This window comes from Chrysoperla carnea, chromosome 4 (genome assembly GCF_905475395.1).
Source record: "Chrysoperla carnea chromosome 4, inChrCarn1.1, whole genome shotgun sequence".
In the NCBI taxonomy this organism is placed as follows: Eukaryota; Metazoa; Arthropoda; class Insecta; order Neuroptera; family Chrysopidae; genus Chrysoperla; species Chrysoperla carnea.
The window spans coordinates 13135323-13204895 of NC_058340.1; the positions used below are offsets into that span (position 1 = coordinate 13135323).

The 69573-nt window shown below is 28.3% G+C and overlaps 2 protein-coding genes across 2 annotated transcripts; both read right to left on the minus strand.

Annotated features, from left to right (window-relative positions):
• Positions 1–23660: 23660 nt before the first annotated feature.
• On the minus strand, positions 23661–29893 carry LOC123297814 (brachyurin-like). The gene is made up of 7 exons (XM_044879605.1): positions 29825–29893; positions 28643–28789; positions 27152–27249; positions 26014–26186; positions 25838–25936; positions 24887–25026; positions 23661–23888 (listed from the first exon to the last, which is right to left on the minus strand). The coding sequence occupies exons 1-7, from the start codon at positions 29882–29884 to the stop codon at positions 23715–23717; spliced, it is 891 nt and encodes a 296-aa protein (XP_044735540.1). The 5' UTR covers positions 29885–29893; the 3' UTR covers positions 23661–23714.
• A 19763-nt stretch (positions 29894–49656) lies between these two features.
• LOC123297815 (brachyurin-like) lies at positions 49657–57838 on the minus strand. The gene is made up of 7 exons (XM_044879606.1): positions 57700–57838; positions 53911–54060; positions 53754–53851; positions 53318–53490; positions 52901–52999; positions 52120–52259; positions 49657–49968 (listed from the first exon to the last, which is right to left on the minus strand). Exons 1-7 carry the CDS (start codon positions 57745–57747, stop codon positions 49792–49794), a joined length of 885 nt encoding a protein of 294 aa, XP_044735541.1. The 5' UTR covers positions 57748–57838; the 3' UTR covers positions 49657–49791.
• Between the last annotated feature and the right edge of the window lie 11735 nt (positions 57839–69573).

Sequence of the window (69573 nt, forward strand, 5' to 3'; positions counted from 1 at the left end):
CTGGAAATGGACTAATTAGGTGATTCTATGAACACCTATAGCAAAATTTTGTGTGTAGCATCAATATTTTTAAGCGTTACAAACTTGGGACTAAACTTAGTATACCTTGCATATTACATATATGCATGGTATAAAAACCTATTTTTTTGGGCCATCTAGCATACATCTAAAGTTTAACAAATTATCTATTTACAAATGTATATAAATTTATTCAAAATTGAATGAAACTCACTCGGCCAGTCTATTGTTATTATCATTATCATTCCCCTTCATTTGTCCTTGTTTTTATTACGTCAGATTTTGTTAAAAAAATATACTTTTTATATAAAACTGTAATATTTTTACAGTTTATCTCTTATCATACAAGCTGTTTATGTCTCGTAACTTAAAATTTATTTTTATAAAATTTTTGTGAATTTAGTATTAGTTACTATGTAAAGTTTTATCAGACATTGTACAAGGAGGTTGTTCGGAGCTCAAAAACAAAAAAAAAATAAACTCAACGATTTAATCAATCTTTAGAATTGAAGTAATCATCAGTGAACGCATTCAAATAAAATCACAAAACTTTCGACTTTTAATGGTTTAAGAACCCTTTAAGAACTAAAAAGTACAAAGTAAGTATTAAATGCAATGTTAAATTTAATGGAAACAGTGTTTTGGTGGTACAAAAAAATTATAAATATTAAGAATAAATTAATTGCCAATCAAACATTTAAATATCTATTGGTAAACTACTAAGGAACTCTGAATCAACGTGGTTATTTAAAATAAAGCTTTCTAGCTTAACATTAAAACTCCTCCTCCATGCATTCTAAATTTTTTTGAGATTAGTCTTTTCTGGCCAATTACCACAACAACTGCTGAAAGGTCATTTTCGTCACTCAGGCGTCTGAAGAACTATCTAAGGAGTAAAATGGGAGAGGATATGTAGCAGGATTGGCTTTGTTGGCCATTGAAAGGCAAAAAACATCTGAGCTGATGTCAGATGTAGGACTCGATATATTGGTCGATAAATTTGGTATGCATGTTTGTAATTTATAAAAAATCTGTATTATTATGCTTCTTATTAATATTATAATTTTAAGACTGATTTTTTTGAAGAAAAGTCTGTTTTTTATAATTTTTGTTACAACTTTAAGAAGAGATTGATGTTTTTTTTATTTTTATATGTTATTTATTATTGTTACTTTTATTATAATTTTTAAAAATGGCTATTTTTTTGTTGTTGTCGTTATATTTTTTTTGATTGATATCCATAAATAAATACTTTAAATTTATAACGTGTTTATTTAACTACAACTTTTTTTCAATTAACTATGCATTTTTCTACTATAAGTGCCCCCCGAATAATTTGATCCTAGGTGCACCTATGCTTGTCTCCAAGTATAAACATTGAAAAAACTGATTAAAAATTATTAATTACCTACTGATTATTTAATTTGAAATATAATAATTATTATTAACTGTAGAAATAAATATAAATTTAAAAAAAAACACAAAAGAAACTTTAAAAAAAAATGAAATTAGAATAATACAAATGGTGTTTTTTAGTGAGTAACTAGGCAAGTATTTCATTTTATATAAATCACTGTTGATTTTTAATTGTTGTATAATTAAGATTATTTCATAGATAACATAAACACGTAAAAGTAGGAATAGGGTGGTATTATTATTATGTGTGAGTTTGTGTTGTGTGTGTAATAATATAATGGTTAGTTGGTTGTTTGGTTGGTTGCCTAACTTAAATGGCCTCGATAACTAAATCAATAATGAAGACATTTGAAAACGACATTATTTAAACCTTAAATTAGGTAATGTTTTTACACAAAATAAATTTCTATACCCATCTAGAAACCCAAACAACAAATATGTGTTTGTAGGTATCTATTAAAGTAATTTCTATATGATATTGGTTTCCATTTAATGAAAATCTTGAATCCACAAAAAGTAACCAAATACAAATTTAACTATTTTATCGAAGAATATTCGTACAATAAACAAGATGCATTATACCGGTTGTCTCCTTTTAAACAATCTAGCTGAAAATTTCATCATTGAAGGGTTTTTAAGAAACTAAAAATTTTTCCTGGGGGGTGGGGGGTATATATCTCTCACAGAACCCTCAAATTTAACATTGAGTTTCAACTCAATTTGGACTGTTTTTCTTGTATTGGAAAGATAAAAATTTCGATCCCTCAAGTTCATTCCAACCCTATAATACAAAGTATACGTACCTTAGATGATTCAGTGGTAGAATGCTCGCGGCCCGGGCTCGTTTCTCGGACGATACACCGAAAAATGCAAGGGCTTGAAAATGTATTCCGCAAAAATATTAAAAATATTGAAGTAAAATCAACAGGCGTTACTTAGGTAATATTTGTCAACTGAAATGTCGTTTCAAATCCTATAAATAACTAAAATAATTTTATACCATTATTGTGAGTGTTATAAGCATACCCAGGAATGTGTTACAAACCAACGTAGTTAACCTCTCAATTTTTAAACCAAAGTTAAGTTGCAAAATTGGGCAATGTGTGACACTTTCTTACACAAAAATGAAATTTACTCAACAATACGACGAATTGTAAAAGGTAAGCTGAATCCGAAAATTTAGTTTCTCATTTAAAGATGAAAATCAGACATATATCTTTGGTATCTAAAACCCATCAAGTTCTTAATATTGGATAGCATTAAGGTATTACTATTTACTCCGAAAATCCGCCATTTTATTTTGTTTTTTTAAACGCCTATCTAAGAAAACTTGGTTTTTTTAGATGAATATAACGCTACTTTAAACATGCATAAATACATGCATACATATATACAACATTCGCACGAAAAACATAACTTATCACTCCTTGGCAGTCGGGCAAATTCCTGGTTAGATATACCAGGGATACAGCCGTAAGTTTTACGTAGATACGTCTATGTATAAGGATTATACATAGACCCCTTATACTCATGCTTACCGATGTCGTTCATTTATTCATTATTCACTGACAGATGGCTATGTAAATATACTTAATTATCCCATATTAAGGAGAAAATATAGACATATCCACGTCAAAAAACCACGCCTCCTTGCAACGTTTTCCCACATCCCATGACTTTGAAGGGTAACGACTTCAGTTCACCTCTTATAGTTAATAACTCTTCATTTTCTCACTGTACTATACAGTATTCATTTTCTCACTGTACTATATGTATTATACAGTTTTTCCTGTTTTATAAGTGAAACTGTATAATTGGTCTAAGAGACGTCATAAGGCCGATATTCACTCATCTGATAAGCAGATGAGACATATTTTTTATGAAATTTTATTGATTTTTAATCATGCCTATCATATTTTTTCCATCGAAAAGATTTCATGGCTATTTTTAATTTAATTGATTTTAATTAATTTTTTCCATGAACAGTTTTTTCAGGCAAGACTATACGATTAATTTCGTAATTGAATTATCTTTCTTCTGAGACTAATTTCGATTAGCTAACAGATCGGTTAAGTTACCTCACCAAGTATGAACAGATAAGTCAATATAAGAAATTGGTATCAGAAGAAACATAATAATATAACGAAAATAATGGTATAGGCTTGTCTGTAATAAACCGTTCATGGAAAAAAATAATTAAAATTAATGAAATAAAAAATAGCCATGAACACCTTTTGATAGAAAAAATATGATAGGAATGTTTAAAAATAAATAAAATTTCATAAAAAAAATTTTCTCAACTGGTTATCAAATGATTGAAGATCGACCTTTTATCGTCTCTTGTACTAAATTCTGTTTACAACTTAGAAATCATAAGTCTCTTTTCTATAGTAGCATTGATAATTTCAAAAGCTTGATATCTTTATTACCAGTAAACGACCCTGAAAATATACCTAGAATTCACATAAAATAATTAATTAACGATTTTTGCATCATTTTACAAATGTTTAAAACAAAAATCGATTGGTTACTTTTAACTTTTATGGTGTACCGGATACGCCCAACGCGTGCCCAAACTTTACTTCCATCAATTACATTCACACAAGTCTTTCAAATTGTATAACTGGTATAATTATTTTAAAATTCTATTTTAATACTTCATCCAATTATCATCAACACGCACATCCTAAGATTATAACAATAGTAAATTATTTAGAAGTTTGGTAGTGGGAGTTTTAACAGGGGGATGTTTGAGTTTGATATGCTTTAAATATAATAATATATTTAAAATAATAGGATGGGTGATATGATTACGTCCTGCTATCTATGCTAACTAACTTACTAACAAGGTAGTCAGTTTAGAATTTAACTTTAATTTAACTCACCTTTTTTACTAGGTACTATAAATGGGTTTGTGTATATGTTTTATCCTATCAAGTTTTTAGTATAAAACAAACAAAAATTATATTCATTCACATACGTGAGATTGTAAAATAATTTTATATTCATACAGGCGATTTTATAGTTCTTATAACTATTAAAACATTTCTAGAGTTTTGTGAGCTAATTGTGTAGAAATGGGTACAGCCTCAATAATATTTATTTTAACCCCAACAGATTATTTTTTGTTGTTGAAAAAGGGTATTGAAATAAAATATACGATTTGTAGAAATATGATTTTAATTGCTTCGAATACTTATGAAATATTATTTTAATTACTTCGGATACAATTGCCTCGATTACCAATGAGACACCAAAGGGTATGACATTCATATTCTCACCTTTACAATCACCTGTACCGCGCAAAACTGACGTCATGATGCTTAAACTTTTACGTGTAGGAGCATCTTTTTAACATTTTTTTAGCAAATTTTAGCATGGGCTTGCAGTGTATAAGGCTTCTATACAAAAATGCATTAAATAATCATATTTCAAAATGTTTATAAAAGTTATATCGTTTTGGTTCCTTAAGCTAATATTCCTCTTGAATAAAATTAATGAATATTATAGTTTGACCTTTAATAGTTAGTTTATACAAAATCTATTACGTTCTAGCTAACAGCATCTTGTATTAAATTTATTCACCAGCGTATGAGTTACAACATACTGCATGCGAAAGAAAAAAAACTACAATTCAGTCAAAAATGTCTAAATTATTGATAATATAAAAATGACTTTCAATCAAAATTTGTTTGTCTCTAAAAGATTTACTGTATCTATCACCGTTTAAAAACTTTTAATTTCGAGTCTCCTGTAAACTACTTCGCTCCTTCCCCTTAATAATTTTATCTTAAACAATAGTGCTTTCGTCTTTATATATCCCTATATATTATAAATGTGAAAGTAAGGATAATTGTTTGTTTGTTTGTTTGTTACGCTTTCACGGAAAAACCAGCAAATGATTTTTAATGAAATTTTACAGCAATATAGCTCATACATCAGAATAACACATGAGCTATAAATTATAAAGATATAGATATTAAAAAATAAATAAAAAAATTAAATTTAATCTGACATTTACTATTTTAAATTTTTACAGAAATCTTTAATTTATGGTTCAAAATGATGATCACAGATGGAACAGAATGAAGTTGATTTTCAACGATAAACTAAAGATTTCTGTTAAAATTTAAAGCAGTAAATGTCACAATTCTTGGCCACCTTTCTGATATACTCAATGAATTATGACTATTTTACAATTTAAAAAATTGAAAACTGGATGCTATAAAGCGGTGGTTTTTACTTTTAAGTCCAGTAAAACGTGCGGGTATCAAGCTAGTAATTATACATTTTCTTTGAAACCTGATTCAATATATCTACAATATATATGTTATTATTACAACATGATTTAACCAAACTAAGAACAATTGATAAGAGGGAATTAAATGTCACTAATAATTATAATCACTGTAATCAAATATCATTAATAATGTTAATCTTTTTGATTAAATCCTTTCCACCAGGTATGCATTCCATCCAAATCTCTGCGTTTTTATTCCAAAACTTGGCCTTTTTGTTTTCCTTTATATATATATATATACATATATAATGGAAAATGATTTCAGAAACATCCATAAATGATATATCTATGTATAAAAACTAAATTTACGTGAAGAACCCCCATTTATATAGTTTTTCATATTTTATAGTTTGTATTTAGACTTATATAATACTTATTTACGTTATATATATATATAAATTTATGTGTATAATATATACATATAATATAACTATTATACATAAGTCTATCACAAAACATTGAGTATACCATTACTTGATGTTTTTAATGCTTTATTATTTAATAAAACTAACGTTTAGTGAAATTCACACTCCTTTATTAGACAAATGAATTAAACAAATGAAAATTCTACATTATTAACTTTCTGATAGATACTTAATGATTTCAACCCGAAAACCAAAATTTTATCTCTTTACATTTGAGATATCTAATATTTTATATATAATATAATGGTTGACTCATTTAATGATCCTTTTTTATAAAACTAAAAAAATCATAACAAAGCTACCTTTATTATTATACAAAAAAACCATTCTTGAAATTTATTTACTGTAAATTATTTATTTCAAATGTTGTCCGTAACTGCCGTGGTATATGGTCGAGTGATATTTGGCGAGTAGAGCGAGTAATGTTTGCTTCCAGTTGCCCATTCGTGCGCCGCTTATTCATATAAACTTTGAACTTTATAAATCTTCAAAGGAAGAAGTCTGAGAGATGATGTCATAGGAACTAGGTGCCAAACTAACCGGTTCGAAGCGCGAAATCAACTGTTCATCAAATTATTCTCGCTAGAGTTTCACGTGCTTCGTGGAAAGTTAGGACAATTTTATTTGTTGACATATTCGTTAAGCCAGAAATGTGCCTCATCGCTTAACTAAGTTTTTGTCAAAAACGGTGGAGTTTCTTCAAACTTTTCAAGAAATATTCTAAATAAATTTCAAGAATGGTTCTTTTGTGTGATAATAAAGATAACCCGATAAATTTGTTCATATTTCTTGTTTTAGTTTCGAAAAAAGAACCTTTAAATGAATCACTCATTAAAATGTTATATTTATGATTCTCTTTAACGAGCTATTTGTGGATTGAGCTAAAAATAGATTGGTAAGAAAGAAAAATTGGGATATAATCTTGACCCAAAAACCGAATTTATGGAAATAAACTTTTTCGAATTACTTGTTTCTTCATTGACCATTTTTACTAAACAGAGATAATTAATATTTTTATATACGGGGGAGAAATTTGGAACTTCCCGGTGCCATAATAATGAAATCAAAGTGTTTATCTGAAGTTGTAGAAAATATATTTCGTATTTTTTATAGTAAAAGTATAAAACAAAAAATTTAATAATAAATTGAAGTAGTTTAATATTATAAAACATGTAATTTGAAATATCCTGGAAATTTCTATAAGCAAAGTTACTTTTAGAACGCTTGCTTACATTTTAACTTAATCAGAAAGTTACTTATGGAACGCCTAACGCCCGAATCTACCACCAACTATAACTTTTTATAGTTTTGCCTATATTATGGCTTATTTACTTTTATGGGAGTAAGATTATAAAAAGTGATATTGGGATCATTTATAATATAATAATAATGAAATAATCAATACAAAATAATTAACTAATCAAAGTTTCTCAATTACTTCTGTCCTAAAAATGTTTCGGTTTCGATTTTGCAAAACTAAGATTAGTTGAGGCTGCGAAAAAATTGGTTGGTGAAACGAAGTTCACGGGATCAGCCTATTATCTTATACTGAGTTATATATTAAAATATTTTGGAAAGTGATGGACATTCAAAGTAATAACTTTGTAAAATTAAAATTTCAAACAAAACACAAAAAATTAATTACAAATTATATTAAAAACTAATATTTAATTTGTACGTTCATTATAAAGGATGATCTCTCATAATTCACCAGACAACCCCTAAAATGTACATTAAACATTTAATGATTATAACACACGGTACCTTTACAGATCTAAGGTTATGATATACTTAAAATGTAACCTTACGACGTAAATTATTATTTCCCTTCTTATAACAAATTAAATATTAGAAATACTGTCTTAAATGAAATTTTAATAAAATTAAAAAATTCATATAATTAACTATTCTATAGCCTATAATTCTAAGCGCACTTGACATTTATGAGCCTTCTTACCCTTTTCAATAATAAAATTTTATTTATCGTATATGTGTAGTGTATATATTATTAAGGGGTAATCGGAAAAAATAGACCAGAAAAAAATAGATCCAGATTGGGTTGAGCTTGTCGACTATAGAGAAGTTGGTTGGGTTTTAAAGTTTAGCGCTTAAACAAATAAAAAAAAGAAAGTATTTCCAGCTCAAAATACCTTGTGAAAATGCCACGAAATTAGTAACTTACCAATGAGGCCAAAAATTATGATTGACTAATTCACACGTATTTAATGTCTGATTTAATAAAAAAATTTATTGAATTGAAAAGAAAATCAAATTGCCTATTTCCGTTTCACCACGAATGAGAACCAAGACCATTTCATTTCCAGTTCTGACAACGGCATCCATGAGAAAACCATAAAAGTCTTAAATTTTGCATTAAGTATGGACGACAAGAGGACAAATAACTCAATACCACGCCAACCGATTTCGATGATTCTTTTTTTAGTAACAAACTAGTTAGTGAACTTCAGATTCACTAAAAATATTTAAAAAAAAAAAAATAAAAAAAAACTTGAACAAAAAGAAAACCGACTTTGAAAGAAAAACTTTTCCAAAACAAATTAATATGCACTTAAAAGTAAAAAAATTACCATAATATAATGTAGTTAAAATTATTGTTATTTTTGGAGTCGGTGTCAGCCAAGCTAATGTAGCAAACTGATCTGTCAGTATTGTTTCCTTGGCTTACACCGACTCCAAAGATAACAATATTTTTAACTACATTATATTATAATTATTTTTTTTACTTTTTAGTGCATATTAATTTGTTTTGGAAAAGTTGTTCTTTCGAAGTTGGTTTTCTTTTTGTTAAAAGTTTCCTTTTATTTTTACGTCAATATGATCGATTTTATGAAAGTGAAAAATTTTTGCGCAAAGTTACATTCTTGAGCTACAATTAATTTACCTATTTTTTATTTTTCTACAAAGGAATAATATGTTGAGTAAAAGTCTTTCAGGACAGTAGTTAAAGTTAAATCTTAGAATGTGTGTTTTGCAGTTTTACAAAGATACACTAGTTATTTTCTAAGCGTAATGTTACATGAGCCGTGGCCCGTTGAGCTCAAACGATTTGAAAATAAATATAAACTAGAGTATAAAACTAAAAAATTAGAATATTTTGATAATTTTAAACCACTTTTAGCTATCTTGAAGGTTGAAAAATTTGGTCTAAAAATTATTGAACTACAGGGCTAAACAGAATTATCAAAGATCAAATAGAATATGTGAGTATTTGACATCGATATTTTACGCAGCAACTTCTTGAATAATGATTATTAATAGGAATAAAATGGTTTATAATTTTTGATAGTTGATACGCTTCAAAAAAACGTTCCGAATAGTGTATACATTTTCAGTTTTTGTTCTAAATTTAAACATAGTTTATGAAATTGTTTTAAATATTTTATTGTTTAATTAATGTTCGTATAACGTATATCGTAACAAATAGTTTTTAAACCGTCATATCACTGTGCTCCTGTTTGAATTTAACGCTTTTTTGTGTCCTAATAGATGGCAACATACAAAGTAGAATTATATCGGGTGTTTAATAATTCGATGCCTTCATCTATCAATTTTCGAAGAAATTTGAAATTTTCCCACATTTATTGAGTTTTACTAGTCTTTTTTACATTTATTGAGTTTTAGCAGTTTTTTATTTGCGTTTAACTAGTATTCTTATAAAAGATTCTTAAAAAAAATACTAGAAAATACTTTTTATTTTTATATTCTATTTTCAAAATCTTCGAAAACTAAAACCAATGTTTATAAACATTTGTTTATTAAAAGGCCACCATTAGTTTATTTGTTTATAATTCTGTTGCTTTTTAAACACTTTTCTTATAGAGTATTTCAACAATTAACTCAGCCAATTGTTCTTTTCAAGCGTTTTTTTAAAATTTAACTGAATAAAGCATCAAATTTTATTTAGTAACTGAATAAAGCATCAAATTTTATTTAGGAAAATAATCTCAAATAAATCATTCCAGTAGTTTTTGAGTTCTACTGGCAATCATTTTGCAAATTTAATTTCGCATACAAAGATGTTAATCGAAAAAAAAACTGATTTAAAAATCGGAAATAAAAACTATTCGTTAGTCAATTTATTTATTAGTCATTTAGACAAATTATTTTTCAATAGTTATATTAAATTAAAAATTCGATATAAGCTCGATTCAGTGGCAATTTTGCTACAATAAAATTGCATATCTCAAAATTATCGAAATCATATTTGCTATAGTACTTAGCATATCAGTTGTTTAAGGGTAGTCTATCAAACCAATTAAATACTAAAATTTTGAAAAAAACTGAACCCAGATTAACATTACATTTTAATTTCAACAAATTCATTAAAAAAGTGGGTTTACGATTAATTTACCATAAATATACAACTGCTTTAATTAAAGAGTTTATTTAAGTACCAAAGCAAATTTATATAATATTAATTTTATTCGGGGAAAGAGGCTGTGAAAGAAGCATGGATGAAAGTTGATCCAAAAGAAATTTGTATCAATACCTTTTTTTGTTTAAAATTCTTGGTACTTCCTACTATATTTCATTGCCTGTAAAAATTCAATTAATATTTATTATTTTTTACAGGGTACCTCTTGTCAAAAAGGTGTCAAAAAATATATGTTTTTCTTATTTTCAATTCTTAATCATTTAACTAAAAATTACAATTAAACCAAATAGTTTTAAATAAATAACTTTGCGAGTATAATGAATAAAAGGTGGAGATGCAATTAAGGCATACATTATATCTACTTTTATTATATCATAGCATTTATTTGCGCTCCCACCATATTTATCAAATTTGCTTGTTTTTTTATAAACTGAATTTTTTAAGAAATTTGTTTTGAAATATAAACTTTTGAATTGAAATTGTAAATTCCCAAACAACCGGCTTTTAAAAAAAATTGTACCATTTACCATAGGTTAGTGCAAACAACCCTCCCTAATACCTATATTCATATCTTTTGAATATATTTTGTATTATTTAGAACTATTCTTAATAGTTATTTGATGATTACATATTAAGTCAAGTGCTGTCGTCGAAGAAAAAGACATCGAAGAAGTAAAGATAAACAGCAAGAACTCTGAAGTGCATTAAATTTGATCGGTAACAACATAAATAATATTTACTTAGCACACAATGTACACCACACCGTATTTAAAACAACAAAAGTAGCAAAACTATATTATACACAAATAAACTCATATAATATTATACAAAATAATTAATGTTTCATATATTATTCTACATGAAATAAACTAGATTATGACTATTGTAATAATATTCCCCCTACCTACTCAAAAGTATGTATTGTAACAAACCATTAATTCTAGTCTAAATGAATGTGTATACATGTATGTTAGTTAGTTTGTAATGTAAACACAAACAAATATATATAGGTAGAAACATACAATAAATAAACAAACATTTAAAAAAAAATAAGCAACTATTATTACCACATAATAATAATTGTCATTATACATTATATTATACATATAATATTATATTGCAGAAATATAATAACAATATAACACAACCAACCATAGATAACATACAAAACTATCACCGTACATAAATAATGATTTATTTTAGTATATCAAATTTATGGTAATTAAATTTATTTTCCATAAATACTATCTAAAACTAATATACTTGTTTAATTATTCCCAATTAATTATATAATTTATACATTGTTAATATATATTTTCGTATAAACAATCACAGTGGGAAGATTGTAAAGGGCAGCCATACTCTTTACTTCTATCGTAATTTTTGTTTAGAAAAACATTTGAAAAATTCAGCACGTTAATACCAATTTCTGGAAAAGAAATGCTTTTATAATTAAGCAAGATTTTCTGATAAAAAAACTACGAATTATATTTTAAAAAGATTGAAAATGATTTGAGAAATGACTTGAATAAAATAAAGAAATCAATTTTGTGATTTTTACTGGTTTATTATTGGGAATTTTCAGTCCAAACAATGAAATAGCTCTCAGCCATATTCATAATAATTGGTTGAAAATTTCTCAAAATTCATATTCTTTCTCTCAAAGTAATTCATGACATCAAATTAACGATGATTTGATTAATTCGGCCCCTCACTCCAAAATTTATCTTGAAAATGCATGATTTTCCAATTTATTTCTCTTATTTTAATAAATTTTGCACCAATTACGTAAACAGAAGCAAGCATCGACAAAAGATGCTCTCACCTTGATATTGTCACATTAAAAAAACAAAAAACAAAAACAAAAACAAAAACAAAAAAAAACAAAGACTTTCAATATATATATAATATTTACTAACGAAAAAACTAAAAAAAATTGCAGTTAGTCGACCTAGACAATTTTCTGTTTATATAAGGATATGCAATCAATTGAACAAAAGCTGTAATTATAAAAAAACGAACAAAGAAAAAAATAATAAATCAATGAACATGTACTATTCGAGAGTGTATTTTTTTTGTGGACTAGGCTAGAAAATTAAAAAGAAAATTTATTTTCTCGGATAAACATTCACTAAGAATGGAATTATCAAAGTTGGAAAGGTCTTCTTGAAATTTTGTATAGTCATAATTGTTAATTTCGAATAACTTTTTTTAGTAACATTTTGTCAACTTATAAAAAGGAAGAATAGTTTACCAAACAAAAATAGTGATACTAAATTTTTGGTTTTAAATATACCTACATACTTTTCAGAATAAGCAAAACTTCTTATAAAGAATGACTTTTTTTCTTAAAATGCAAAATAAGAAAATTTACAAGTATAGTTACCTCTATCCGGGAACACACTGTATATAAGTATATAATTATTTTGCTTTAAGTGAAAATAATTAAGGAAGATGTTCTAACTGACATACAGTTTTGGTTTTATCGTACAATTTTTTTTATAGATTCGAAGTTTTTTGAAGTGGTTATTAGTCCACCTTGTATAAAAATAAAAGCGCATGATAGTTATAAATTATAACAATTTTTATCAATTGAAATAATAAAATAAGTTAACACTGGTCACCTCCGTTAATAATACGTAATCTTGATTACCTTAAAATACGCCCTCACAAATAACATATAGATGAGGAGTCATTACTTAGTGTACCTTAATATTTTCCTTACATACAGCGTCTAATAGTTTTTTAATTAGTAAGTTAATTTTTGAATAACATATTTCCCCGGTACAAATTTATATTTTGTTTATGAATACAAGCCCTTTCTGATTATGAATATTCTAATATTTGCAATTAATAAATTTAGAAATAGGCAAATATGGGAATAAACTAATTTAAATAACTAATTCTGAATATGTTATTACCATTATTATCATTATTATTTTATTACACGTAAATTTAAAAGTGAACATATGTGTTTCAAAAGTTTCAAGCCTCATTTTAATAGAAAATATCTCTCCACGTAACAGTTACAGTTTAGTAACTTTACTATTGGGTACAAAGGAAAACATCTCATAGTTACATTAAATTGTACACAAAACTTAATTCCACTACAAAGTTTTAGTAGCACCGAAGTTTTTTTTATAGCATCAAAGCACTTTGTCCAATTTCTTTGGTAGTGGAAACACTCCCATAGTGTCCCCAAATTAGCATCAGCTATGAATATTATTTATCAATACATAGTATAAACAAGGTCTTTCCCGCTGTCTGTACCTATCATGTCCGTATGTATACTTGTATCTTTCAAACTACGCAACGGATTTTGATGCAGTTTTTTCGAATAGATTAATTTACGATAAAAATTTTAAGTATGAATCATAATATAGTAGAGTAATGGGTTGAAATAGGGGTGGAAAGGGATGTGCTTCAAAAATTTAACAAATTAATAGTACAATATCTGGATGACCGAGCTTCGCTCGGTTATTCGCCAATAGATGTCAGCAAGAGTCATATTTTTCACTTTAGACTACTCAAACGCCTCCTTTTTGTTATGTTATAATTTGCATTGTATTTCATTAACTACGTTATACACCAATAGATGTCTAATGAATTTTTCATGAAAAGACGGATAAAACGACATTTCTGATAAATGAAACCTAGCTAGATCGACTTATCGCCCCAAAAAACCCCTACATACTCATTTTTATGAAAATCGTTGGAGCCATTTCCAAGATCGTTGATATATATATATATATATATATATATATATATATATATATATATATATATATATATATATATATATATATATATATATATATATATATATATATATATACAAGAATTGCTCGTTTAAATATATAAGATAGTCGGTGTGGTACTGAAGTCGTGTGAGTGCGACCCGTGTAGTCCACAAGATTAACTTCCCAGAGAGGGAAAAAACATTCAAAAAGGTCTTGTTAGCCTTCATAGATTATTCTTCGATCATGTACTGCAGCTTATGTTGGAACGATCATTATCTCCATTCATAAATGATGTGTTTTATCCACTTTTCAGATTGCGTTTATTCAGTTTTTCCCAGTTTTTTATTACCATTAAAAAACGCGTCGAATAAGCCCAGTCACATGTAAATGTCATAACTGGTTCGCGAAATAATCGAGACCAAAGAATCCGAACAAACGAACATACTCACATACGTACACACATACACACACAGACATCACATTGCAAAGGTTTGATTCGGATATTAAGGCCTTGAAACCGCGGAAATATGTAAAACTGGAGATTTTCAAAATCACATTAATTTCCTCTGGGAATTTAAAAAGATGTGGATCGATTAAACTCAAATATTGACAAGATACACAATCAGCTTCAACGATTGTTTTTATTTATTTAACCTTCCGGAGATGGGAAGGTAGAGCGAGAAAGTGGGGATGAATAATCGATTATTTTCAAGCTTTAACCTCTACGCAAGGGGGTGTGGGGAGAAGAGGATAAAGTGGTTGCCCAACAAAGCGGGTAGATTACAGCTAGTTCAGAATAATAACGATTTAATTTTAATTCATACATTGTAATCAAAATACGCCTCTATAGGTAACACATAAATGAATCCAGGGTTTAGTGCAAATTTGAAGTTTTATAATAATTAATGAATGTATTACATTTTTTCACATCAGCTAGGAGTACATACACACAAAATAAATAAAAAAAATAGTGATTACTACAATATATTGGGGAAAAAAAAATTAATGATAGTAATTTCATTTGTTTAAAATAGAATAATGGTTTTTTATCAATTGTGCTGATTTGTGACTTTGATTAATAAAAATAACCCACATAACACATTTATTTCATTCCACAAAAATGACAAAGTAACATTCTAACCAAAAACTGACAGAATTTAAACATTTATTTAAAATAATTGATTCCTCTGTGATTTTAATTGACAGGTAGGTAGGTATATACTAAAGTATATAGGTAGTATATAATATACATTCAGTTTGATGTGGATAGTTTTTTTTTTTCTACCGTCTGTTAGGAATATAAAAACTACCAATACTGAAAAGTAACTAATTACTGTTACAAATAATATTCAAACTATGTATATGCAATACAATTCACAATTCACCAATGCATGTTTCGGGTCCGGGAGACGACCGTACGAAAATCGATCTATTGAATACATAAACATGCAAAGACTGATATTGGTGAAGCGGAGTAAATTATTTTATCTACGTTCGTGAGAAAAGAAGTACTTTTCTCATTTAGTATGCGTGGGGAAAATAGTTCATTACCCTAGTGTGATAATAATAATAATAAATTTATTGACCTGCCGTTAGGCTAATCACATTCATTACAAAAATTATAAATCTAAATATAAATATTCTATAAATATAAAAAAATAGAAATATTCTTAATTCTTATTATGAGACATGGACCAACAGGCAACCGTTCCTCACGTTTTTCTCAGATTAAATTTAAATATTTACATATTATCCTGGCATTATCCTCTGTACCGCAGCTTAATATTTGAATTGAATTGTTTAGCCCTAAATTCAGGACCATTTCCCGCTCTTTCCCTTCTGTGTCTTGACATTCTACAAGAAGGTGCTGTACACTCTCTATGCTCTTGTTGCATAAAATACATACTCTTTCCCCATTCACCTTTTTAATTTCGCAATTGAAGCTGTACATTCTAAAATTGGTAACAAATCTTCTTACTTCCTTATCTTTTATGTCCAGATATTTCGTGCCATTTCCATTATCTTCGTCTTCATAAACGCTCTTATTTACCACGTTTTTGACAGAAGTGTAGTTTACCATCAATTCTAATTTTCCTACGATACCTAGTTCGTCGATCTTACCTCGAATTTTGCTTCTCCAGAACTTTTCTACACACAGTTTTTGTAGTGCTTTATCACCATACTCTATTCGGAAAAAGCAATTTAGAGACCGCTGTAATGAGACCGATTTAACTTAACATTTCCCCAAGATCTAATTGCACGGCACAATTTGCAGTAGACTTTGATATACTCAAGTGTGATAATGAATTCATTCCCGCACTAAGGCGGTAATGTTCAGTTACTAAAGTAGCTTTTATAATTTTCTATTTTTCTCAAATAATACTTATCGTTTATTTTCACATTTTAGAGGCGTAGATAAAGTTTTATACGATATAGTTTTGTGTGATAACGCATTATTAACGTACTTCAGCGATTGTCCAACTCGCCCTCGCACTCGCAGCGCAAATTTCACAGGCGTACGTTAATAATGCTGTTATCCCACAAGTATCGTAAATAACTAATGTAATCTGATTAACTAGCCATTGGTCACCCACTTTGCTGTACAATACTTTTAGATTTTCCTTAACCTCACTTGGCATACCCATGGAGACTTTCAATCACAGAATTCATTTTATTATCCTTAACCTTTAACTCGAAACTCCCTCAAATATTATATTATTACTCAAACGTATATGTCAGTTAATTTTTTTATGATGATGGCAGAAAAATACACCAACCGACTTGACAGTCACTTGAAAGATGATCTTAGAGCTTCGTATAGACAACTCAAAACCAAAAACCACTAATCAAATACAGACCAAAATATCATTATATAAAAAATATCACCCTTCATAAATAAAGACAATGATGCCTGTATCTATCTATAGTTATTATTATTAATTTATTCCAATGTTGACTCGCATAAGTATGATTGCATAAACTTTCGCACAGTCATCTCTCTGACTATACCAATTTTAAACTTAAACTTTTATTCACATTAAAAATATCTAAATACGTAATGTATATGCTTATGTCACAAAGTTTGAAAACAACATAACTATGTTGTAAAACAAGCAGAGGTGGATTAAGCAATTTTGTGTTCGTAGGGAGTCTTAAAAGTTAGCGCCCCTCGTAATAAAAATCTATCAATAAAATTCTTTTTTTTAGTTCTTTAGTTTCAAATTATTTAATTTTTAGAACCTATAAAATCGTGTTGGTTGTTTGGGGCAGTTCTCCGTCTCAAACTATCGTTGTTAAATAATAACGTAGGTGGAAGCATTTATCAAAAAAATCGTAGTGCAGAAGCTGCGTTGGCTAAGTTAATTTCCTCAGAGATTGAAAAGAAAATAACACATTTTTCTTAAAATAGAACATTGTATTTATAATTTTCAAGAATTTTTATTTCGAAAACTAAGAGTCTAGACAAAAATCACAACAGTACTTTGTAATATTTTTCTGTTAGAAAAATTGTCGAGAAACTGAACGTTTGAAGTGAGACCTGACATTGAGGTTTTAGCTCGTGATAAGCGATTCTTTTTATAAGAAAAAATCAATATCTGGTTCATTGCCATTTTAAAAATAATACATTTTCCCGAAAAAAGTATCCAATGTCCTTCCCAAAGGTCCCATCTATCTTCAAATCGGAAATCATCAAAACTCTATGGATTATGACAATTTTACACTTTAAAAAGTTGAAAAATGCATATATTTTAGATGTGTAAAACAATCTCTTCGAGTGTTAAGAAAGGAATATAGGTGAGATCAAAAGAGATGGAGACTATAAAACGGTGGTTTTAACTTTTAAGCCCTGTGAAGCGGGTGGATATCCAGCTAGTTTTTAATATTTTCTCCATTAATGTGACGCTACACAATAATAAGTTTTAATCATGAAATGCTTAATATTCGTAAAAACCGAACGACATGCGGAACGTAATGTTACCGCTTCTTAAGTTCGAATAAATAATAAAATTCAAACGATTTATTTTAAGAAAATCAAAACAATATTTTTTAATTAAATGTCAATATTATACCCATTGAAAAAAATGTCAGTACGATATATGATATATATGATACAAGATTGTATATTGAAAAATAGAAAAATTTGATTAAAATAAAATCCCTATTGAATTTTGTTTTAGTTTTTCTCAACTATATAATATTTTCTCAAACTCAATATAATAATAACAAACTTTAATCTCAAAAAAGTTTAAATCATAAAGCACACAATAGAATGGAGCTATGTTTTTATAAGCAATGTGTAAATGTTATACTTATTGCCCAGAAATAATGACACGAATCAATTCTTTGAAGTGTTGTTGCATGCACAAAGTATACTTACAATTTTATGTTGATATCATGTAGATATCCTTTACTCTTTGGGAAGGATATTTTATATTATATTCATCTATCCCAAGGTCCGTATATAAAATCAACCATCTTAACTATAATAATAGCATTTCCAGCTACTCCAGTAAAATCTTGCAAAAAAAAAACACAACTAAAATCGCAAAACGCGATGTAAAGCTGCTTTTTTGGTATGTTGTTGTGACCCTATAAGAAAGTGAGTAACTACGTTTGGAAAATGTTCAAATTTGGAGTTATACTGAAGTTTTTTTGCTTGCAAAACGAAGTTTCACACTACCCTAAAGGTTTCCAAATAACCAAATACCCAAATAGCAACTTTAAATCGGTTTTTGCGATTTTAATGTACATTTTTACTGGCGTAAGTAACCAAGAGAAATAATTAGTGTATTAAAGGCCTATAATTTTACACACGAAACAAGAAAAATGAAAAAGTTCCTTTAATTCGTTAATATAAATAAACAAAAGCAAGATTTGTTTGCCGTGATTTTTAGCTTGGTCTTATGTGGAAATATTTTTTTAAGAGTTTTTTTTAATTTACAAAATTTACTACTGCTCTAAATGCATGCAGAAACGGAATGCGCTCTTGTAAAGTTTATTTACGCTACCGCATTCAAAACGGAACGCTTCACTTCACATTTAACGAACTTTTTTTGTTACTTTTCATTTCATTATTTTAATGCTGACGCGTTTTATACTTACACACATAAAATCCGTAATATTTCCCCTCAACCATTTCTCTTATTTAATTTCTGGTACGTTCGTAGATGGCGTGTTTATATTGTCGTCTGTTATAATACCAAACATTTATTCCTCCTGCATTTTTGTCGTCTATAATATTCTTCTTTAATGTCATATCGGTCGTCTTCTGTTATTATATATTTTCTTTTCATTTTATCCGTCATTTTATTTATTTTCCAGTCTAAAGGCTATCATACATTGTAATATAGCCAACGAAATGTCTGTTACCAGTTCTGATATTTGGTATCTCCCAACAAAATGTCCACTAGCTCAAGGTTATTAGTTAAGGATATGTTATTGGGAATATGTTATATATATATATATATATATATATATATATATATATATATATATATATATATATATATATATATATATATATATATATATATTGGGATATGTTATTGGTAGATAACAGATAATTGTGACTGTCAGATAATAGGCAATAAAATAATATTGCGGCTATTTATTGTCGATGTAAGCAAATTTAAAATCGGTTCAGTAGTTTAGAAGTCCATATCGGACAAATAACGTGACACGTAATTTTTATATATAAAGAATATTAAATCAGCTAGAACTTTTATTTGAACCTTTTTATTTTATTTGTAAAAAACTGATTAAAAACCCAACTTCTCTCAAAAAAAGGGGGTTGAGCACATCCCTGAGTTTCCGATTTTTTGGTACGAAGTTTTTACAAACTGATAAACACCTGTGGAAAATTTTGACTTTGTATTTATTTAATTTTGTTGTGCTAAAACAACATTAAAGTATTGAATTTATTATCCGAATAAATATTTAATATAAATTATGTTGCCATATGTAAATCCAACACACACAGCCTTCACTAATATGATCATACCATAAAATGGCAGGTCATACCATTATAAAAAAAAACCAACTGAACCATCGAGATTTATGATTTTTTTCTATATTAATGGCACGAATTTTTACGTTGATTTAAAATCAACTGTTTTGTAAATTTTTTTAATTACTTTATGAATTAATTTTGTTCTCTTTTTTACAACTTAACACACAAAATTTCAGACAAAGAACCAATTCCACGTTTAAGAAAAATGCATCGAATACATTTTTCTTACATAAGCTTCACCAAAAATTAAAAGATGAAAAACTATTACAAGAAAATTGTATTCTTTAAAAACACTTTAATAATAAATTCATCGTCTACTACTGGAGAATGTGAATACAAATTAAGTATCCGTGTAATAAATACACAGTAGTCATTAATTTTCATAGAAATGATATTTAAGGATGTACGAGCGCCAGAGCAATTTTGGATAAAAGGTTTGCGTTTTTTTGATGAAATGGGGTTAAGTCTAAATCAATTCTGAAAATTTTAGGGAAATTGCCCGATTATTTAAATAAATAAATGACTTCAAAATTAGGCATATTTAACATTGGTCTTATAGGAAAACGGTAGATGGATGATATGTTTTCATAGATTTCTCCAAAACTATTCCGTAGAAATAAAAAAAAAAAAAACCTTTTTCGTCTACATTCATGAAGTTATAGCAAAATTTATCATCAAAGTTGGAAATACGGTACAAATAATTTCAACCAGAAGTCTAAACTTGCCTAGGCGCTCATACTTCCTTAAGTAAATAAAAATATGTATATTTAACAAATCAATGTCGAAAATTCTTAGACAAGTTAGAATTTTCCTTAATATAATTTTCAAAGGTAACAAAATATAATTAAATAATATCAGAATTTTATTTAAAAGATAAAAACCATATTTTGTCATCATAAAGCCTTAAAATATAATATTATTTAACTTTATCTCAATAACCAAGATATTCACCGGAAATTACAGACAAGTGATTGACAATAACGCCAGCTATTGCAATAACAATAGGATATCAAACAATAACGTTTATAATATTCACTGCAGATTGCGTGAACTAAATCTAATTTCTATAGATTCCTACTTACTATTGTTTATTGTGTGTAATAGCCCCTACATTCATTCATCAAATATTGTGCATATAATATTCTCACTTGTATGTGCTTGTGGTATGAAAACCGTTAAGGAATCAAGTGTTCAATCACGCCCTTTTTTGCTTAAAGTAACTTATATTTTCTAGATACTATTGTTTATTTTTTATTGCTTTTGTATTTGCGTGTAATACAAAAATATATAAGCGATATGATTAAATTTAATTAGGAAGAATAAATTGGTAAAAATTTGAATATAGTATAAAAAGAGGGTTGTTTTAATGCTGGGACACTAAAAAGTCTAAAATAAAATAAATAATTAAAATAATAACAAACCCGACTGCGTTAAATAAAATCTGAAAAGGAAGAAACAAGTACAATAGTTTACATAGCAATGTTAACAATCGGGGCCTATTAAAACCTAGTCCGACTCAAATCTTCGCAATAATGGGTCCCAACTGTTAAAGTCGCTATATAAACTACTGGACTTGTTGTTTCCTTTTCAGATTTTATTTAATGCAGCCGGTTTTTTATTTTTTTAATTATTTATTTTATTTATGTGTACTTTATGCATGATGTAGCTGAATAACAATTCAAAATTTTACAAATTACGATTTTAAGCAACCAAAATTAAATAAATGGTGAGAAGTAAGTATATTGTACACGAGACATTTCAGATTCAATAATATTAAAAATATATTATATAGATGCTACTACAATTCATTTTTATATTATTCCAAGTTCAATTATTATTTATACTAGAAAATTGCATTCTATTTCAAATTAAATCAAATCAATTTTCAACTCTATGGAGTAGCCTTAAAGCTCATAGCCTATAAATCACATCTTAAAAAATATCATATTTTTCTGTTTTGTTTGATTAATTTAAACTTTGTAGTTTGTACATTTATTAAAAATTAATTTATTTAATTATTTCATGGATTAATTAATTTGTAATTCGAACTTTTTAACAGCTCAAAAAGCTGTACTAGAAAAATTAAGAAAATGGTAAATTAAATTTTGTGCGTAATTGTGTTTAACTTTCATTTTCTAAAACCAAGAGGATAGCGTTTTTGATTACAGACGTCACAAAAAAATTTATTTATTTAATGCTTGTGGTAGGCTGGTGTAAGTGCAAGGTTACGCATGAAGGAGGTGCACTCAGCCTCTGAAAATTATTGAGAAGCCAATAAATTAAATTATCATCGGAAAAGGTGACAAAATATGTTATGACAATGGGCCCTATAGCCTAAGTGTGTCTCCCGGTGGTAGCCAATATAACCTTACCTATCCTTTTTTCGAAAGAAAATGGTTACCAGGATATGAAAGAAGTTAATTTTTAAAAGCTTTTACAGCTTTTATTAGCTTAATGTATAACTATGTACCTATGTATCTATGTAACGGATCCTTGAACATGATTTTCACCCGCTTTAAAAACCCCGATTGAATTGGAACTTCGCACACATATCAAGGACCAATGACAAAACAAGATTAAAAAATTCTTAATTGTGGAAAGGCTGAACATTCCATAATATTAAGAGTTTAAAAAATTAAAAACACGCTTTTGTAGCTAATACAAAGAGAATAAGATAGAGGATAAGGCTCTCATTACTGGAAATTACTAGCTATATTCATCTCCATAAATATGTTCAAAAAAAAAAAGAAAGTTAGCAGAATAGTTTTGATCTACGGACCTCTGGGTTATGGGCCCAGCACGCTTCCACTGCGCCGCTCTATATAATTAATATCGTAATAACATGTAATAATTTTGTTGTAAATAGAGTAGTAAGAATTTGTGAAAAATTTTTTCAAAAATGTTAACATTTGTTAGCAGTCTTACGAGAAAGTAACATCCTGCCAACTTTTCTTACATTATACTACCAGTTAGCGATTAGAAAGAGTGAAAAAAAAATTAATTAATTTTTCGAAATATTCAGATTTCTGTTTTTGCGCCAAAATATATATGTTGAATATTATTGAGAAATAAATAATAATGTGAAAAGAGTGCTAGCAGAAAAAGGCAGGAAGTAAATACTTTGATTTAAGACAATATTTTATCGCTATACTTTAATTTTTAAGAAGGCAAATACTCATTTTATTGAATTAAAGAGGTCTTTTCGCCGATAATGTTAATATTTTTTTTAATGCACAATTTACTTCCAACCGGCGAAACTACCCCTTAAGTGCATTTCATTTAAATTGTTGATAAAAGTAACTTAAACTACAGTTTCGAAGAATGTTTTTAGTTTTTTATTTTAAAAAAAAATTACAAAAATATATTGAATTATATTTTCATTAAAAGAATACAAAACGCATTAATTAGTTTAATCTCTAATTTCAACATCACTATTATCAGCAATAAAATCTAAATGTGATGTAATTCTTGTATAAGCTGTTGGAAAGCCAGCTTCGCATCCCAATGAAATACCAAATGAAACAATACCTACTTGTGTGTCTTCACCATTGACATTAACCACTAATGGACCACCACTATCACCCTGCAATTATCATTAAAAAGTCATTTTATTTAACCAAATCAAATTAAATTTGAATATTTTAAGGATGTACGAACTCCATGGCAATTTCGGATAATAGGCTTTATTTTTTTTTTATATGAAGTTGAACTAATTCTTAAATAATTCTAAAAATTGTAAGGGCTGGAGGAGGAGTATTGCCTAATTATTTAAATAAATAAACGACTTCAAAAGAAGGCAAATTTAACATTGGTCATATGGGAAAACGATAGATGGATGATATGTTTTCGTAGATTTCTCCAAAACTAGTCGATATTAATTTAAAAAAAAAAAAAAAAAAAAAAACTATTTAAATTTAATAAATAATTTAAAACCACAATAAATAATTTAAAACAAAAATAAACCCGTTGTGCCCGACTAATTGAGGATATATGACCACGGTAGTAGGGACAAAAATTAAAAAAATATGTTTCCAATTTTGATGATGAATTATGTTATAACTAACGAAAATATATAAGACGAAAAATGAATAAAATTTTTCGATATCTGGAGTAATTTTCAACATATTGAAAATTAAAAATTTTGTTTAATTATTTAGCTTTCGATGTTTTGAAAATCAAGACAGGATATCGAAAAATTTTGCTCTTATTTTTCGTTGAAGTTTTAACAAAATTCATCAAAGTTGAAAATAAAGTACAGATATTTTCAACCACAAGTCTAAACTTGCCTTGGCGCTCGTACTACCTTAAGTTTATTTAAATAAATGAATCACAGAGATATCTAAAAATAAATTTTTCAGCAACGGAATATGGCCTCTTAAAAATTGAACACGATATATATAGCCCATTTTAATAGATTTTGTTTTTACATCCATTATGGATAAAATGTTTATTGGAATCTTAAAAATTCCTATTCTTTTTGCAATATTTATGAAATATGTTGTAATTTAATGGTAAAAATATTTTTATATTTAAAGCAATTGAGATATTTAAGTAAGTATACACTTGTGAAAATATACGTACATTACATGATCCTTTGCCTCCTTTTCCAGATATACATATGTGACTATCTTTAATTGCTCCCAAAAGGAATATAGCACATTTTGTATTCGACATTATTTTACTATTCACAAATCGCAGTACAGGGCTTACTTCATTGGTTTCTGAAAAAAAGTTTAACATTTTAATCATTTTTGATTTAATGGTTCTTTACTAATTTTTCCAATTTCTTTTGTTAATAAGCAAGGTTCCACGTTAAAAATCTATAAAAATCGTAACCTATGCAACAACAGCACTACACTTTGCGAAGCTCGTACATCGAAACTATTAAATTTATGAAAAAAGGTTCTGAACATAAATTGTAGGAAATTTTCTCCAGTTTAATTTTGTATATATTTTCCTCGTAAAATGATTAGGAAAGAAGATATCGTCAAAAACTGTTTTGCGACGCCATTTTTCCAATATGACGGCGCAAGCAGCAAAACTACGAGATAACAAAGTGGAAATTCCAAAAGGGCACCTCAAAATCTATAAAATCGCCCATTTTCAAAACTCCCGGAAAACTTTCCAGGTAACCCCTTTTTCTGAACCAAATGACTTTAGTATTAAGCAAAGATATATATGGTGTTTTGAAGATTTAGCAAAAAATTAAACGTTTGACTCTATGTATCAAGATCTTCGAATAATAAATGTTTTGTTTTTAAAGTTGGTAGTTCTTTTTCCTATTAAACAATGACAATGTTGCCAAAGTGTCCTAGGAGATATATACTCATTATCATCATCATTTAAAGTTGCCTTCAAGTAAGCATTCAGTTAACTCTTTTATTAAACTTTTATTGTCCTTACAAATTTAAGCATCTTCAAAATTTTTCCATCGAAAAACGTGTATTCTCTATTCTTCTTATTTTGCATTCAGTTTTAAACAAAAAAATGCATCACTGTAATAAAAACTATTTAAAAAAAATAAATACTTACTATCAGAATCTTTTCCCCATCCACTAACTGTTGCAGGATATGAAACAAGTGGTACATCAGCCAAAGATCGGCCAGGTAACCGCATAGGTTGAACGTATTCTAAAAAAATCAAATATAAATTATTTTTGATTAAAAAAAAATAAAATAAAATAATCGATTATAAATACAATAAATACCATTGAGTACAGCATCTTCCGGTAAAATAACTAATGCAATATCATTAATTAATAAAAGTTGACTCCAAATCCATTTAGGATGTACCACTTTTTCTTTGGTATAAAAAATTTGTTGTGATGGTTCGGATTCCTTAATTTTATGTGCACCAAGTATTACCGTAAAGTTTTTCACACTAAACAAATATTAAAAAATTCCAATTATTTTATAAAAACACTTTTTCTCTCACACACTTATAGTCCAGGTGCCTATTGGTAAAGATTGGATTGATAAATACACGTCTAGAAGTTTGTGTGTTGTTGTGTGTTGTTACATGACACTGAATAATAATTTATGTCCGTTATCCAATAACTTGAAAATTTCAGTAATATTCAAGTAATCGAACAACAAATTGTTTTTTTAATTCAGTATAGGACAAAACGATTTTTACATTTGCTATTGAATTCTCTTATATCTGACAATGCTAACAATGGAATCGGGGCTGCGCCAGCATTGGTTAACCAAACCTTTTTGGTTTACCATTGGTTTACCAAGGCTATTCAGCCAAGTAAGTTGATATTAAATTAATGTTTTATGCAGTTTTACTAGGTATAGAGATTGGTTCAAAACCCATCTATAGTAGGTTAGGTTACATTGGCTGTCCACGAAGGACACACTTAGGCTATAGAGCCCATTGTGATACCATATATGTGTTTTACCACCTTTCCGCTTATAATTTCATTTATCAGCTCCTCAATTTCAGAGGCACCTCTTGCATGCATATACCATGCACTACACCAGCCCATTAATTAAATTACTATTAATTAAATTAAACAACTATTAATTAAATTAATTTTGTTGCGACGGCGACATCGAACCCGCTACCCTAAGCATACCGCGGACGGGATTGGTTACGCCTTAACCAACTGAGCTAATAGGGCGACTTCTTTATAGGTAATAGAATAAAACAAAAATTAATATTCTTCAAATTGAAACTTTCCCGCATATTTCAAAACTTTCCGTGCCTTGGGAAATAAAACGTCGTACTCACAAGAATTTTCGAAGACATAAAATGTTATGAGACTAAACAATTAAACCACACACAAATTTTTAGAGATAGGCATCCGGACTAAAAACAAGTGTACAGAAAATAAAACTTACAGAAAAGCACAATGTGCAGCAGTTAGAACGTATCGTTTTGATATTAAAGTACCCCCACAAAATCCAACCTGGTTTCCCATTTGTACAAGTAGAGCAGCCTTTAAAAAAAAAGTAAATATTTATCTTATTGTGTGGTATATATAAACATGTACAGACTTAAATTGAAAAAGAAGAAAATTTTGTTTATTTGAAAAACAAATATTACAAGTATATATATCCCTATATATTATAAATGTGAAAGTAAGCATGTTTGTTTGTTTGTTTGTTACGCTTTCGCGCTAAAATTAGCGACTGGTTTTTAATGAAACTGTACAGCAATATAGCTGATTTATCAGAATAACACATGCACTATAATTTATTAAGATATATTTTTAAAAAATAAAAAAATTTAATTTAATTTGACATTTACCATTTTTATATTTTACAAAAATCTTTAATTTATGGTTCAAAATGATGATTATAGATGAGAGCTATGATCATCATTTTGAGGCATAAATTAAATAATTCTGTGAAAGTATAAAATAGTAAATGTCAAACAAATCATGGCCAACTATTCTGATATACTCAATGAATTATGACTATTTTACAGTTAACAAAACTGTGTATATCAAGAGAGGATGGAGGCTATAAAGCGGTGGTTTTTACTTTTAAACCCAGTGAAGCGGGTGGGTATCAATCTAGTATGATATAAATGTATATTTGTTTATTATTTTGTATCTAAATTATTGCAATTGAAAGAAAATTTTGTTTATATAAAATTGGAAATAAATATTATGCTATATAATAAAAAACATTCTCTATAAAATTTCTGTACCACACAAATTTTACAAAGGTGCTTCTTGCGAAGTATCTACGTGAGAACTAATTAAGTTGTAGACTGTGGCACTCAAGGTACAAGTGCAAAGGATTCACAAAAATTTTTAATATTTTATTCGAAGAAAAATATTATATGAATAGAAAATTAATATTAAAAAATCTCGTGAATTGAGAATAAAATTTTTTGAAAAATTATCGAACTTTTACTATTAAATGTTTATATACACGCAAGGTAGTAGTGACAAGAATTGTAAGTATCTAATATTTTAAAAATGATATCAAAAAATAGGTAAGAAAGAACCTGACCAGTGTTTTCATTTTAATATTAATTTTGGTTATAACAAAAATTAAAACTTCAAATTTAAAAACTTTTTATATGAGAAAACTTCTAGGCATAGTTCCAGAAAAACTGCCTTTAGATCATAGATCTGCCCTTGAATATTTCTGAATAAAATGAGACATTGTCTCACATAGAATAAACATTAGTGGATAAGTTTGTTTCAGAATAGAAGTTCAGATGTGCATAAATAAATTTCATAAAAGAACTTCGATAGAAATATAATTTTATAATTAAAACATACATAAAATATTCCATACAAAAAAATAATCTACATAAGACATCCTTAATGTCCAAAATACCAAAAAAATATTTAAGTAAAATATAATTATACTTACTTGGTGTGGGAATTCATGAGGCTTAGCTTCTTCACCACCAACAATTCTGCCTTCAAATTTGCTGGATGGATGAAGTTTTGGTTTGTTTTTTAACACTGGACTTACATATTCAATATGTTTCACATTCTCCCAATCAAACTCGTAGCTCTAAATCCAGGGCGAAAAATTTATAAATATTTTATTTATAAATCAAAATAATTTGTTTAACATTTCCCAACAATAGTAAAAATAATTATTTGTCCTAATTTTAGATTAATATAAATGCTTTTACTTAATTGGCTGTTTATGTTCTTAGAACAAGTAAATTTTTCTTGAGTCAACGATCGCAAACCGTAATGCAAGAAAATAAGTATGTACTTAAAAATAAAAATATTGCAAGTGTTGCTACCAAATTAGGATCATATTTTCTTTTAATTGTTAGCTGATTAAAGTAGTAATCAAACGTAGAAAACTATGGGTTCCAAACGTAAGTTTAGTAAGTTTCATTCAAAAGATTTTTAATAACTTTTAAAGTTTTATTGAAAAATGAACTATTTTCAAATATTCTACACAGTGGAAACCAATAATTCATAAATTTTTCCAAGCTTTGGAGCCCGGATATAATAAGCGAATTTGGATAATATTCAAAACCTTTCGGCTATCATTTAATTGTGTGACATAATAAAAAACTGGTAAAATAAAGCATTCTGGTTTAAAACTTTAAAGTATTTAAATGTAATTTTATATATAATTTGTGTCTAAAATCAATTTCGAAAGAAAAACAAAGGAAGGAAATTTTGATTAAAGCCATATACTTTTATAAATTTTATAGTTAGGATGATCGTTTAACTCCATCTCGAAATTGCACCCCAAAATCATTTTGAAGAGGTAAGACATAGAAACCAAACTGATTATGTTGAGCCCAGAAACCATAGTTTTAAAATTTGTATCAAAAGAGTTAAAGTGGTTTAGGCAAATTCCTAAACGTCAAATTAAAGTTAACGCTAGTCCTCTCTGTTGATAAATGTATAACTGATAATTAAAATAAAAATAAAATTGATTTTCAATTTTATAGAATGAGTTTTTCTTAAGTTTTCCGCGTGGCTTAGTTAAGGCAGATTTTCATTAATTTTTACATTTAATAAATGGTAAATATGTCAAAAATGTAAGAAATAAATAAATAAATTAATTAAAAATGTTTACCTGAACGAATCCAAAACCACAAATTCCAACAACAATAAAACAAAATAAAACTGTATTCATTTTTTATCAAAATGTATTTTCTATATAATTTCATTTTGATTTTATTATATTTATATACCCCACACCCTACACAGATAATGAATTTACAAACCTGAGTGTACATATAAAATATGCATGAAGATTTTAGCAAATCATGTCAAGTAATTATTACAGGATAATCCGATTATATCGCAATTAGAATTTACATATGCATGAGTGTAGATACAATTAAACTTCGGGCGACAAATTTTTAATTCAACGAAGAAGACTAAAGAAAAAATAGTTATATTCAGTCATGTATTTTTTTTAAAGTATTTTTAATATAAAATACAAATATATTTTTAACTTCCCACTATAGGAAGTAATATTGTAGTGGGTCCGATTTTCGAAATCAAAATTTTCAACATACCTTTACGTTTCATGGTTAGGACAAATCATTTGGAGAAATCAATTTGGAGAAGAAGTATGTGTGTATGTACGTAAGTACGTACGGACGTCTGCAGACATTTTTTCAGCGTCGATATCGCCCGAACACAAAATGACATCGACTTTGTTGAGGTGTCGATCGAAGCGTATAAACGGCAATATGATCCAAAAAGAATTGCATAACATTCGATCGAGAGAACTTTTTATTATACTTAGAAGTTATTCGTGTGGACCTAAAGCTCAAGGGTCGCACCAGACTGTATCCACGGCTTGTTATTTAATGAGTGAGAGAGTCGGATTTAACTTAAGTGCCGCCGGCAAAGAAAAATGTATGTGCCTTATACTGTAAAAAGAAAAACATTTTAGGCAAGGGTAATGCATACCCCAGTGCTCCGCGCTTAAGGTTTGCAAATTAATTGTAATTTATAGTCTTATTTATTAATATTTTAAATGCAATCATATTTCTTTAAAGTTTTTCGATAACACAGGAAGAACTATGTTGTTCACTAATAAACTCAAAATCATTTTTACATCCTGAGTACGCCATGAAAATTTCAGATGGATATCTCTTTTTATTTTTGAGTTATAGTCAAATCTTTCAGAAGTTTAAATATTTATAAAAAATATTTTTAATTTTTCTCCCTTATTAATATGCGTTTAGACTTTTAAAGAGAATCACTTTTTTTAGTCCATTTATATGCAAGTGAAATGAGTAATTCACGCTAAGTTATTATTTTTATTGATTTGGTTATTATTAAGAAGGATTTATGTTTATAATCCAAATAAAATAAATTTTACGTATGGTTTGATGATAACATTATATTTTAATTCATCTCTCATCTATGTGGGAACAAGTCGTGTACCTTTAGACAATGTCCATAACACGATTGATTACTCTTTTTGATAAATGATAACCATTAATAATATTGTCATACCTGTATATATGAAAAATATCAGAGGATGTTAAGTTTAGTCCCGAGTTTTGAAATATTAATACTGCAAACAAAATTTTGGTATAGGTGTTAAATATATAATAAACAATTTTTGAACGAAACGATTTTTCGAAATATCCTTCTTTTCGCATGAGGGCCAAAATTAGGGGAAAACTTTAGCAGGCGCTATCATACTTGCCTAAAAGTACATCATACATTGTACCTCTTGACAAAAATCGAGCGTTCTAGAAAGTATTGTTTTACGAAACAATAATGCAACTTGTAGAGAAGTGAAACGGCGCGAAAAATGGAGAAATAAATCAAATACAATTTGGAATAATTACATAATATCTAGTGCAGTTTAACGTCAAATACTCTCAAAATTATTTTTTGTCAAGCTGTTTATGGAAGTGTACCACACATTCAATTCCCAGATGATGGAATTTCCCTAACTTCCTAAAATACTGCAATATCAACTATTTTATTTGAACAGAAATGTGTAGCTTAGAGGTTACATTCCGCATCCTATACAAGAGGTAGTGAGTTCAATTAACCCACTGAGAAAAAATTTTTTTAATTTAATCAAATACATAAAATTACTAATCGAAAATATTTCTGTAAATATTGGTTTTAAAGCAAAAGTAATCAGGGGTAAATTATTGTTTAAGCTAAGTTGTTCTTCTCTCCCAATAGTTAAAGATCTTTTTTTGCCCCTTAGTTTTATTTGGCACATGCTCCTCTCCATGCTTCGACAGGCTCTAAGTTTTTTATAGTCAGCTAGGGTCAGCTAAGTATTGTAAGCTAGGGTCTAAGTGCCGTATGTGAGGACTGGAAGAATGCAACTGTCAAATACTTTGGTTTTAAGGCCAAAGGTAAATTGCTCTTGAAGATGTATTATAAGGATCAATACTTTCGCCACGCATTAGTTGTTCTTTGCTGAGCCTCCATAGATGTGCTACTTTTGAAAGGTACAAGCTGTACTAAGTATAAATGTAGCTGGCTACATTTTCGATTAGTTTACCATTGAGGGTGAAAATTGAGTTTTCTCTTGTATTGGACATTATCTTAGTCTTCTCGATATTTATGTGTAGCCCGATTCGGTTACTATAAGTATTTAGTTCATCACTCCAAACTTCTCTCAAACTATATACTAAACTAAAGCTAAATACTCCACACTAAACTATACTCCAATAAATGTCCAAAGGTACAAGACTTGTCTCTATATTGAACAGATAGGTAATTTGTTATTGTATTGTCTGCTGTATGTATTATATAATACAAACAAAAGAAGTAAAATTGGTGTATAGAATCTACCTAGTCAATCATCTATCAATTGATATGATTTATTTATTTTAATTATTATAGTTATTTATTTGTTTGTTTATGTATTTATAAAAATAATGATAATTTGATAATTATATTTTATAAAATAACCTTTCATTAATAAACAATACACCTAGTTTCATACAATCACGTGTGAATAAACTGTAACCATATACAGAGTTTTTCAAAACTTTGACTTCGGCTGAATAGGGGATAATCCTGATGTCAAATTGGCCATATCACCCATAAAAATGTAAAACAAGACTTGATACCATGACAAAATTTGAAAGTGAAATTAAAATTGATTACGAAGAAGTTATAAGCAATTTTTAGCATCAAAGCTATTTTTTATTGATGCGGAATATCACGCGCTTTTTCATGGAGCCCAATCAGGTACAATATTAATTGCCATCTACGAGACTTTGGAAAGCAGATATGCCTTCTATTTAATCAACCAACGCCACCGTTTGTCAAGATTTAACGCGTCAATAGAGATAAGTCCGAGGCCATTTCATTCTTTTTACTAACAAATGTTTTTAACGCTTAGAAATATTAATGGTTTAAACAAAATTACGGTGTGGGTATTCTTAAAATCTGTCTATCCATTCGAGAACACATTAATTCAAAAAGAATAGATATAGATATATCTTAAAAGTAATTTGGAGAAAAACGGTCAATTAGGCCATGGGTACAGAAGAGAATTTAACTTCAAAAACATTTAACAAAAACTTTTATTTAAATATTTTTTAATACACTATAGATTCGGTATAATTTCAGCTCAAAGTCAGCTTAAGAAGATTTAATAGAGGATAATCCTGATATGGCCGTATTACCCATACAAATGTAAAACTCGACTTGATCCTATGATAAAATTTGAAAGTGAAATTAAATTTGATTAAAAAAGGAAGAAGTTATAAGCAATCAAAGATTGCATTCAAAGGCTGCCCATCTCCTTTTAACAAAACAAAATTTTATATGTAATCTCTATGGCGATACCCACATATGACTAGTGACGTCGTGGGTAATTTTAAACGTTCATATCTTGCATACTCGAAAGATTTTTAAAAACCAACTTTACTTTTCTATTCGTGAAGTGAGAATTCTTCAACTGATAAAAAAATTTTGCCCGATCCCCTATTATTTGTCGTGATATTAAGATATTGGTTTATGGGTGGAAAATATTATACGAATTGAAGTGAAAAATATTAATTTAAATACAATAACTAATATTAAAAAGCAATTTTTTTCGAGTCTGCTATGGAAATTAAAAACCCCTTTCAAAAAGCTCAATAAAAATTATAAGAAATCGCTCAAAATTTTTGAAATCACAATCGGCGAAAATTGCATTAAAAATTGTTTTACTATTTTCTGCAATAAAAATGATGAAAGCCCTGAAAATTTCGATGAAGTCGATATTTTTATATTTAATTAGTTCAGTTTTCATAAATTTTCAAATACTTTAGATCTTTGCGAGCGACATCTGAACATCAACATTAACAAACGTTTAATTTGTTCTAATAAAAATTAATTTACAAATCATAAATTTCTCCAAAATAATTATTTCAATTTCAAAATTTAATGAACTCTCTTTATAAATTGAATTCGGACTATGATAACTTTGTCTGTATTATTTCCAAAATAATAATAAATTAATTAAAGTGTTATTTATATTTACTGATTTATCTCAACAACCTTTATCATCAAAATTTTTAAATCTCTATTTTACTAGGATTTAATTAAAAAAATTGGAAATATTTTGAAATATTGTTTTGTGTTTTGAGATAAAAATATAAACAGTAAATCATTTAATTCCTTTCATCACTATACGAAAAGTTCATATTAGAATTGAATACGTGTTAAAAGAGTCGTTTTAGTTAGAATAATTCAATCTCAGACAAAAGAGTCTTATATACAGTCCTATAATACAAATCATCAAAAGGATGTTGCAGAAAATTGACTGATAATAAACTTTCCCAAAATTATACAAATGGAAGATAGTGTAGTTTTGCATCAAAATATCAGTAATATCAGGGGCATTGTTAAACAACAGTAATAAATTGTTACTTGTTTATTAGTAATAGAAACCGAACAAAACTAACTAAGACCGTCTATTTGTATTGCTATAGATTAAACCTTGAATCAGACCGTACACTTCAAATGAAGAGGAATATAATGTGAAATTATGTATGTAAAATAAAAGTTTTAATAAAAAATTCTTTCTTTCGTCCGCCATTTATTTTGTTATCGCAAATTTTCGAAGGTATTTTATAGAATTTTACGAAAATGTTTCACAAGACCACTAGTTGAAGCTACTTGCAAATTCTCAATTATCTCTGTTATCTTTTACTTCTAATAACTTTCACAACTCAATTTTTTTAAATGATAAAACATAAAATTTTGATAAGAAATACAAATTGACATTTATAAAAATATTTTTTCATTTTTCTCAAAATTAATGCTGAATCGATTGTAAAAGTTTTAGCTTCTTAGGTACCCTGCATGTCGATTTTTTGTGTCTTTTTTTTGAATTTTTTTTTAGTTTTACCTCCCAACCAGCAAACAAATCATAACGATAACGTTCGATAAGGAACACAGTTCCACTAAGAAAATAAAAATCGAATAGCAATGTTTAAGGAAGCACTTTTATTTTGACTCATACTATACAAACATTAAAATGTAAAATGTGTAATTGTTAACAAGTAATACAGTGTGGTTTATTATACATTGTTTATATTACAATACAACCAGACGGAAATGTTACATAAATGTAAACTATTACTTAAGTGAAACAATAGATAAAATACATTCTATTTCCGTGTTTCGATACTATGTAAATATTCTAATACTTGTATTAATTATTGTAGAAGATCGAAAACAATAAAACAGAGGTAGACTCAATTAGTAACAAGTTGAATCACAAATAAGAAAAAATTTTGAAAATTAAAATGCAATAATCTTATGTCTTCAGCTTCAAAATCAAATTTCATTGTGAAAAAATCAAAGTATATGGTATCTGTTCAGTTTTCTGCCGAGAAAACTGACTTTTTTCCACTCCCGAACCAAAAACCTCCCTCCATTTCCTTCGGCAATTCGCTAAAAAGGGGAAAAATAATTTTAGAGTACAATTACGCTTTGAAGTCGACGCTAACCATATGCTTACCTAAAAATCGATTCATTGATGATGCGTATGAAAAAAGAGTTTCGAAAAGTTGTCTTTATAAAACACACTTTTTTTATCTTTAAAGATTAAAACTCCTAATCCATTTGTTTCATAATGACTATTATCTGCTATATAAAACAATTCTGATTTAACGAACCTTAAAACATGAAAATTGATTGAAATATTTTTTCATTATCAGTATTCTTTACCTTTATTACGTATAGTAAAGTAAAAAGAAATTTCAGAACGAATTCCCAAAACAAAATCAAATATACAAACACACTAGATTAAAATATGTTTGTTTACACTACAGTAAAGTGATTTTTATTTTCTTATTATTATTTTTTATTAATATTATATTGCTTGTTTGTTCACATGTTCTACCAACGGAACATACAATGCTTGCAACCTAAAAATTTCCAGAAATTGTTATTTGATAGCAATGTGTTTTGATAGCAAAGGATGAATTCAGTAAAAACTACAAGATAACTTTGGCTAACACTTTATATTGTATTATCTCAAACAGACAGACAAAATAATTTAAAAAAAAAATCTTGATATATCATGGAAAAAAATCCTGAATTAATTAAAACAATAGAACTTATTTTATAAAACACTTTTTAGGCATATTCAACATTGGTCACCGGAAAATGGATTATATATTTCACAGATTTCTGCAAAACTAATCGATGGAAATTAAAATAAAACTGGAAATTAAGTTAAAACTTTTATTAATTATGGAAAACAAAAAAATCCCGTTGTGCCCGACAAATTAAGGATGTATGAGCACGGTAGTTGGGACACAAATTAAAAAAATATATTTTTTCTATTTTGATGGTGAATTATGTTATAACTTGACAATATAAGACGAAAAGTAAGAATACAATTTTTCGATATATGGAATAATTTTCAAAATATCGAAAATTCCAAATTTTTTTTAATTATTTAGTTTTCGACATTTCGAAAACCAAGGCTTAGGTAATTCGAAAAAATTATTTTTCGACATCGATTTATTATTATTTTTCGTCTATATTCATGAAGTTATAACAAAATTAATCATCAAAGTTGAAAATAAGGTACAAATAATTTCAACCACAAGTCTAAACTTGCCTTGGCGCTCGTACTACCCTAATACTAAATTTTGAGCAATCTAAGAAGATGGATGCCCATATTGATAAACGATACGCCCTACATCATGATAAACGATGGAAAGAAGTTAAAATTTTTTGAAATTTTATCTGTTTCCTTTCGCTTTAATCAAAACAATTGTTGTAAGCAAACGAGTCACTGTAATAAGTTGATTACGTGTGGTTGCTCGGGATCTTAAGTTTGCTTGGTCTAGATAATGCTTGGTATAATAAGCCCTACCGATGCTTAGCTATGAAATAATCAGTCTAATTTTATTTCTGCTTTGACTGTGCAAATCAAACCAGGATACATTAGTTCATTTATAAATAGGACCAAGCTTAGATAACCGGAGCCAAACGTTTGAGTAGCAGGCATAATTTATGATTATCAAGAAAACTTATCGACATTGTCCGAAGGCCAAGCCAAACTAGCCATATAGTACCGTGTTTTTTTTAGATATAGCACCGAATTATTTATTAAAATTACAAGAAGTTTGTAGACATGAATTACATTTGAAAATTCGACTGTCATCTACATCGATTGACAGTAGAGCAATGCTCAGCAGGTGAAATCGAGAACGGTGCTATAAAAATCCCGCCTGAAACTCCAACGTTACTAAATGTGGCTCTGTCTAGACATAACTGAAAAATTTACGTATTTCAAAAACGCAGACACATAATACATACATAGGTATACCAATCTATTAAACTACGGTCTATTAATTTCACTAGGAAGTTCACACATGATTTGCCTTTAATATAACCTGAGTTTTCCTAAGAAAGTATAATGGTGCTATATGTAACTACATAAAATGGTATACAATTTTTTATTGAGCTACAAGATAAATTGCATATTACATTAATATTTTTCAAATTGGAAATATTTATAAGAAAATAACGGTACATACCAGAAGCATACTATGTAGTTAGAAAAATACACAACCGTTTTTATTTTTTTAATAAATTTAATACAAATATTGCATTTGTTGAAAAAATTCACCAAGAGAAATTATCTAAGAATTTAATCAAAGATGTTAACAACTACTGTTAACTTTTCGCCTACTTACTAAATGTAAAAAAACGTAAAAGTTTTGTCCTGTAATTTTTTGTAATACATACATTAGATATAAAGGTAGGTGAAATTAGAAGGACTAGAAACTAGTTTCTTGATCGTGTTTTGACGTTTTATTTTGATTCACTTACAAAAAACTAACAACGTAGTCAGATCCTTTTCCCAGAAAAGCATCATGAAATTCCATGTTCAAGCATTGATAATTTTAGATGTACAATTACAAATATGTAAATATATGATTATAATAAAGGGCTAAGCATAAGGAACTAAGGTTTGACATTAGATTCACGACAGCTAAAAAAAGGTCTTTATTGGTAAATTTTTATTAACTTTTCAAACTGCCTACTGGCGCAAAATTTCTTAATACATCTCCCGGATGCGTGCCGTGATATCGATCAGGAACACACATACTTCTTCTCCAAATTGGTGTTTATGCCATGTCTTGACCATGAAACATAATAATATGTTGAAAATTTCAATTTCGAAAATTGGGCTCATTAAAATAGCTTCCTATACTGAGAAGCTAGCAAATAAAAAATATTATTTCTGTCCCCTTTCCGTTCCAAATATCAACTTATAATTCTAAAAAATATTGGATGATAAATAGAGTTTGGAGATTATTATAAATATTCATATTTTGCTTACAGAGTTGATCGGTTTATGGGTTTTTCCGAATTTCTAATTTGGACTTTAAGAATTGGGTTTATCTGATTATCACGTTAGAAATGTTATATCCATCGTGTTTCTCCATTTTAGGATAATATGCTTAAAATCTCTTGAACATTTTAACTTTTTTTAATGTTTGATAGAGATGGTATAGATCTACATCAAACTTGCCAGGATAAGCAAGTGTTCGGGTAGCAGAACTAAATAAAACCGAGTTAACTTTTAAACCGATTTAAAAAAATTTCCGAAATAGTTAATTTCTTCCCTACTTCTTTTCCAAATATTATTGTTCCCTAACGCTCCCCTTATAGAAATTTCTGATTTGGCGATGTTTCATTTTGAATTTGCAAATAATTTCATAAAAATTTGAGTTATGAACTTATCCACGAAAGTTTGGTGAATCTTGAATAATCCACTGAGCTATAATAACCGAATAAAAACACTACTGAATTTGTTTTTATTGTGATAATAAAAACAGCTTCTAACAATAGGCTTAACAGCTTATTTAAAGTATGAAGTCAGTCACCTACCTATCCAAAACTTATTAACATAAAAACCGTATGGGTATAACCGTATACATATAGATAGACATTACTCCAATATCACTTTACAATGTAAAATCAATCCTATTAAAGCTTTCAAGAAAAATATGTGTCATTCTGTCTATTGATCCCAGGAGATTTCGTCTGCAGAACATAGATATCTATCAGTTCGATATATTGATATTTTTTTCAAAATAACCTTATGAGATGGCTATATTATTATTATTATTATTATTAATATTTTATCAGATGAAACCTATTGAAAAATCAGCATTTCAAATTCAGCTTTTTAATTAAAAAGTTTAATATTTTTACCTATACAGTCAAACCTGGATAAGTGAGTTGCGAATATGCGAGGGTAATTGCCAGATCTTGTCATTTTACTAAAACCTCTATAAGTGAGAGTTCTGCTTGTATGTACCTTCATAAGCGATAGTCGAGCATATTTAACATCTGCTATTTATGCTTCATTTTCCAATTTCGTGGAACTAACTAACATTGTTTTTTGTTGGAACTATCTTCCTTATCGCACGATATCATTCTGATTTGTTTGCTGATTGGGAGGTAAAACCAAAAAAAGTGCAACAAAAAAAACCACACCAAAAACTGACTATTTTCATCTAATTTATCTAGGAAACTAAAACTTTTTCAATCGATTGAGCTTGCTATAAATTTTGAGAAAATGCGAAAATATTATTATAATTGCCAATTTGTATTTTTTGTCAAAATTTTATAAATTATTTTATAAATTTAAAAAAATTGAGTTGTGAAAGCTATCAGAAGTTAAAGATAACAGAAAAAATTTAAAGTAAGTACAATGAAATTTTTATGTTATATCTAATATCCTGATCAAACCAATCGTAATGTACTCACATATTGAGTTAACTACTAAATCAGAAGTATGTCTTTTTTAAACTAATATTACAAATAATTAATACAGTAAAAACTTAAAGTAGCTATGAAATTAAATTCTTTGAAGAATGAAACAAGTATTTGACCTCTAAAATTAAATACCTTCAGAAAAATATTTTGTAAATAAAAAAATAATAATAAGCGCTAGATTTATAATGTACCAAGGTACGAAAGGAATATAGTTTCTACCGGGTGTCCCAGGACACCTCTCGATCTTTTATCTTTTCTGGTTGTTGTTATAATTATCTTTTGCGTTGAGAAGTCATACAGGAAGCACTGCTTTTTTTTAATTATGATTATCATTTTTTATTTAATTTATATGTATTTATTTTAATTTATTGAAAATAGAGGATGATAATAACCTAATTATATATTTTCCCCTAATTAATAAAAGTGAACATATCCCTTAAGTATGTACGTACTTATTCATGAATAAATAATATATTTTAAATTAAGTACAAAATAAAATTGTTTACTAACAATACACAATTTTTCTCTATCTATACTTAATTTATGTATTTAAGGATGCCGTAGCCAAGTGGTTAAAGGACCCTTATAATTTCGCCCTGCCCGCCTGTGTTACAAAATCCAAATTTTAAAAACTTACCCCCCTTTAAATTTTAAAGAATATGAAGCTTCAATTAGTTAAATATTTTGACAGCTAACATTTCGTGAAATATTCATCTGAAGCGTAAAGAAAGAAAATTTCTAATTCGTTTGAAGATCATTATCAAGTTGATGAAGGTTTATATCTCTTCATCAACAACTGCAAGTGAAATTTACAAAATTTATAAAACCCTCGACAAATTTTTCGGGTACGAAACCCAAAACTTAAAACATATTTTAGAACACGCTCCATTAAATTACCTTTTTGCTTAAAGCCCTTTCCAAACTCAACCGATTTTGATTATCATCGCCAATTTTTTAGTTTTTTCGGATATGGAACCCTAAACTCGTATTTGAAACATAGCTAAGAACACTCTCCATTAGATTATCATTCAAACGAAACAAAAAAATCCAAATCGGTTCATCCGTTTAGGTGCTACGATGCCACAGACAAGATAGACAGGCAGATATACAGGCAAATAGGCAGACAGACAGATACACATAGCAGTTAAACTTATCACCCCTTTTTTAGTTTGGAGGTTAAAAAAATAGATGACGATTCCGATCTTCAAACGAAAAACAACTAAGAACTATCTTCTAACAGAAACAGAGCTAACATTCTCGATGAAATTACATTTCAAACCAAAATACTTAAATCAAAATTAGTTAATCCATTTAGGAGCTACGATGCCACAGACAGGCAAACAGATACACTTATAACACTCTTTTTGCTAGTCAGGAGTTAAAAAAATAATTATATGATCAAAATTGTACTTTCTAATGTAAATATTTAGATTGTATTGTCTAGCGCTTAAACCAAATTTTTAGTTTTCGATAAAGAGTTATAGAAATGACCATTATTTTTGATTAATGGAATTAAACAGAATTTGTATCTATTTTTCGATAATTTATTTTAAACAAGGTACTTCAAGTTAATATAAGATTTGTTAAATACTTGTACTTATCTTTTACTTCACAAAAAAAAAAAAAACTGTTATCAATTCATGTTATCTTAATACCTAGTGTGATAATGTGAGGTATTAATTATGTATTAAAGTGATTATTTTTCCTGGCTTAAATTTAATTTTGTGCAGAGTTCAAAGTGGTTTTTATTAGGAATTTGTATTTATTTAGCATTTAAATCCAAGATAAACTTATAGATGCTTAAAAGATTGCTCAAATCAGAATGCAATTCAATTATTTCTATTAAATACTAGCGTTACTTTTATTATAAAAGCAGACCTCTTGACATTAACGAAATAGAGGTCTACTTTATTGAATCATCCGTCAATCCAATAAATCAATATCAACAAAATCTGGTCAATTTTAGTAAATATGTTAACAAAAGTACTATACCTATTATGAAAACTGACCTTAATTCAAAAATTTCGTATTTTTATTTTTCCAGTCAATTTCTGCTGAAAAATATTTTCAAAAAACTAACTTTTACTTTTTTAATGACTAATTTAAAATGCCCTGCTATATATATCAGTTAAAGACTTGAGTTGATGTTGAAACTCTGAACTTTACGACTTTTATTTAAAACATTTTTCTCGAAAAAACTTATTTTGAAAGTAAATTATATAATCTCTTTGTTTTTGAGGTATACAAAACCATTTTTAATATAACTTTCAACACTGTGTAACATTTTATTTTCGGAAAGTTTTACTGCAAAACATTGGCATAAAATGCGTGTAAGTTTTAGAAAATTCAACGTTGAAATTTTGTTTATCTCAAACAAGGCATTTCAATAAATATGGTGGAAGCGCAAATAATTCGTGTAGAATATTAAAGCAGTGATATCTTTCATATTTTAAATGCGTTTCCACCATTTATTTATTACATTTATATTACAGATGGTTATTATTTGTAGGCGAAGGTGGTTTTCTTAAAACAAATCATTAAAACATCACAAAGGAAATTGTCTCTGTCTTTATCACTTTTATTGCTCAACATTATGTAATTTTTTATAATTTAAAAATTAAACAACTATCGATAAAAAAAAGTGTGAACCATGGTACATGGCTCATGGCTATCTATACCATGGTATAATTAGCTCACTCCCTTATGTGTCTACCATCACCCCACCAATTATATCTGAATGAATCTGATAGAAATATAAAAAAATATATATATAATTATCGTATCCCTCTAATTTATCAAAGTACATCATGTTGTTAGATTTAAGGTAAATCACTTTTCATATTCGAACCTTTACCTCTTCAAACGTTATTTTTAAAAATATCTGTTGTGAATGATTTATAAAACAATATACAATGATCAGTGTGTAAATAGACAAATGAATCACAAATTTTTATGTTTTTTCAAAAAAAATTTTCACTTTTAGTCACTGGATTTGTTAAAATTCAGTTAATACTATTCTAGTTCATCATATTTTATCTCTCAGTCGATTTTCCACAACAAAAAATTTTAATAGAAATGGAAATAGTTTATTAATTTCAACACGTTTAGTTTCTAAGATAGCGAAAATTACAGGTCAATACACAAGTAGAAGCACAAGTAGCTATAAAAATCAAAAAGGTACCCGATACTGACGCAATTCTTTTATACATAATACAAATCTTAACATTACCTAAAAGAGAACAACGTAAATTTGTCAATACTTCCGCATTATGTTTCCTCAATGGAACAACATAATACCATTAATGCTTACTTTAATCTTTTACTGTAAGGATAGGCTTGCATAATATTATTTTATAACACATTTTATTTCGCTCATACCATTTTAGAACCATATTAAAAACATACTCGTATATTAAACATAAAAAGAAAACATAAAAAACATTTGCCACTATTGCATCAATAACGATTACAAAAAGGCGATTCTGTAAAAAGATATCATTTCGTTCAAAAATATACAAGAAGAAGAGGTCAACGAGGAGAAGGTGTAGTACCTAGAATTAAAATTTACATTTACATGTTCTTTTTAAAATTCAAAATGTAAATTGACGAAGTTGAAGTTTATAGCACCTATTCGTTATTCGTTAACAATACGTTCTTTTTTGGAGAGTTAAATATTGAACAGCTATCGATAAAAACGTGTGAGCCATAGTACAAGATTGGGAAACATGACATATGATAATAATCTACCACCCTAATACCATAACCAAGAGTCACCCCCGACGATTGTACCTGAAGGTTCTCTCTTCAACATCTAAACAAATGCACGTTGGTAATTAATTCTCTACGTTACCAACCTTAAAGCAATTAAACTTTGTCTTCATATAATTGCATATCAAAGAGAACATTATCCGTCAAGAAATTAAAGAATGAACCAAGGAACATTGTGCTCCTGGTAGTTAGTATTTTTAGATCACTTCGGTCAAGTGATTCGGACAAGTTTTTTTGGATGAGGTTTAGATAAGCTACCCTCCCCAAGCCCACCTTGGTTTCTTCTGCCCTCATGTCACCTTTTTAGCAAATTAAAGAAACACAAATCGCAAAAAGTTCTCCAGGTTTCGTCTTACTCAAAAAATTCTTCGGATTTTTTTTTCAATAATCTTAAAAAAGAATTTTCCTAATTAACACATTTTCATCATCTCTAAAATGGTTTTTCTAAAATGAACCAGTGCATGAGACTTTGTAACTCTTACGGATTTTCGCTGCGTCCCTTTTTGTATATTTTATATATCTATCTGTCTACCTTATTATATCCACCTATAATTGGCGCAAAGTAATACCATTTAGTCATTTTTATTAGTGCAAGCGGTTTTCAGCGAGTTAATTTTCAGAAATTTCAAAAAATATGTGAATCCATAAATAAACCGTACTATATATTAGTTGTTACATATAGTAATAAAAACATAAATTTCAATCTAAATTATGTTTTGTGGTTTTTTGTAGAAAATCGATACATCTGGTTTATCAGAAAGTTTACAAGTGCCTCCTATATATGGTAATATTTATTTATTAAGTTTTCACCAGTATTCACAATTTTCATTTTTCAAAGTTATTTTGAGAGTCGTAATTCTTGTCAAGAGGTTAAATTGTACACAACAATTTACTTTCTTTAGTTCCATAAAACTTCTTATATCTTTCATCTTTCTATGTTAAGTATTTCTTTGCTAGTATAGTATAGTATAGTATAGTATCCGTATGTATTGTATACATTAGTACATATACTATACTTTACTTTCTATATGCTAACACTAGCAGCCAGCACACAAAGAACAAGAGAATAGTAAAGACAAATAGATACATGAAACTTAATAAATTTTCTGTATGTGGAACGATATAAATCGACTAATATTGATGAATCGATACATATGGTAACTATTTGTTATGTTCAATTTTCTTTTCGATTTTATTACGAAAATCATGAAATATGTTGAATTCAATGTGCATTTTCTGTTATAGGATGTATTAAACGGATTTAGTGACAGGTCAGAAAATTTGAGTGAGTGAGAAATGCCAAGACAATCTCAACAAGTGCAGGACTTGTATCCAAGATCAAAACTACTAAAAAAACTACACGTTAAATATTGATATATACTAAGGCAGAACTATACCGAAGCCTGGTTTTTGCTCAATGTCAAAGTCTTAACTATATACTTTAGTAGAAAAATGGAATCTTCCACTCGGTCTACTGCAATCATTAAGTATAAATTTTACTGTTTTAAAAGTTTTATTTAAACTTTCAGTTGGAAAGCTTAAAACTTTCAAACTTTAGGGGTCAAACACATAGAAATTCACGCAATTTGTAAAATGTTTTCGTTTTGTCTCGTACAATTTAAAAGTATAGATAAACATATTCAATAGGTCTTCGTATATAAAAGTGTTACTGAACTTACATTTTTAAGCATCGAATGGCGTCATTCAGGATTTAAAACCACCTTATAAAACAATATGAATATTCATTAAATATTGTAGGTAGGTATAGACTATGGATAGGTAAGTTATATAAGTACATTGTATTTATTATAACGACTTGGGGTAAAAATTACACATAAATAATGTCAGTGCTATTATTAAATTACAATCTTCTCTTCCCTAAACAGATACAAACCTACGTACGTTACGTATACGTCTAACAATCATAATAGACATTTAAAGGTTAAATTTAATAAAGTACACGTAAATAAGGTAACTACCATAATTATTAATTATTTATTCATAATATAACAATAACATTATAGTCTAATAAATATTATGATCAAGTTTATAGGGTAGAGTGTTGCCTGTTTATGGTAATGTACCTTTGATCAAAAAATATAATCTTAGGCACCGTACCGAAGGTCATTTTTTTATACCCTGTATACTAAGTTTAGTCCCAAGTTTGTAACGCTTAAAAATATTGATGCTACCAACAAAATTTTAATATAGGTGTTCATAAAATCACCTAATTAGTCCATTTCCCATTTTCTGTCTGTCCGTCTGATGTCTGATCTTTAATGTAGTCATCAGAATGAATTTGGTAATACTTATTCCCCTGAGAGATTTTGTTACTCGTCCTCGACCCGTACCTCGTACATATTTTGGCTACACTTTCATCGAATGTTGAGAAGGTGTGCTGGAAATGTGGCAATTATTTTGTCCTTCGTTATAGATCATCACGTACTATGATTCAATGAAATAATTAGTTATGGAACGCTTAGAGAAGAGATGTCTATAAAAGAAGAAACTTGTAGCGCTTTCAATGTTTTGTTTTATATACCTTCTTCAATGATATGATGATACGGCTCGAGTTCTGTTTTTAGTCGAGTGATTCGGGTAAATCTGCCAAACTCGTACTCGTATGAAAACAAATTTGAATCGAGTGCGTTTACAATCCTGTTATCAATTAATTACATTCCAGCTAAATGTTGAACTAATTTTATGTATTTTATTTATATTGACTAATAATTCATATTGCTAATTGAATAAAGAAATTTAAAAATTGGTATATCCACAACTTTTTCTAAGAATTCCTATAAGTAGAAATATTTTGCAGTTTCTTCTAATTTTTCCTACTAGGTATTACATATTGATTTGTAATTTTCTTCTCACTAGCAATGTTTTCAAAATTTTTTAATTATTATTAATGCATGTAGGAATTGCGATAAAAAGCCTGAAAAATGTTAAAGCAGATGTTGCGAGATGTTGCAGGGAGTGTAAATAGTTAACTAGAGTGACTCAAAACTCGAAACGACTCGAGTGACGTAATAAATTTACTCGCGTGATTGGAGTCAAAAAATTCTACTCAAGTCGCATCATCACGATGATTTACAAACAACATGCTGAAAATACTCTAGGGTATGATTCATAGTAAATCATGATCTTATTACATGGATCATATATTAATAAAATATAAATATAGTTTTATTGATAGCAATTTAATATTTAAATTCTCAAAAAATACATATACTCAGGGGAATGAAGCTGAAAATAGGGTACAACCTCCGAAATCCAAGTAACTGCATCGATTTTGTTGAAATTTTGGAAATAAGCTCTACTTACCATCTTATTCAAAATCTATATCATGCCGAAGGGCGCTTTTTATCCTAAGGGGGTGAAAACTACCCCTTAGTGCAAAAATGCAATAAAAAGTGTTTTAAGGACTTTGTAAGAGTGGGGAATGATAAATTATGTAGAATATGAGTTGTGCTATGATTTATCATTATAAGTATAATTTTTAGAATGTTTCAACCCTTAATAATTACCATAAATTACGATGAAAAAAACGATTTTTCGACATTTTCACAAGATTCAATGCTTAAAACTCATGGAATTTTTTGAAATTTTGTAATTAAGCTCTACAAACCATCCTCTTCAAAATCTATATCATGCCGAAGGGCGCTTTTTATCCTAAGGGGGTGAAAACTACCCCTCAGTGCAAAAATGCAATAAAAAGTGTTTTAAGGACTTTGTAAGAGTGGGGAATGATAAATTATGTTGAATATGAGTTGTGCTATGATTTATCATTACAAGTATAATTTTCAGAATGTTTCAACCCTTAATAATTACCATAAATTACGATGAAAAAAACGATTTTTCGACATTTTCACAAGATTCAATGCTTAAAACTCATGGAATTTTTTTTAAATTTTGTAATTAAGCTCTACAAACCATCCTCTTTAAAGTCTACTCTATGCCGATGTTTTATTTTTTCAATTAAGGGAGAAAACTACCCCTTATTAGAAAAATGCAATAAAAACAATTCAAAAATGTTTCAAAGTGCTTTGCAAGATTGAGTATAATAAATTATGTTAAAAATACTTTGAAACATCATTCAATCCCAAAAAACAAAATTGCATCTTTATTTAAAAATCAAAGATTTATTATTACTTAATTAATCCAGCAAAGCAATTTAGACCACTTTTTATTTATTTTTTATAAATTTTTTTTATAAGGGGTAGTTTTCCCCTCTAAGGGCAAAAATTACACTTTGGGAGAGGCTGGCTTTGAAGTGGATTGTAAGTAGAACCTAATTACAAAATGGCAAAAATATGTGTGTGTGTGTGTGTGTGTGTGTGTTAGTCTGTGTCCATGTGCTGTGTGTTATATGAGTATTATACTATGTGTTTTTGTACCATCTAGATATATGAATATCACTAGTATGGCAAAAAACATGCGTTAAGCAATGCATCTAAGTGAGGTATTATATATATGTGTTTAGCATGTAATTGCCTCTACAGATACGATACGACAGATCTTATGTTGTGTGCATGCAGAGAGTGGGAGTTTTGTTGCACACATATGAACAATACCTCTCACTTAGATGCATTGCTTAACGCATGTATTCTGTCATACTAGTGATATTCATATATCTATATGATACAAAAACACTTAGTATACGTTTTGTCACCATATAGGTGCTATAAATTTACTTTGTTCCAAAAAGCTTAAAAATTTTTTTTTGTTTTTTTGCGATAACTTCTGTAATTTTTTATCGATTTTGATTTTTCAAAAAGCATTTGGAAGGTAATTTTAAGGACAATAACATCTGAAAGTTTCATCTTTTTATAACCGTTAGTTTTGAAAAAGTGAAGGGTCAAAAGGCTCAAAACATGGGGTGTTCACGCGGGTATTCGAACTTAGAACGTTAATATCTCCATTAAATTTCATCTTAGAAAAACAAACAAAAAAGGAAAATGTTTGTTAAAAACAGGCCTACATTTTTGTTTCCGAGTATGTTTTTCGTAACTGCAGTAGTTTTTTAGTTATTTCGAAAAAAAAACAAATTTTTTTTTTATATTCGAAATTTTTAAAAAAGTTGATCGTGCCTATTTCTAAAAATAAGCCTTCAAACCCAGTGTAACTTCTTGATCACATATACGAGACTCAAATGAAGTGAACTGTGCAAGGAAATGGATTTATTACAATTTAAGTGGAAATGGTACCCATCCTATGTGAGATTTTTCTTTTAAAAATTTGAATAGCCCACGTTCTTTCAACTGTAACTCACTCAATTTTTGTCCGATCGACTTTTAACACAGCTCATTTTGAAGGTATTTTCAAGCCCTACAAAAAAGATTATGCTTATAAAGCTATTAAATTTCATTTTTTCCGAGTTTTTAAACGTCAAACACCAAAAAAAAACTAATGAATAAAAAAAAAGATTTTTTGATACGGTATTACTTACTGATCGTTGTATTTAATAAATCGATTAAGTAATCATTCTTTTTATTTTTTTATTGGCTACAATTTTGTTCATTACAACTATGGTAAAAAAACGCCTAGTTTTTGAGTAATTCACGAAAAATCAACTGAAAACGTGCTTTTTTTATGTCAAATCTGTGCGCTTTCTATTGCAAATAGCTCAAAAAGTATTTGGTTAATAAAAAAGTGTATATGACATTTTTTGCTCAAAATTGGTCACTCTATCGATTCCAGGAGTTATTTTGACCAAAACTATTTCCACCCCCGAGAAGGGGTGGCAACCACCCCCAGGTAGGAAGCGCCCTTCGGCGTGATATAGATTTTGAATAGGGTGGTAAGTAGAGCATATTCCCAAAATTTCATCAAAATCGATGCGGTTACTTGGATTTCGGAGGTGAAAACCTTCATTCCCTGGGGTAATAATGTGTAGAGCTAATAGTGTTATTAGAAAAGACTATTTACATTGTTATATTCATAAAAATGACTTTAAAAAACTTATGTAAATTTTAATCCAAGGTTCAACAGTCCCCCATACATTTCTTTCTTTCTTTCTTTCTTCATTTACTACTCTCGAATCACAACATCACTGTTGCTGGCAATAAAGTCTAAGAACGAAGTAAGTCTTGTATACGCTGATGGCCAACTATTTTCACAACCCAATGACAAACCAAATGAAACCAGTCCAACTTGTGTAAGCTTACCATCGAAGTCAGTGATTACCAATGGACCGCCACTGTCTCCCTGAAATTAAAAAGTCATTTTAAAAGTAAACGATGAAAATCAGTATTTTTTCAGCATCAGTATGAAAATTCAACATTCTAGCTCAAAAACTACTCGTTAAGAAGTTTTATGGCCGTGTGAGCTTTTGATCAGAATGATCCAAACAACATTTTAGGGTGGGTTAGAAAAAGTTTCACAGAATGCCATTTTCCTATCTAATCTTGCGGGATACTTTTAATGGATAAAACGCAAGATATGTGCAAAACACCAAAAAAAATCATTTTCTAAGATGGCGACGAAAGGGTTAATTTCTTGAATACGCAAAATAAGATTTAAGATCTCCAAACAAGCCTTTATCGTAGGAAAGAATAAAAAATCAAGTGTCACAAACTTTTGGTTCAGTCCATAACTACACTGGGTAATTACTGGAAATATTATTCGGTATTTTTTTTGAATTTCAAGGTATTTTAATAAAAGTAAATTAACAAGTATGTGAACACATATAAAAAAAATTAACTCTCTTTCTAAATACTTCACCCATTTTATGTAACGTTAATTTTTAACGATTAATTTTTCTCGTGTTTGATATGCTTGGATTAATATTTATGAGTATGCTTTATTTAATACATTCGGATATGCAACTAACATTACTTTCGTGCAGTTCTAGAGGTATAAACACAAATAAAATATAGCTATCATTTGAGTTTTAGGTGAAACAAAATGTTGGTTGTTAAGATATATTTGTAATAATATCACCTTTCATTTTGAATGGAAAACATTCTCATAATAAACTTCTACTCCTTTATTAAAAGTATATATAAATTTTATTTTTACAATCGATTTAAGTGTATTAATGTAAAACTTATGTTTCTGTTATGTTAAACTTATATGTCATAAGAGTATAAGATATGTATAGTAGATTCGAAACTTACAACATAAATAATTCATATCAATACGAAAAATTTTAAACAAACCAGAATCTTTCATCGAAAATAAATTATATTTATTTGTAAAATTATACCATAATCATTTGAAAAAAACATGAGCAAAAGAATGGTATTTATTATACGTTTTGAATGTTGTCGAAGAAGTTTATTTTAAAATGAATATTTTATAATCCTCAATCTTAGCCTTAGAGGAGGTTTCCCTTAAAAATCTCATTATGATAATTTGAAGAAAGGAAACGCTGCTTTCTTTTCTCAATATATACAAGAGAACCTACATATCTGGAAAACACTATATATATCGAAAAGTACAATTTATGCCCTGATAATTTTTATATAACTTTAAAATTTACAAAATAATGAGATAAATTCAAAAATCTGAAATTTAAAAATTTTCGACTAAAGATCACTGTGAGTAGCTTGTAGACATTTGCATTCAATGTTCAACAAATGAAATTTACAAAATTAAAAAAAAAAAAAAACCGACAAATTTTTCGGGTACGGAATCCTAAACTCGCACTTGAAACATATCCAAGAACACTCTCCATTAAATTTCCTTTTTCACGACGATTTAATTATAATAATATCGATCTTTTTTAGCTTTTATCTGCACCCTTCTTGGGATAAGTTCCAAATTTGTTTGGAGAATGCTTTAAGGGAGAAGGTAATTTATTAGAGAGTGTTCTTAGATATGTTTTACGAGTGATCAAAGGGTTCCGTATATGAAAAATTTGTTTTTGAGCGTTTTTTTCAATTTTGTAAATTTCAGTTGTTGATTACTTCTCAACTATTTTAATAGGCTTTATTAAGAAAGAAAGATCCTTATACAGCGGTCGTACCTAAGCGATGGAATATAAATATTTTAAGGCACTTTATATATATTTTCTATATATAAAGCTTATGTATATTTTCTATCTTTGTCAACCCATTATTCACTAACAGCAACAGGATAAATATAGTTTAATGGTTCAGGTATATTAAAACCAGTTTTACATCTAAGAAATTATAGCAAGTTTTTACTCCTTTTTTCTCTACCAATTTTCATCTTTATGTCCCTTTCTATTAATGACTTAAAATTTTGTCGATTTTTTCGAATGAACCATACGTTTGAACGTATACAATAATAAATTTAATATTTAATTGGCCCATTCGTACATATAGGTACATTTATGACCAGCACTGACGTTCAACACGTAACCGTATATTTAAAATGAAAAACATTACTTACGTTGCATGCTCCACGACTTTCACTCCCTGATAAGCATACATGACTGTCTTCAATTATCCCTAATAAGTATGTATTACATTTTGTATTTGAAATAATTTTATTAGATGCTTCTCTTAAAACTGGACTCACACTGGTTGCAGCTGAAATATTATATTGCTTTTAGTCATTAACATTCAAAATAAAATAAAGCTTATAATCTAATACCATATAATATTTAAGGTTGTATGGGCACCACCGATAGGGAAAGGTGGTCTATATTGACCCCCCTAAGAAAAAATGTAATTTATAGCTAAACTATTCGGCATATGTAAAATGTCGAAATATTTTTGGTTTCTTTATTCAAGTGTTATTCAATATTTCTCAAAAGGGATCGTTTTGACCGACCTTGTAAGAATAGTGTGTAAAATGATCCCTTTGCATTTTTTATCAAACTGTTTACATAAAATATTAACTGTTCTTTTACAATGCGTCAAGGATGTATGAAAATAAAAATCACTGATAAATCCATCTCAATCAACACATTCAAGACCCCTACCTTACATGATGGGGAATCATTTTACCTATTATAATTTTACACACGAAATAGGGATAGTTTCAGTGGTCATTCAAAATAAATTAACCATTTTTAGCGATTATGTGTTTTTAGTACACAATTACCTAAGACTTCGATTATCTAAGTTCGAAAAATTTCTAGTACCTATATATTCAGAATAACCAAATGACCAAAAAAAAAAAATTTTAAAAATCTCGTATCCGTAGCTAAATTAAAAGAAATAATTACCGTCTGTGTCTTTTCCCCATCCAGAAACTGTTCCTTCAACTGATATAAATTGATTATTCACTTGTGATCTGGAAGGTAGTCGAATTACTTGTACATTTTCTGTAAAAAAAATATAGAAAAATAAGTCTTGTCCCTTCTTAAATTTCTTAAACTATTAAAATTCACTAATAAATAATATCTTGCTTAATACAATTGAAATTTGCAAAGGAATTTTTTAGAATAGGAAACTCAAAAATAGACAAATTCGAATAGTAAATCCAAAAAAATTGTATGTCTCTCCCTTTTGGGAGAAATAAGGAAAATATTGTTTCTAATCATAATATTCTTGGTTCATATTTATCTATTTCCATTTTAATTCATTTAATTTTTTTTATACTTAATAAATTTTTTTTTAAATATATTATTATTATTAATTACCGTTTAATTCAGCATCTTGAGGCAGAACAATTAAAGCTATATCATTGGTTAATTTAAATTGTGTAATAGGCCATTGAGGATGAACAATTTTTTCCGTTGTTTGGAAAACTTGTTGAGTTGGTTCATTTTCCTTAACATTATGAGCACCAAGAATTACCGTAAAATTAGAAACTCTAAAAAAAATAATTCTAGTTATAAAAATTCCAAAAAAATTTATCAGCTGTTCGATCAAGGGTCAAAAAGGTAAAAAAACAACCCAACGGATTATACAGTTTGTCACAATATGCAAAATTCATGTATTCCTGAATGTAGTAAATTCCTGTAATGTAAATTGTAGTAAATTCCTTTGATGGCTGAAGCTATGAAAGAGAGCGTTTCCGGACACACATCTTTTTATTTTGTACTGATCGAACAACTTTACGGTTATTATAATTACCCTTTAGCACAATGAGCAGCAGTTAAAACAAAACGCTTTGAAATGAGAGAACCACCACAGAAAGCAGTTTTGTCACCAAGTTGTAGTAAAATTGCTACCTAATATCAAATAAACATTAAATTTTGCACGCTGGTATTAATATACTAGTCTTACTTACTTGATGAGGGTATTTGTGGGGTGTAACTTCATTGCCTCCAACAACACGGCCTTCAGGACCTCTATGTGGATAAAATGGACCTAATTGTGCTTTAACAATGTTATCAGAATTTCTTACAGATTGTACATTATCCCAATCAAATTCATAAGCCTAAAAGAGGAAAAAATTATAAAAATAATTCAAGGACCATAACTTAACTAAATAAACGCTAAGAGATATAAGAGGATATCTGTCCAATAATTATGTATACATGGCGTACGCTAAATTATGCAATTATAGTCGCAAAAAAAAACACTAAAAACGGTCAAAGTTCGAAAAATTTTAACAATAAGTCGGATTTGGATGCGATTTTCTGCATTCGATTCGTTAGAGCGTCAGGAAATCTTATGACCTAATTTGATTTATAAGAAATGAAAAACATGCAATTTGCATAAATAATATGCATTTTATAATTTTATTTTAAATTAACCATAAATATACTAAATTCACAATTCGAGTAGTAGAGATGAAAATGATTTCAATTTGTTATTCGGGGGGTTTTCAGAGTTGGTTTCCGAGGTACTTGGTGCCCAGCGTAAACGGTATCTCCGCCGTCTCTGATTTTCGACGAACATCGCGACATATTTGATCTCCGTGTTACCTGGTGCCCGATTTTGTCGCGGTATCAAAAACTCCCAGAGTAACAAGTTTGGGATCATTTTCATCATTATTAACCGAATTGTGAATTTAGTATATTTACGGTTAGTTTAAAATGCAATTGTAAAATGCAAATTGTATATTTTTAATTTCTTATAATTTAATTTAGATCGCAAAATTTCCTGACGCTCTAACGAATCTATGTGACAAAATGTATTTTACTTATATTTATGACTTATACTAAAAAATAAAAAACCGGCTATGTTGCTTGCTAATTCTCAGCGATAAAAATTTGAATTGGAATGAAACTGCTTATTCATCAAATGAATTTTCGAAGATTGCTATATTCTCGAACTATGAACTTATATATTTTCCAGAATGTAGAGTTTTTAATTTGCATAGCTTTTGAAAATTTGAGATATTTAAGGAAAACTAAAAAGGCGTACACTTTAACGAGAGAAAGAGTTTAAACTTATATTTATATTTTATTTTAATTAAAAAATCTTATTAATAATGTACCACAGTCTATGTAAATACTTGAATGCTTTTGAATTTCACTCAAAAGTATAAATCATACACAAAATTAATATCTACTATAAAATGAAAATATTATATTTATATATATGCTTGGCTAGATATGCTAATGTAGATAAACATGAAAATGTTGCAATTTAGAACGAGCTTAAAAAACATTGAAGATATAGTCATGCACGTAGAAATCGCTCTTAATTAAAAGAAAATAAACAATCAAATACCCCAGGAAGCGATAAATGAGATGTCCCAATACTATTAGAGATGTTTAAAAATCTTGTAGTGTGAAAAATTTCCCAAGCTCGCGTAACATCCTCATTCTACCCAAAATCTCGCTATCATGAGTACTGGTTTTTTATTTTTAGTACTAACGACCCTCCACTATGGAAAATATAACACTGGTAAATCGATATTTTATCAGAAATCTCAATAACCACCAAATCTAACAACTTTGTTCATAAATCAAAAGTTCCGAAAAAGGCAATAAAACACGTCTTTGAGGTTTTTATCTGAGAAAATATACACCAGAAAAGAGAAAATTTACTCTAGAAAAGAAGACTTTTGTTGACTTCAGCTTTAAAATTCAAAACAGTGATCATGCCTTAAAGTATTCGAGGGGAAGCGTAAGTAAATTGTTCAATTGTCCTGTCATTAAAAATTGTACTTTGAATAACATACGGTAAAGGTAATTAAAAAAATTATGATCATTATGTGAGTTTTTTATTAAAATCTCATATTCCTCGTGACAATTTTTTTATGTCTACGCCCATGAAGAAATTATCATTGTAGTGTAAAATAGTAAGTGAATTATTCATACAAATGCAAAAAAGCTCAACACCGAAATTATTAAAAATCGCATTTTTAAACTCTGCAAAACCGGGCTATGCGTACCTGTGTAGGTACCTGCTTCTGATGAAAAATTCTCAATTCACGAATAGAAAAGTGAAATTGGTTTTTAAAAATCTTTACTAATATGCAAGATATGAACGTTTAAAATTAATTACGCACGAGATACCCATACGGCGTCACTAGTCATATGTGGGTATCGCCATAGAGATTACATATAAAACTTTGTTTTTCTAAAAGGAAATAGGCAGCCTTTGAATGCAATCTTTGATTGCTTATAACTTCTTCCTTTTTTAATCAATTTTAATTTCACTTTCAAATTTTGTCATAGTATCAAGTCTAGTTTTACATTTTAATGGGTAATATGGCCAATTGGATATCAGATTATCCTCTATTAAATCTTCTTAAGCTGACTTTGAGCTGCAATTATACCGAATCTATAGTTTATTAAAAAATATTTAAGTACAAGTGTTTGTTAAATGATTTTGTGGTTAAATTTTTTCCTGTACCCATGGCCTAATTGACCGTTTTTCTCCAAATTAATTTTAAGATATTGAACAGAACACGCTACAAAATTTCAGCTCACTATATCTATTCTTTTTGAATTAATGTGTTCTCGAATGGATAAACAGGTTTTAAGAATACCCACACCGTAATTTTGTTTAAACCATTGATATTTCTAAGTGTTAAAAACTTTACTTAGACTAAATTTAATAGTCGCTGATATCACTTATGCAAGATTTAAAAACATTTGTTAGTAAAAAGAATGAAATGGCCTCGGACTTAGCTCTATTGACGCGTTAAATCTTGACAAACGGTGGCGTTGGTTGATGTCAAATTAAATAGAAGGCATATCTGCTTTCCATAGTCTCGTAGATGGCAATTAAAATGTGACCTGATTGAGTTCCATGAAAAAGCGCGTGGTTTTCCGCATCAATAAAAAATAACTTTGGTGCTAAAAGTTTCAACCAAATCACAAGCTACCCATTGCTTGCAACATTTGACGTGTCAATGGAGCTTAGGGTCATTCTGCTGAGCCCTTAAGATCATTCTACTGAAGGTGACCTGTGGCTGGTCTATCAACGGGTTATATCCAGTTGCGAGGTTTTTTTGGGAATACCATTTATTATACATAAATATAAAAAACGTATACATATAGGATATTTCTTTAGTTCTAAGATCCCGTTGTCTGATTTCAAAAATGTTATTTGGTACTGCTCTTGTAGGCGATCTCCTAGAGGTCCTCCAAAAAAGGTGTCTGGCGGTGAGCATTATATCTTTGGTTTCGATTATCCAAAATAAAAAAATCCAGAAAAAATTTTTAGTCGATTGATGAATACAGTTATTCATCGAAGAAATAGTCAAAATTATGATTTTTGGCAAAATGGCGACTTCCAAAAAAAACTTCCAAGTGGTCTAAAATATCGAAATAATTTTCATTAATTTTATTCCTTCGATTAATACATTGCTCACCGACTTTGCTGTTACGAGAAAAAAGCGTTTAAAGTTTCAAAAGACGTTTACACTCAAATAGAAAAAATTTTTTTCTATACGTTCATCTTCGTGAATATTTATCGGATCATCTTGAAATTTTCAGATAATAAACTTTAATATATGTATATTCCGGAAATGCAAAAATCGATTCTTTGAAAATTATAACTGGATATAACCCCTTAAAAAGACCTCTTAAGACCCTTAAGAAAATTGCTCTACTTTCACCCTCGGCTTAAATTCGCCCCTGCCAATCACTTTAATCGAAATATTTTAAAAATTCACCTGTACACATATGCAACTTAATAAACCAAAAATAATAAAATTTTTCATTTTAATTTTCAATTCGTTTTGATTTCACTAACACAACTAAAAAAGTACAAATAGTACTTGCTAATTACATTATTACCTATTTATAGTGGCAAATGTTATATGCAATTGAAATCATACATAATTAATTTATTATTGAATTTTTTTTGTGTGTAACACCACGATCGACTATTATTGCATAGATAACATTATTAAATTTATCAATTTCAATAACATTATTTGGAAATTATATATTTTTTTTTAATAGTGAGATACGAACGAAAAAATAACTATTTTTTGAATATTCAAGTGGTTTTTAACTACAAAACCGATGTCTGTTTCCATGCACATATACATTTAGCCCCAGGAGGCGTACGGGAAAAATTAGTCGTAGATATCATAGTCAAAGATACCATCGAAACTGCTGTTTGCACCAATATCCGATACCTCAACATCAATCAAGAGATGACGTAAGCCCTCAAAATCGAGATAACTATGAGGAAGCTTGTTCAAAATGCCTATAGCAGCTGAAACTTGGGCAGATAAATAGGAAGTGATAAAAAATAAGTTTAATCGAGGAAAATTCTTCAAACAAGAAATGTACCTAAATTTCAAGACGCGCGTCTCATACGAGTATTGAATGCAATCTAAGTTTCCCGGTTCAATTAAATTTTATTGGAAATTTTTTTCGAATAGTTCTTAGATTCCTCAGGATACATATACGAGAAAACAACTTTTAGGTAAAACTTTTAAGTCCGTTTTTGCCTAAACTGTACTGAACAAAAAATGTTAACTTTTTAACCACCGCGACCGTACTAAAAAAAAAGAAGTTTATAAGTTTGACCGCTATGTGTGTGTGTGTGAGTGTGTGTGTGTGTGTGTGTCTGTGGCATCGTAGCGCCTAAACGGATGAACCGATTTTGATTTGTTTGGTCGCGTTTGAAAGGAAATTTAATGGAGAATCTTCATAGATATGTTTCAAGTTCGAGTTTTCCGTATCCAAAAAATTTGTCGGGGAATTTTTAAATTTTGTAAACAATTGTAATCAATAACAATTTAATCTAATTTAAAGTGTTCATCTATCTATTACCAGATATAGAATAGAGTGAGCCTTTCATTGAGCCTGAAATTCTGGGTCAAGTTTAAAGTCTGCATAAGAGGTGCGCCTATAGACCCAAAACTTTTTGCTAGAAGTAATTTTATCAATAAAACTTATTTTTTGAGTTTTAATCATATGTCAACTTAAAAAAGCACCCTGTATATAATTGGTTGTAGTGTCTGTCCATGTAAAAATCTCGTAGGCCACAAGACCCATTGTGATACCTACTTTTCGCTGAATATACTTCTGCTGCTTATTTATTTTGAAAGGATGTGCTTTATTGTGACGGTGGTAATCGAATCAGCAACGCTAGGTATACCGTGTATCAATAGAGTTTCGTAGTCGGTACACTTTAACAAACTAAGCCATCTGGTTTGACAGAGAGGAGATAAATACACCCAAAATTTACCATAAAACATGAGAGTAAGTTGTCGTTTAACTATGTTCATATAGGTAAAAGATAGCTAGAGGAACACTTTAAATTAGAAAGCTTAAAAATAGTGAATCACTTTACATTAGAAAAATGGTTCTTGACTAAAAACTAACACCTTTCGTTTAAACCATATTTCGAAAAACGAACACATTCTACAGCAATCGAATTCAAAAATATGTCCGAAATCATATAAATGGTTGTATGTTATTGTAATATTGTTGGAAAAAATATTGGAGAAATTTAAAACGATCAGCTTACCTTTCATGGATAATATCGTTATTTATCAATATATTGATCTTCTGAGGAGTATATTGAAACAAGAATATATCCTACTTTTACATTACATTTCGTTGATAATATTGCTTCAATAATGTTGACCATGTCAAGTAGATCGTAGACCTATACTCAAACAATCAATATATTGATCATTACAAATATTGACTCGATATAAGTATTGACCGTGTGGGGTAGGATGCAATGCTTTGATTAACATATTTAAGAAATCCTGAATAAACGGGAAAAATTAAGAACAACAATAAAAATGAAAACAATATTTATTATTTATCATTTGAATACAAAAATTGTTTGAAGACCATGTATAGCAAAATATGAAATTTGAGCAACCATTGTATTATTATGATTAAAAGGCAACAATTGAAAACAAACATAAAAAACAGTAAGCGATATCAAGTACATGGATTATAATATTATTTTATTTAATAAAAATATATTTTTGTTATTTTAGCATTAGTTTTAGGAATAAATAAAATTGATTTTCATTGAATAATAATTTTCTGATAAAAATCGATTATCATGATTTTTTTTCAATAACTTTATTCCTATAAACCTTCATAATCCGACCTCTAGTAATTAAAAATTAATTCAATACATAAAATATTCGATTACAATATTATGTATTTCATGAATACAGTTTATAACAGAAAAACGCTTTATATTTAACTTAAATCGATTAAATGTCAATATTCATTGATCTATTTTTTTCAATGTCAGTTTGTTTATTTGTTTGATTTTTCTTCTTTCACACCAAAATGAGAATTCAACGACGTGATTTATATCCACAAAGATAGGTGGAAGTTCAGAACTACCAAGTGTCATATTCTCTCTTCATGATTCAGTCTATTGAGTCTCCTTCGCGGTAAAGAAGCGGGTAAACTCTAATAAGAAAAAAAAAGGGGAAAATTAAAAGCTATATCAATTAAAAGGCGAAGTGACGCCTTGCAATTCGGTTCGAATGTTATTCACTTTTTGTCCAAGCTAGAAACAAAAGTTATCGAATATCGTGAAGTTTAAAGAACTGTCCACTATTTCAAACAATTGTCATTTCACACAGTATCGATTTTTTTATATTGTGAATATTTTCCTTTGTTATTTCGTATAATTGATAAATGTTTTTTAAAAATTTTTATTTCTTTTAAAATGATAATTTACTTCACAAGTGATAATATTGTTTCCACTTTAAATAATATTAATGGGCTTGCAATTAATATGATCGAATTAGAATATCTTGAATTTTTTATTCCCTTTCATTTTTTCTAAAAGATCTGACACTTTTTTATAGAAAGGCTTTTGAGCTAACTTTCTGGAATTATGAATTTTAGTTTTACTTGAGTAGATCAATAACAGAGGCCTAATAGGATATGAGAGCGATATGATAAGCGACCCTTTTAGCAAAATCCACAAAAAATGTTTAATAGATTGGCGTTAGTGATACAAGTAGGTAGGTAGAAATTTAAATGATTCTTGAAAATATCAAAGCTTATTTCTGGTATAATCTGTATAATAAATGTTTTTTCACAGGAAAATGTTGCATACCACAATATTTTATACATCAATTACTTTTCAAATAACATTCAAGAGCACAATTATTCTTTCACGATCATTTACAATAAACATACAAGTATTCGATATCTTTATTTTTATCAAAAAGATAGTAAAACTTCAATTTATTTGCTCAATAATTTTCAACAAATTTCCTACATTCTTCAAAGCTAATTTGTAGTAATCGTTTAAGAGAAACATATCCTGTCTGTCTCAATATTATCTCGCTTGTTTTTACTATTTAGCTAAAAAGTAAATCTTAGACATTAAATCAATTTAAACCAAAATTCACTTCATTATTAAAAACAAAAGAACCGGGACACAATCTTCCTGAAAAATGAGTTTTCTCACAAATAGGCTTTGAGAAAAGAATCAAAATTATTGAGCTATGTCAGTTAATTTGAAAATTAATTAACTGTTATTCTATGATATACCCTTAAATTTAATTATTAAATTTTTGTTTATAAGATTGTATAAATATAGATGGAAGAAGATAGATAGCCGTTTCTTTGCACTTTTTCTCAAAATAAATTAAGCTACAACATTTATAAATAGTTATATCTCGTAATACAAAAGCACACGGTGAAATTAAATATGTGCACATTAATAATAGTTCAGTCCCCCTATTTGGATGCCTAAAGCGTTAACTATGCAATTACTGCCAGGCAAGTTTAAAAAAAAATTTGATGTTTTGATATTTTGTAGATATTTAGTCATGCTTCGACCTGAGGGGGTTTATTTGGTCATTAACTCCCTCAATTGTCAGCGACGGTCCATCAATTTTCAAAAACAAACAGGTATAGGCCCGTTTCTATTACTAATAAAAATTCAAAAAAAATATCATAAATAGTACATAAAAAGTGCTACCTTTTCATACTATTATTATAAATCCATCCCACCCCCGCCGTTTTCGAGAAAAAAATTTGTCAATTTCAAAACTTATTTATTTTAAAACGAATAAAGAGTCAGGGTTGAGTCCTGGCTCAAAATACGTATTTTTGAATTATCTTCAACTTTCCCATTTACTATAATCAGCGAAAACAAATAGTTATCCCCAAAAAAATGCAAATTTTTGTGCACCATTTTTGGATTTTTGTTTTTGATAACATTACGAACCTATCTCTCATGGTCACAAAGTGTGTACCTCACAAAAGCTAATATCATATTTTGGCTGATAGGGGGACTGAACTATAATTCAACGGGCATCGTAAATATATATTGAGTTATTCCACTAAATTTTCGAAAAAATCAACAAAGAATAATAATTATAAAGAAAGTTAAATATAACAAAATTAGATTTTAAGAATATAAATATCAATCGAAAAGAGGTAAGATAAGGAAGTATAATCCTATTTTGTTGAACATTTTGTTTATTTACATTGTTTATGAACATTTTCAATTTACAAATAAGGCGGTCAATGGTTTAATATTTTAGAGAATAAAAATTAGTAATTTAGCTATAATGTTGCTACGGGTGTTCGTTCAGATTCAGGATATTTAACAATGTGGGCTCTTTTTTCATTTACCTAATTTAATAATTTTCAACATATCGAGCTAAAAATAAACATTAACAATATTTTGAGCCTATTCTAAACAATATATATTTAAATACATCATCCATTTTTATGAAATTTAAATTCTTTTTGTGGCACATTTTAGACAAAAAAAATTCAAATTTTGCACATTCCCAGCTCGTTGGTCTTAACGAACTATGACTTTTTGCCAAAGTACATAAAAAAGCACTGAATATGCTTCAAAGTAAATATGTAAATAACAGCCGAAAACTTTTTTATATCTCGTCACTTAGCGAAGACAATAACTTACCCTCTTTCCCCTCCCTCCTTCATTCATATTGCCGCCTTGATAATCTGAATCTACACAAATGTTTACACTAATTTCACGAAGAATAGTTATTTGTAACTTTATTATTTTTAGTTTTGGCACTTGAGAGGTTTTTGAAATAATCGATTCAATTAGAAAAAAAGTGGATAGGTACATAAATTATTTTTGTTTGCGTTTTAACGAGGAATTTATTTCTCCGTGTTCTTTCTTCTTTCTCAATTAATTTTGTATCATTTTAACATAGTGCCGTTTTAATGAATCCAAGTGTTTATTACAATTTATACACAATTTATTTAAAATTAAATTGTCGTTCACAGGAGATGTATTCAAATATTTTAACAAAATTTTAAAAAAATTCACAAATATGATCTATAATATTCCAAGACAATTTTATGTTTCTTATATCGTAATCAGTCAATTTTGATTGTATATTTTTCCATAATACTGTGAATTTATCTTAGAATACAATTTTGATATTGAAAAACATTTACATACACATACGTTTTAAGGTGTTAGAACATCAATGTGATGGGTTAAAAAACTTTCAAATTAATACTTCTAAACATTTCGAGAAATAGATGTTGAATCAAAAAATCTGTTCAATATTTTAAACAAAATTCAATCTGATATAAAAATCAATCCTCCTCTAACTAATTAACTCACATTTGACGTCGATATTTATGCACTCTAATCGATTTAAAAAAAAATGCTTAATAATTGCTTATCGCTGTCGAATTCAACAGTATATGCTAAGAAAGTGAAAATGGGATAAAATACAAGCATTAACATAAAAAAATAACATTATAATAAAAATTTACTCGATTAAAAAATTTAAAAACTCTAATGATTCGAAACGTGATCGGTACTTAACGTAAGTAAGAATTTTCATAATCGCGTACAGTTATAAGAAAAAAAATTGAAGCGGATATCTTTTTTTAAACTTATTTATACAACAGAATCTAAAACGGGAATAAAAATTATCAAGCTCAACAACCGAACTAAACTTTAAAATCAAATTACGTATTTTATAATGTACTTAAGCGCTATTATACTAGATCTGTTAGGCGATTCTGTAATTAATTTCCGATGAAAACAAAATGCTTCTCGAAACCTTTTCGTTTTTTATGAATCATTCTATTCATTTTTTATAAATCAACTAGCTGAATCGACGAACTTCGCACCACTTAACAGTCAGTAAAAAATGTGTAAGTACAAAAATTTGCAACCAGCTCAAATACCTGAAAAAAAATGTACCCGTTTCGGTCTGAACTAATTTTATGATAAAACTTACCGTTTTACTGAAAATCGCGAAAACCCAGTTTTTGTGACCTTTGACCCCGAGTAAATATTTTTCCAGGTATCGGATGGATGAGGACTTTTAAGATTTCATTTATGATCAATCCTACCAACTTTGAGCTGAGTGCGAATTTTTGTACCTTCGGATGTTTAATTTGACCAGATAAAATGTTATTTGCTGACAACATAGCATTCTATAGGCGAAATATGTTTTAAAATCGGTTAAGTAGTGGATTCAAAAATGACGGATTTTCATACAATCGCCCTCCCTTTTAGACGGGGTGGGAGTAGGTGGTTGAAAAATACGACCTATTCTCATACCTACCATATATACAAAAAAATTTCATTTTAATCGCTCGAATTCTTAGGAATGAGTGTGACCACAAACACCGTGCCATGAAATTTTTTTATATTAGCAGATAGATTACTTTTGTTTTTTGTGAGAATCTCTCCAAAATCATGTGATTTACATGACTCCTTAATATTACTAATCTACTTTACGAAACCAATCCATCAGTTGGCAAATACAAACCCTATGAAATGTACCCATCAGTGGATACACATCGGTTAGACTGATTAATTACGATAACGAATATTACCATTTAAAACTAATTACAAAATCGCACTATTAGATCACTATAAATGACTAAAAAAATGTGCATCGAGGAGTAATGTGAAGACAATAGGTTAATCTGTATTAGTTTCATTGTGTTGTTACAAATTGTTGGCAAACTAATTATAATTAATTAATTAGTAATAAAGTATGCAACAATAATGTAAAATATCAAACTTTAAATCTGTCTGTGACGGTACATATTGTATTAAAAAGTTTACTCTGTCGGTGACTGTACTTTATTTTTTTCAACTTTGTTATTTATTTTTTTTGCAACTGTTAGTTCAAAAAATTGTCACCAGTCACCCGAACAGAGCTCAGTGCAATTTGAGTTAAAATCTCTCTCTTTAAATTTTAAGCGTCATCAGGAAAACATCTTGGAATAATTAATTTAAATTATTTATTCCAAGATGGATACTCATTTTTTTTAACACACTTTTAGTGTGTGGCAATAATTAAAATTATTTAATTTTTTATAATTTATTTATTTAATTCTTATCAAGAATTTATATTTTTGAATACGACAGTTTAAACATATATTTTTGTTAAATGTCGTTTATTGAAAACACACAATTTGTACAGAGTGTAAAAGGAGACACTCTGACATAATTTAAAAATTGTGTAACTTTATATTATTTTCCTTTGTATGTTTTTTGTGGCGTTTAGAATTTTTTTTGTGAGCACAATTCCTTATAAAATGTAATTTTATGGAATTGGATTCACAGTGATCTCAAACTACATACAGGTAACATTTTATTATATATTTAGATATGTTAATTTTTGTTCTAAATTTATATCGAAAGATTTTTTTTCAAAAACTTTGTATTTTGGCTTTAAATTCAACATGTGAAATTTCATGTAAGTTTCAAGTTCAATTACGTTATGTAAAACATTTTATATTTTTTGAATTAATGAAATAAACAAACTTTATATTTTTTTTATTTTAAACGTAGACTTTTTTATTTGTATTGTTAATACTTTCTGGGGGGTAATCGCCTTCGGCGTTATCTTTGGGCCTAGCACGTAAATTGATCTGTTTCGGTTTTTTTTAAACATTAGTAAAAATCTTAAACACATTTTTATTTTTTTGAATGTTTCAAACCGGGATGTTTCCCTTTAGTAACACGGTTTAATATTTTTTTGGATATGGTAAATATTAATCTGAGTGTTCTGGGGGTTGCGAGGAATTTTGGCTGAGGCTGACTTCTTGTTCTCGACGCAAGTCGAGAATCAATTAAGTATTTAAATTTTGGGAAGAGAAAAAATACGTTTCTTTTTTTTTCTAATTACCTCACCAAAACATTAATTCCCGCATCACTTGGTAGCGAGCGTATCACTTTGTTAGCAGAGCTCCGCGATCTACGATTTTCGTACACTTGGTAGTGAGCGTAACACTTTTTTAGTTTTTTGCGTTATATCTGGTTACATTACTTTAAAAAATCTACGTTTAATTTTCTCTAAAATTTTTTTTGACTAGTAAAGTTTTCTTGTATGTATTTTGTGGAATCACGTAAGTTGAATATTTTCGTATATAAATTAAATTTTGAAAATTAAAAATTTTTTTACGTAATATTGGATATTAATTAAAATAATATCTAATATTTTTTTTGGTATTTGTTCAAGGAATTGACATTATAAATCCAATTATATAACATTGACTAGTTTGAATTAATTAGATTTTGTTTTTGTTTTTTTTACACATTTTATGTAATCTTAAAATATATTGCTATTTTGATTACCTTTATTGGTCTACTATTTAAGTTGTAAATCCAAATTTTATTTCATAGTTTTTTTTTGTATGTTCTTTGTTGGCTATTTATAAAATTTTTTTATTTACATGAATATTTATTTTGAAACAAGTTCATATTTCATCAAAATTAATTCAAACGTTTGTAATTTTTACTTTGTTGAACTTTACTAATTTCTTTTTTTGTTTCGTTTCGTTAATTTTTTTTTTTGAGGAAATCAAATAAAAGGGAAAAATGTCGTCTGACGACGAAGATTTTCGTGGTTTTCCAAAACCTGTTAAAGACGAAAAATACAACAATAAAAGAATTCAAACAGATTTTGATTTAGTGGACAAAGATGTTCAAGTATCAGTTCAACAAAAGGATGAGACAATACAATGTTTAATAGATCCGGTACCGTCAACGTCGTGTGAAACTATGCAAGCAACAAAATATATTCATGTGGATCATTTAACACACATTATTTCATCACTAAATACCAAGATAAGTAAAGAGAAATCTCAAGATTTTAAATTTAGATTTGAATCTCTTACAAATAACATTAAAATTTTAGATTTATTTGATACAAGTTCAATTATTAATTTTATTATTGAAACCAATAGTGTTGTTTCATTAAGTTTAGTTGATGAAAATTCTCTTATTAAATTTTTAATTACAAAATGTAATTCAAATGCAAAACACTTTTGGTCAAAGCAAATTTCAAATAATAAAACTTGGACTTATATTTCAAACATTTTATTATCTGAGTATATATCTCCTGCACAATTGCAAATTGCAATTGATAGATACATTAGAAGAAGACAACTTCCAAATGAAAAGTTTTCTGATTTCGTAACTGATATTTTGAAATACTCGCAAATACTAATGCCTAAAGAGGACATTAAAATAGTTATACAAATTATATTTGCCCATGTTAATCAGAAAACCTTTAATTTGATTAAATTGCTTCCAATTCCTGAAACTTTAGTTTCCTTAAATTCTTTTGTAAGAAATTTACAAGAAATAATAACAAGAGAAAATGCATTTAATAAATTTAACTTGTATCAAAATAGAAGACAGAATAGTGTTAATGATCAAAATTCTGGATTGGTTAATATTGAACAAAATGTTCAAAATGTTCAAAATGTTAAGGATCTTAAGCCTGAAACTACAGGGCAAAATGATAAAAAAGCTTCTGTTCAGATAGCAAAATCAAATTTAAATAAAAGTAAATCTATATTTTGTGTTTATTGCAAGCGACCAGGACACAAAATTCAACAATGTGTTAAATTAGCCAATAGAGACACATCAAGTTCAAAAAACTTGAACCATGCCACACACTAGGTTCTTCAAAAAATGCATCTTCGATGCCCTTAATTTATGTTTCTGTGAACAATATTAAAATATTATCTCTTTTAGATTCGGGATCAACTATAAATGTGATTTCTAGAAAAATGTTTAGTAAATTAAAAATTAAGAAAGTTATTTATGAAGATGAAAAAATTACTGTTACATTACCGGGATCAAATTATGTAACTATGAAGAAGAAGGTTACGTTACATGTCAAGATTAGTAATTTCAGCTGGAATTTAGAATTTTACTTAATGGAAAAATCCATTTTTGATATGATTATTGGAGCACCGTCTCTCAACAAATGTGGTATGATTTTAGATATTAGTAATAACAAAGTATTTTTTAATTCATTTAGAAATATTGAAATTCCTTTTGAAAAAAATTGCACACAATTTTTCGTTAATATTATTTGTGAATTACCACTAAATTTGTCAGTAAAGGATAAAGAATTTATGGATTCATTATATAAAAAGTATAAGGCAGTATTTTCTGAAATTCCTGGCCGAGCAAAAAATTATGAATATCATATTAAACTTAAAGATGATACACCAGTTTATAAAACTGCATATTTTTTACCAAAAGATAAATCTTTACTCTTAAAGCAACATTTGGATGAGCTTTTGAAATTAAATATTATAGTTCCTAGCCAGTCTAGTTATGCATCTCCTGTGTTTTTTGTTAAAAAACAGGATGGTTTTCGCATGGTAGCTGACTATAGGTTCGTTAATAAAAAAATTGTGTTTGATCCGATTTCAAATGTATCGATCAATCACGTATTTTCTAGTCTAGGAGGCGCAAAAGTGTTTTCTACCTTGGATATGTCAAAGAGCTACTACCAGTGTAGCTTGAGTAAAGAGAGCAGAGATATTACTGCTATTAATACGCAATGGGGACAATTTTCTTTTGTTTGTTGTCCGTTTGGACTTAATATTAGTTCTCAATGCTTATATCGTTTTCTAATTAAAGAATTTAACGATTTGTTGAATGTGTGTATCTTAATTTATTACGATGATATTATAGTTTTTTCAAGCTCTATTGATGATCATAAAATTCATTTAAACCAGGTATTAAGTAGATTTAAAAAACTTAATTTAACTTTAAATCCAAATAAAAATAAATTTTTTATGGCACGTCTAAAAATTCTTGGCCATATTATATCATCAGAAGGTAGACGTCCTAATCCTGACAAAATTAGTGCTATTTGTGACATGCCAATTCCAAAAAATATAAAAGAAGTGCAAAAATTTATCGGAATGGCAGCGTTTTTTGCTCGCTATATTGAGCATTTTAGTTCTATTGTTGCACCTTTGAATGAATTAAAAAAGAAAAATGTTCAATTTAAAATAACTGATGTACATGTCGAGGCTATTTCTAAATTAAAAAAAGCTTTAACATCTGCACCAATTTTGAAATTTCCTATTTTTGACGATAAATATCCCTTTGTTGTGAGAACGGATGCGTCATCTGTTGGCCTAGGAGCCGTTTTATTGCAAAATATTAATGGGAATTTACACCCAATTGAATATTGTTCTAGAAAATTAAATCCCGCTGAAATGAGATATTCCGCTTATGAGTTAGAGCTTTTAGCTGTAATTTTTTCATTAAATACTTTTAGTGACTACCTTGTCGATAGACATTTTTTCTTAGA

What these genes read in the sequence shown, in the direction of transcription:
- LOC123297815 (XM_044879606.1), bottom strand. Translation starts at nt 57,747, where the DNA reads ATGAAAAATTTTATTATTTTTGGTTTATTAAGTTGCATATGTGTACAG. An exon ending in GCTGCTCATTGTGCTAAAGG is followed by an intron (nt 53,491 to 53,753) that starts GTAATTATAATA and finishes TATTTTTTTTAG; the next exon opens with AGTTTCTAATTTTACGGTAA. An exon ending in ATGGGGAAAAGACACAGACG is followed by an intron (nt 52,260 to 52,900) that starts GTAATTATTTCT and finishes ATAATATTTCAG; the next exon opens with CTGCAACCAGTGTGAGTCCA.
- LOC123297814 (XM_044879605.1), bottom strand. Translation starts at nt 29,884, where the DNA reads ATGAATACAGTTTTATTTTGTTTTATTGTTGTTGGAATTTGTGGTTTT. An exon ending in GTGGTTTTGGATTCGTTCAG is followed by an intron (nt 28,790 to 29,824) that starts GTAAACATTTTT and finishes CCCTGGATTTAG; the next exon opens with AGCTACGAGTTTGATTGGGA. An exon ending in GGAAGATGCTGTACTCAATG is followed by an intron (nt 25,937 to 26,013) that starts GTATTTATTGTA and finishes TGATTTTTTTAG; the next exon opens with AATACGTTCAACCTATGCGG.